This window comes from Schistocerca piceifrons, chromosome 2 (assembly GCF_021461385.2).
Source record: "Schistocerca piceifrons isolate TAMUIC-IGC-003096 chromosome 2, iqSchPice1.1, whole genome shotgun sequence".
NCBI classification, from domain to species: Eukaryota; Metazoa; Arthropoda; class Insecta; order Orthoptera; family Acrididae; genus Schistocerca; species Schistocerca piceifrons.
The window spans coordinates 695,037,797-695,109,885 of NC_060139.1; positions in this window are offsets into that span (position 1 = coordinate 695,037,797).

Below are 72,089 nucleotides of genomic sequence, written 5' to 3' on the forward strand. Positions count from 1 at the left end.
AGATTTTGCTGAAAACTAATTATTAAGAAAAAATGCGGAACGTTAGTCCGTTTCCAAGTTAATTAGCATATACGTTAGTAATTCAGGCCTATACACGCACAAATTCGAATGCTCGTCAGACGCAATTAGTGTCAGTTGTTCTCCTAACGTAGATGCTAGCGCACGAGACTACTAAGCCTTTGCCTGGAGTTCCATCCTTACTACCGCCTGATATCCAGTTTTTGTATCGATCTCCTGTGAGGCTTAAGGAATCAAATGAAGAACATGTTTGACGGCACCATCCCTGGTGCACCGCTTTAATTTGCAGAGGCAACGGTATGACTGGCTAACTTCAATGCTAATTAACTCGGGAACGGCGAAACACTCTTACAAGCTTTTCAGACTGTTTCTGACTACCCTGTATAATGCGGTGACGAACTGATGGTCTGACCAGTATTCGTGGAGATACGGAGTTCCGCATCATTCGACCCGGTTCTTTGACAACTCGAATTTTCGGGAACTAAGTCATTCCACAATTTCATTTACCTAGATTGGTAGCACTTCAGATTCTCTCCTTGTTACGGGTCACAATGATGTCATTACAGTTGGTAAATTAGATAATCTGCGCAGTGAGCAACGATTACCAGCTTTTATTGAACTCATATTGGATTGCTTGGTGTACTGCACACACGCCCGAAGCGGTGTTAGCCACATAATACAGTAGTAGACAGTAATAATGTTTGTTTTTCTCAATTCTGAGATATTTAAAAAAAATGGTTCAAATGGCTCTGAGCACTATGGGACTTAACTTCTGAGGTCATCAGTCCCGTAGAATTTAGAACTACTTAAACCTAACTAACCTAACGACATCACACACAACCATGCCCGAGGCAGGATTCGAACCTGCGACCGTAGCGGTCGCGCGGACCCAGACTGTAGCGTCTAGAAACGCTCGTCCACCCCGGCCGGCGAGATATTTCACATCGCACTCTTAAAATTACAATTATACCATATGAAGACATATATCCTCGAGTCAAGAGTGAATGTAAAACCTATCTTGCAATGATGTGCCATTCACTGTTGAATATAGCTCCTTTACAATCGTGTTCAGATGCAGGAATGCGGAATGAGGGAGAAGAATGTGGGAAATTTCACAACAGGAAGTTCTCTAGCAATACGGAGTGCAGAGAAGCTAAAGTGAAATGGCTACAGGAAAAAATGAAAAAATCAGGAAGGACATGGTCGTTCGAAGTACAAATTCAGCATACAGAGAAGTCAAACTAAATTTCGATGAAATGAAATAGAAAGGCCTCATTGTCATTAATCATGCACAAGGAATATCATTATTAAACTCAAAGAGTGTGCGGATGGTTGTAATGAGTACACTGAAAGCCCATACGAAACGGGAAGATTGTGTGATGACTCGATTTATGAGGAAGTGGGTGTCAGTTTGAAAGACATAGGTGAATAAAATTAGTTACATTTTGATAAAGCTTTGGAAGACCTCCAATCAAACATAGCAGAAGAGGAAGCGTAGATAATATTCTTCTGGTATGATTACAACAGTTCGTGGAAGTAGCAAGGAAACGATTATTCACTTAAGCATGTAGGATCTATGGTACTGGAATCATACCATCAGACTTTCTGTAGATCATCATCGACACGATGTTCAAGATAACAAAGGCAGATAAATACGAGAATTATCGCACAGTCAGCTTGTCAACTGATGCATTCAATTTACTGTCAATAACAAAAATTCTAAAGAGAGTAGAAGATCAGTTATAGGAGATTCAGTTTGAGTTCAAGAATGATGAATGCTAGTCCGATTAAAATTGCTGTATAGTTGACGTCTGTTACTTACCGGTATAGTGTTGCACATTGGCTGCCAGCTACCTGTTGAATGTATGAGCCACACAGACACGGTGGCACCACTTGCCAAATGCTGTTAATGTGTAAGGCGAAGCAATATTGGAAGCTCCGATTCGAGGTATGACAGAAATGCGAGATGGTCTGCCGACAGCTGATTTTAAGTGACAAAAATAAAATGCGAAATAAAAGAGCCAGACCCAGGATTCGGGATCCAAACACATTAAGAAAGAAAGGCAGACAATGAATTAGAAGTAAACTGACCAAGTGTTGTAGCAGTTTAGCAATACTGAACGGGTCAGGAGTGACGTTTGAGGTCTGTGGTCGGAGGAGACCATCTCCAATGCGTGATATGTCGACTATCAAGTAATTTTAATAGCACAACAGCCTTAGTTTTGCGGTCATGCCAATCGTATTTAAGAGTTTTGAACTTTCTGTCAATGTCATGTCAGTGTCATTATTTGGAAGTCAGTGTTCCCTTCATCTGGTGCACTTTGGTTTTTCTTCTTTTTTCTGTTAAATTCAGTATCTGTTCTGTTTTCAAATGATTTCTACAAGGTCTTATATTTTTGCCCATTTGATCCTCTGTTGCCATCAACATTTCACCCATCAAAGATACGCGTTCGTCTTCTATTGTCTTCTTTTTTATTGTTCCAGACAGTCGTTGCCTAATAATACTTTCGAAACTTCTTTTAATTTACCCATCCCCAATCTTCTTCATTTTTTACTTTTTTGCAATCTCTTCGATTTTAAGCAGCATTCCGAGGTAATATCGAATGGCTCAAAAATGGCTCTGAGCACTATGGGACTTACCTTCTGAGGTCATCAGTCCCCTAGAACTTAGAACTACTTAAACCTAACTAACCTAAGGACATGACACACATCCATGCCTGAGGCAGGATTCGAACCTGCCACCGTAGTGGTCATACGGTTCCAGACTGAAGCGCCTAGAACCACTCGGCCACTCAATATCGAATGGTATTCATCCAGTGTTGCACAGACGTCTCTAGTCAGTACTTAAGAGATACCTTTTAGTTGTAACTCACTGCTATCTGAAATTTAATTATAGTCTGCTGACCGGAATCACGCACGAGAGAAAATAAAGCGGTTGGGATTTTGTTTTTATAGATGAAGATCTGGAGTTCCACACCAGTCTGACGAAAGGATTTATCCGGTTGCTTATCGTGTCTCCCACATCTGGTAATGGTATTTTTTTTTATTGGGAACAGTGTTGAACTGCTCCATGGTTCTGAACGATGAGCGCGAAATCCGGGTTCGAGTGTTCGGGTTCGAGGCTCAGTGCGGCACAAAGTTTCATTGTCGTCATTCCATTCTACAGCTGATGGTTGTCCTCATTCACAACTGATATTTCATTTAATGTACTAAACTATAATTGCTTGATGAATCAGTTGAAAGGTCGGAAAAAGTGAAGGGCTTACGACCTCCAAAAAGGCTATGTCTAATAAACGATTGTGATCCTTTGAGTTGATGACTCATTTACTATTTTTATTTATTTTATGTTACAGCTGCCGGTGAGTAGTCGTCCACTGAAATATTCCAATGTCTTCATAATTATGACCAGCAAGTTTCGTATATTCCGCCGACGAAGGTTAGAAATTTCGAAACTATCGATAGCATTCGCGTTATACAGTTTTCATGCACATTCCCAAGCCCCGTTCTCTAACAAAACTTACTGAATATGCGTTACACTGGACTCTCATTCTGGAGGACGATAGTCTGCACCCGCACCCACCTATCTTTATTGAGTTTCCTATAATTTCCGTAAATCGCTCTAGGCAAATGCCGGGGTGGTTTCTTTGAAAGGGCACGTCCGATTTCCCCCACTCTTTTTAAAAAACGCCCCGGGCTTATGCTTCATATCTTTTTTTGTGGGTCGTTTAATGATATTCATCCTTTGAATTCCAGTTAGCACTGCTCAGTATGACCAATGACATTCAGCTGACAGATGAATTAATGCTGGTTACAGACCCTGGAGACCAAAATGTGCTGATCTTTTGCTTCAGTGAAAAGATCCAGGGTCACGATTATTCCCCACGTTGGCTGTGCGGCCGTGGACGTTTACATTCCCTGGGCTGAAGTCAGAAGCGTGAGGCAGCCCGTGACATCCCAGCGCCTTCGGACGCAATGCTCACCCAGAACGATTAGCGGAACAGCCCCCGTCCAAGCAAAGCTCGCTTCCCCAATTTACTCTAAAGATATGCTCAAACCGGAAGAGTGTCAGACGTATAATCTGATGACGCTTGAGAGATCAGGTTGCCCCCAAAACATAGATGTTTCCACATTTAGCCACGTGAAAGAGAAACCATCAACCGGAGATTTTTTTCCACTTCAGTCGTAAGCTTCCCATTTGTTCAAGGCAACAAACTGTCGAGTAGAGAGCGTTAGAGAGAGTCAGAGGGAGACGGAAAATAGTTGTAGTCGAGACGACTATTGGTGGGAAGGAAACTAAATGGTAGGGCTTGCAAAGAACCTCAACATTAGCTGGAGACGGAAAAACTAGGAGTCTACAGGACAAATCCGGCCAATGAAAAACTTGTGGTTAACTTCTGTAAAGAAGAAGTTTATAAAAGTTACAATTCTGATTCGCTAATTTTAGAGGTAGCTCGCCGCCATAAACTGAACGGAAAAGGTAAATACACTACTGGCCATTAAAATTGCTACACTAAGAAGAAATGCAAATGATAAACGGGTATTCATTGTACAAATATATTATACTAGAACTGACATGTGATTACATTTTCACGCAATTTGGGTGCATAGATCCTGACAAATCAGTACCCAGAACAACCACCTCTGGCCGTAATAACGGCCTTGATACGCCTGGGCATTGAGTCAAACAGAGCTTGGATGGCGTGTACAGGTACAGCTGCCCATGCAGCTTCAATACGATACCACAGTTCATCAGGAGTAGTGACTGGCGTATTGTGACGAGCCAGTTGCTCGACCACCATTGACCAGACGTTTTAAATTGGTGAGAGATCTGGAGAATGTGCTGACCAGGGCAGCAGTCGAACATTTTCTGTATCCAGAAAGGCCCGTACAGGACCTGCAACATGCGGTCGTGCATTATCCTGCTGAAATGTAGGGTTTCGCAGGGATCGAATGAAGGACAGAGCCACGGGTCGTAACACATCTGAAATGTAACGTCGACTGTTCAAAGTGCCGTCAATGCGAACAAGAGGTGACTGAGACTTGTAACCAATGGCACCCCACACCTTCACGCCGGGTGATACGCCAGTATGGAGATGACGAATACACGCTTCCAATGTGCGCGATGTCGCCAAACACGGATGCGACCATCATGCTGCTGTAAACAGAACCTGGATTCATCCGAAACAATGACGTTTTGCCATTCGTGCACCCAGGTTCGTCGTTGAGTACACCATCGCAGGCGCTCCTGTTTGTGATGCAGCGTCAAGGGTAACCGTAGCCATGGTCTCCGAGCTGATAGTCCATGCTACTGCAAACGTCGTCGAACTGTTCGTGCAGATGGTTGTTGTTGTGTCTAGTCAAGACAGCCTAGACACAATGAGAGGAAGCCGAAAGGCACGCGCTTAAACTCACGCAGGCTGGCGTGAGGTCTGAAACAGGATACGTAATGAATGCTATAAAGAAAAGTACGTAGCTTCTGGAATACTTAACTTTAATCCACATTTGTAGAACATCGCTCTTGATGATACATTAATAGAATCTGAATATAATTGAATACGGCGCCTTGCTAGGTCGCAGCAAATGTAGCTGAAGGCTATGCTAACCATCGTCTCGGCAAATGAGAGCGTAGTTGTCAGTGGACCGTTCCTTGCAAAGTCGGCTGTACAACTGGGGCGAGTGCTAGTACGTCTCTCTAGACCTGCCGTGTGGTGGCGCTCGGTCTGCAATTACTGACAGTGGCGACACGCGGGTCCGGCGTATACTAATGGACCGCGGCCGATTTAAAGGCTACCACCTAGCAAGTGTGGTGTCTGGCGGTGACACCACAGTTGTTGTCTTGCAAACGTTCCCATCTGTTGACTCAGGCGTCGAGACGTTTCTGCACGATCCGTTACAGCCATGCGGATAAGATGCCTGTCATCTCGACTGCTAGTGATACGAGGCCGTTGGGATCCAGCACGGCGTTCCATATTACACTCCTGAACCCACCAATTCCATATTCTGCTAACAATCATTGGATCTCGACCAACGCGAGCAACAATTTCGCGATACGATAAACCGCAATCGCGATAGGCTTCAATCCGACCTTTATCAAAGTCGGAAAAGTGATGGTACGCATTTCTCCTCCTTACACGAGACATCACAACAACGTTTCACCAGGCAACGCCGGTCAACTGCTGTTTGTGTATGAGAAATCGGTTGGAAACTTTCCTCATGTCAGCACGTTGTAGGTGTCGCCATCGGCTCCAACCTTGTTTGAATGCTCTGAAAAACTAATCATTTGCATATCACAGTATCTTCTTCCTGTCGGTTAAATTTCGTGTCTGTAGCACGTCATCTTCGTGGTGTAGCAATTTTAATAGCCAGTAGGGTATCATAACTTCGAAAAGGATACGTTTGTTACTGCCGTTGTTGTTAACCTCGTCCGAGAGGCGCCGCTCTGCGACATCTGCTACAGCTTACTACGGGGCCGAGCGGTTTTAGGCGTTGCAGTCTGGAACCGCGCGACCGATACGGTCGCAGGTTCGAATCCTGCCCTGGGCATTAATGTGTGTGATGTTCTTAGCTTAGTTAGGTTTAAGTAGTTCTAAGTTCTAGGGAGCTGATGACCTCAGAAGTTAAGTCCCATAGTGCTCAGAGCCATTTGAACCATTTGACTACCGCTGCGTTCCAGTTGAGCTCTCGCGAGATTGTAAGTTCGTAACAGGATGCGTAATATTTCACAGTTTGCAGCCATCTCATGCTCCACCATCTCAACAGATAACATTTTATTGGACGAGCAATCCTCAAATAAGCTTCACTTGTTCCACTTTAGAATCAAGACGTAGACTTGCATTTGCTAATGATCATTTCTTAGTGGCCCATTACATTCAAATACTTGCTTTCCATTGTTTTCACGGTAGTTACAGGTGCCCATTAAATATTACAGTCAGGTAGCAATTTTGAGTGTTTGATTCACTTTGAAGCCTGATTGCACTTCGAGAATCTTTAACCTTTTATTGTTAAATCAAACATCAAGAGCCATTAATTCTAATGTAGGTCAGATAGCGTTTTACGTGCTCCGATCCTTACTCCAAGCGCACTGAATACTTTGATATCAAAATTTTATGCAATTATGTTCTTAAATAAATTTAATAAATATGTAAGTTTGTTGTCAATTTAATAAAATTCTCCCCAACCATTTACCAAAAACCACTCGTACAGTGCTTATTATGAAAGGGCAGGGCCGATTTCGTCCCCTATCTTTAAAAAAATAATTCGTGTTTATGCTCCGTTTCTAATGTCCACGTTGTCGACGGGCCGTTGAATGATATTATTCCTGTTTTTCTTTGAATTCCCATTTTTATTGCTCCGTCTGACCAAATGACCGTGTGCTCACAGTCGAGTGATTGCTGTTTCCAGTCTCTGGACACCAAAATGTGCAGTACGTGTCTCATTCCGAGTCTGACCCTTTGGTTGAGGAAGAAATATATTCTTGTCGAAAGAAGTGCCGCGTATGCCTGTAGAAATCCTGCGAAACGTACATACATGTCCGTTAGGATACGTGTGACATGAAGTGTTCATCTCAGGTGTGAAGCTGCCGCATTTACAGGCTTATATAAATTTTGTAACAATCTTATTTCATTTGTGTGTCGTTTTAGAACTCAATTTATTATACTGATCCAAATTCTGTCATTAACTTCAAAAAATGGTTCGAATGGCTCTGAGCACTATGCGACTTAACTTCTGAGGTCATCAGTCGCCTAGAACTTAGAACCAATTAAACCTAACTAACCTAAGGACATCACACACATCCATGCCCGAGGCAGGGTTCGAACCTGCGACCGTCGCGGTCGCTCGGTTCCAGACTGTAGTGCCTAGAACCCCACGGCCACTCCGGCCGGCTGATTAACTTCGTTTCGGCTTTAGCAAGCATACATACCATATATCTATGCGCAGGTTCGACTGTTACTAACCGACGCTTAACATAAGACTAAATAACTCATTTTGTAATTCCAGAATACCTTTCAGAAGAAGCAAAACTAGCTTTCCGTTAGTGTTTTTGGAACGAACACTTGCAAATATTAGGAACATTTTCCAACCAACAGTCTTCATGGTATAAGCAACTTTATAAAAAGCGTTGTTATCGTACGTATTTTATGAATTTAAATACTAAAACTAAAAGCCTTGTACAACTTTACATTGCAATGTAACTAGCACGTAAATCTGTGTTGTCAACTTGTATACACCAGCAAGTTTCTGATTGTAATCCATGAATTTTGTCTCCAGTAATGGATGACGTAAGCTGTAATTGTTAAAGTAACATACAATGGCGAATCAGTAGGCGAGGTTACACTTTTGTAACCGAATTACTCAATAGACATCTGGATTTCTTGAAATTTATCTTGGCGGTACCAAATCGTCAGCTACATTGTCGAGAACGCAGCAAGTTACAGCAAATATTGGTGGAGCAGACGCTCACAAATTCCTTTAACAGCCACTGCAGCATCGGAGATCGCCGAAAACCCGAAGGTGAGTATTTGCTCTTAACTGTTACGTCCTGCAACATTTCGCATCGGGTGTATTCATATCTGAAACGATATTGTAATTGGCGCAAGATAAGTGTTTGATTGGGAGCAGATGAGGTATTTGAGAATATCAGGATTGGTGGTGCGACGGAAGCCTGGCTGTTCGCCAGCTACACAGACGCTCTCTCGCCGCGACGGGTCATTGGCCAGCTGTTGTACGCCGGCGAGGATGGGACAATAGCGGCCGATAAAAAACCGCGCGCCGGCGGGCACAGCCGGGATTAGCGGCGGAGCAATTTGTCAAAAAGCAAGCGAACGCCCGCTGTAAAGCCTGCCTCTCTTTGCTTCGGGCGAGATTGTTCTGCGACGATCGGATCGGAGTCGCAGAGCAAAGCGTACAGCGCAGCGGAGCGGAGCGCACGCAAATCGAAGAATGGTGCCAGTTCGGAGGGAGCGGTCGCAACGTTGCCAGGGGGGAGAGAGAGAGAGAGAGAGAGCGAGAGAGAGAGAGAGAGGCGCTCTAATACCGCTGTAAGCCAGCTTAGCGGCGACAGCAACACGCTACATAAATCACGGCGGCCGTAAATCGCGGAGCCGCCTCGCCGCCTCGCTCGCGGCCGCCACACCCGCAAGGCGGCTGACGCGGCGCGGCGCGGCGCGGCGCAGCGGCCAGACGCAGGCAGCAGGCAGCAGGCAGCAGGCGGTCCCCGGCGCCACTTTGCACCGGCGGGGATTCCCCGCTGCAAATCCCTCGCGGCCCGCCCGGCGCGCCCCTCCTTAAGAAACTTCAAGCGCCACTTCTTCCCCCTGCGCTAGGGTTCCGCGGTCCGCTGTGTCAAACTCACACGCCTTCTCGCTTCTTACAGCAGCTGCACAAAAATAGTTTCAAAAACTTGTTACACACATTTCATTGTACAACTCACATTCTGACGTCTTTAGCGTCACGGTTCTTATTTTCCACATACATGGTGACGTAAAGGACATATTTATCACGAAATAATTTTATTTATTCGTAATAGTTTAAAATTTATGGTTTTTTTGAAATGATGGTGAGTCGCGTAAGACGTAAGACCCCCTTTATTCTGGGGGCGATTGCACGTATCGGCATGCGGTTATCGGTGAATCATAGCGGACTATGGGGCACATACGTTGGTGAGGCAAGTACATGTTTTTTAAATGGTGGGACGCTGTAATTTTCTTACCATCATTCGAAAGCTCTGGAAAAGACGCGTACAGTGATGTAATGCATGTTGCTATTGTGATTCAAACTCTGCTTTAAAGAGGGCGGATGACGATTTACCTTCGTAGCGTAGGCCGTGCATGCTACATAGGGCACGGCCACTCGGCCTAGGCGTGTTTATAGTCTGCAGCCGCTTCCGACCCCCTCGACTTTTAATCGTACAATATTTCCAAGCGTCTTATAAGCGAAGTTTGAATCACAATAGCAACATGCGCTACATCACAATACGCGTCTTTTCCAGAGCGTTCGAATGATGGTAAAAAAAATATAGCGTCCCATTTAAAAAACATGTACTTGCCTCATTATCTCGGTCAATATAAACGTTGTGATTATTGTGCATGTACCAAAGTATGTACCCCATAGTCCGCTATGATTCGCCGAAAACCGCATGCCGATACGCGCAATCGCCCCCGGAATAATGGGGGTGTTACGTCTTACGCGACTCACCCTATATATATACGATTACTCCGCAATTCACATTTAAGTGCTTGGCAGAGGGTTCATTGAACCACAATCATACTATCTCTCTACCATTCCACTCCCGAACAACGCGCGGGAAAAACGAACACCTAAACCTTTCTGTTCGAGCTCTGATTTCTCTTGTTTTATTTTGATGATTATTCCTACCTATGTAGGTTGGGCTCAACAAAATATTTTCGCATTCGAAAGAGAAAGTTGGTGACTGAAATTTCGTAAATAGATCTCGCCGCGACGAAAAACGTCTTTGCTTTAATGTCTTCCATCCCAACTCGCGTATCATATCTGCCACACTCTCTCCCCTATTACGTGATAATACAAAACGAGCTGCCCTTTTTTGCACCCTTTCGATGTCCTCCGTCAATCCCACCTGGTAAGGATCCCACACCGCGCAGCAATATTCTAACAGAGGACGAACGAGTGTAGTGTAAGCTGTCTCTTTAGTGGACTTGTTGCATCTTCTAAGTGTCCTGCCAATGAAACGCAACCTTTGGCTCGCCTTCCCCACAAAATTATCTATGTGGTCTTTCCAACTGAAGTTGTTCGTAATTTTAACACCCAGGTACTTAGTTAAAGTGACAGCCTTAAGAACTGTACTATTTATCGAGTAATCGAATTCCAACAGATTTCTTTTGGAGCTCATGTGGATCACCTCACACTTTTCGTTATTTAGCGTCAGTTGCCACCTGCCACACCATACAGCAATCTTTTCTAAATCGCTTTGCAACTGATACTGGTCTTCGGATGACCTTAGTAGACGGTAAATTTCAGCATCATCTGCGAACAACCTAAGAGAACTGCTTAGATTGTCACCCACGTCATTTATATAGATCAGGAACAGCAGAGGTCCCAAGACGCTTCCCTGGGGAACACCTGATATCACTTCAATTTTACCCGATGATTTGCCGTCTATTACTACGAACTGCGACCTTCCTGACAGGAAATCACGAATCCAGTCGCACAACTGAGACGATACCCCATAGGCCCGCAGCTTGATTAGAAGTCGCTTGTGAGGAACGGTGTCAAAAGCTTTCCGGAAATCTAGAAATATGGAATCAACTTGAGATCCCCTGTCGATAGCGGCCATTACTTCGTGCGAATAAAGAGCTAGCTGCGTTGCACAAGAACAATGTTTTCTGAAACCATGCTGATTACGTATCAATAGATCGTTCCCTTCGAGGTGATTCATAATGTTTGATTACAATATATGCTCCACAACCGTACTGCAAACCGACGTCAATGATATAGGTCTGTAGTTCGTTGGATTACTCCTACTACCCTTCTTAAACACTGGTGCGACCTGCGCAATTTTCCAATCTGTAGGTACACATCTATCGGTGAGCGAGCGGTTGTATCTGATTGCTAAGTAGGGAGCTATTGTATTAGCGTAATCTGAAAGGAACCTAATCGGTATACAATCTGGACCTGAAGACTTGCCCGTATCAAGCGATTTGAGTTGCTTCGCAGCTCCTAAGGTATCTACTTCTAAGAAACTCATGCTAGCAGCTGTTCGTGTTTCAAATTATGGAATATTCCATTCGTCTTCCCTGGTGAAGGAATTTCGGAAAACTGCGTTCAATAACTCCGATTTAGAGGCACAGTCGTCGGTAACAGTACCATCGGCACTGCGCAGCGAAGGTATTGACTGCGTCTTGCCGCTTGTGTACTTTACATATGACCAGAATTTCTTCGGATTTTCTACCAAATTTCGAGACAATGTTTCGTTGTGGAACCTATTAAAGACATCTCGCATTGAAGTCAGTGTCAACTTTCGCGCGTCTGTAAATTTTTGCCAATCTTCGGGATTTCGCGTTCTTCTGAACTTCACATGCTTTTTCCGTTGCCTCTGCAACAGCTTTCGGACCTGTTTTGCGTACCATGTGGGATCAGTTCCATCTCATACCAATTTATGAGGTATGAATCTCTCTATTGCTGTTGCTACTATATCTTTGAGTTTGAGCCACATTTCGTCTACCTTTGCATAGTCAGTTCGGAAGGAATGGAGATTGTCTCTTAGGAAGGCTTCTAGTGACACTTTATCCGCTTTTTTAAATAAAATTATTTTGCGTTTGTTTCTGGTGGATTTGGAAGAAACGGTATTGAGCCTTGCTACAACGACCTTGTGATCACTAATCCCTGTATCAGTCATGATGCTCTCTATTAGCTCTGGATTGTTTGTGGCTAAGAGGTCAAGTGTGTTTTCGCAACCATTTACAATTCGCGTGGGTTCGTGGACTAACTGCTCGAAACCGGGTGGTTATGATTAACTTTCCCTTTTTTACAAGTTATAAAATCGAAACTAATTACTGTACCAGTACAAAACTGGGTTGCATTAATGTCAAGGACATGAGGAAGAGAAATAATGCAGAATCAATTTAATTGAAACACTTTTAATGTGCTGCTACGGTACATCATATCATTACTTACCAGTACCACTGCTGCTACAAAAGGAACGCAATATGGCGCCCATCAATGTCCAGAAGCGTCTGAAAGAGTAGGATTTTATTCTGCACGGAAGAACGAAGCATGCCCGTAGGTATGCTGACTACCTCTCTTGATACGCTGCGTTTCAGATTGGCACGTGTTTGGGTGTTCACCTGGTAAACACCGTCCTTCAGGTAGCCCCACAAATAGATCATGTGATCGTGCTGGCCATGCATTTGGAAACGATAGGCCGATAATTCGATCGTTTCCAAATGTGTTTCGGAGAAGGAGGTGAACTTTACGTGCGATGTGCGGTAGAGCACCATCTTGCATGAAACCTGTAGAGATAAATGCGTTTCTCCCCGGTGGGCAGGTATGACATGCTGGCGAAGCATATCGCAGTAACGCTGGCCAGTCACACTGCACGTCTTTGTCCTTGAGCGCCAACCTCTTCAAAAAAGAATGGGCTAATGATGAACATAGCCGTGAAGCCACACAATAATCCGACACGTTCACCATACAGAGGGACTTCACGCTCAGTGACTGGAGGTGAAGATCCCCACACTCGGCATTTCTTTGTTTTTACCTCACCCATCAGAGAAAAATGAGCTTCGTCTGTCCATAGGGTGGTCCAGGACCAGTCCTCGTCATCTTCAATCCTTGCGAGAAAGTGGAGAGCGAAGTCAACACGTTGTTGTGTGTCCTGTGGTGCAAGCTCCTGCACCTTACGGATCTTGCACGGATACCATTTGAGAATGGTTCGAAGAACCTTCTGTACAGTGGACCACGGGATGTTCAACTGTCGTGACACAGCACGCGCACTGCCTGACAATCGGGAATTCCGCGCAGCGTTGTCTGCCATACCAACAGCGATTTCATCAACCACCTGTGGTGCAACCGTTCGTCGGTCTTTTTCGGGAGCGGCGCCCAGTTCTCCAGTTGATTCGAACTTCATCGTCATGCTCCGCACAGCAGGTGGAGAAACAAGACCCTTCCGTAATCCTTTCAGCCGGCGATATTCTCGAAGTGCAGCTGCAGGAATAATATTGTTTTGGTAACAGAGCTTCACCTATAATGCCCTGCTCCTTTTGTCTAAGCTTATCTTGACACGTCAACAAGTGCACTGCGATCTGTCAGGTGTGTGAGACTATGAATCACGATGACTGATCACGGCATCTGGTGGCCATAGTTATACTTGAACGGTTGCGCTGTGACGCATGGAAATCATTCACCCCATACTCTGGACATTAATGCTGCTAAATTTAGTACTCGTACTGTAATTCGTTTCCGTGTTATAACATGTTAAATAGGGGAAGTTTAATTATAACCATCCGGTATATGCAGGGTGAGTCACTAACTATTGCCACCAAGAATAGCTCCAAAAGTATGATAGGAGCTGAAACTATTGAAGGACAAAAGTTGCACGGGACAACAGGCACCATAATATGACGTTGGTTTTTTGTTCCTAGGTGGAGTCGCGTCAGAGATATGAAGGTCACCTTTGTTTTTTAAAATGGGATGCTCTAGTTTGGTACTTATTTTCTGATAGAGGCTATCGAGACGAATCAAAAGATGTACAACAATAAGGTCTTTTCAGGTCAGCGAAGGTTACGAAGATGGCATGAACGTCCACTTACAGAAGGTGTTCGAAGTGGTGACCATTGGTATCAATGCAGTGCTGCAATCTTCTTATCATGGATTGACTGGTATTCCTTATCACATCGGCACTTATCCAAGCACATGCTCTGACAATTCTCTCTCGCATATCTTCAGGTGTAGTTGGAACGTCTTTATAAACAATGGCATTTACGAATCCCCACAAGAAAAATTCCAGAGGCGTCAAGACTGGAGAAAGAGCCGGCCACGACACATCTCCTCCGCATTCAATCCAACGATTTGGGAATTGTCTCTGCAGCTCATTTTTAGCCATAAGCGAAAAATGTGCCTGACACTCATCGTGTTGATACCACATTCTGGTTCAAATGGCTCTGAGCACTATGGGACTTAATTTCTGATGTCACCAGTCCCCTATAACTTAGAACTACTTAAACCTAACTAACCTAAGGACATCACACACATCCATGCCCGAGGCAGGATTCGAACCTGCGACCGTAGGGGTCGCGCGGTTCCAGACTGTAGCGCCTAGAACCGCTCGGCCACCCCGGCCGGCGATACCACATTCTGTTCCGTGTTCCTAAAGGTATTTCTTCCAATAATAGACCTAATGTTTCATGCAGGAATGAGATGTACTTTCTACCCTTAAGATTTCCTTCGATGAAATAGGGGCCTATAATTCTGTCCTCCGGAATCCCACACAATACCGAGCGAGGTGGCGCAGTGGTTAGCACACTGGACTCGCATTCGGGAGGACGACGGTTCAATCCCGTCTCCAGCCATCCTGATTTAGGTTTTCCGTGATTTCCCTAAGTCGTTTCAGGCAAATGCCGGGATGGTTCCTTTGAAAGGGCACGGCCGATTTCCTTCCCAATCCTTCCCTAACCCGAGCTTGCGCTCCGTCTCTAATGACCTGGTTGTCGACGGGACGTTAAACACTAACCACCACCACCAACACCACCCACACAATACATTCACCGACCACGGCTTTTGGTGTGCAACTTGCCGCAGCCAATATGGATTTTCAGTTGCCCAATAATGCATGTTATGCATGTTATAGGTTTGTGAGTGCAACCACGTCAGTAAACGAAATCAAATTAATAAATGTGTCATCCCTCTGAATCTGAAGTTGAGCCCATCAGCAAAATTCAGTGTGACGCATACAATCCGCACCAGTTAATTCTTGGTGGAGTCTGATATGGTAAGGATGTTATTTATGGCAATGCAGAACACACACAACACTACTCTGGCTTATGCCAGATTCCCTTGTGATTTGACGCGAACTGACACAAGGATCTCGAACCTCAGTGGCAAGAAAACCAATTTCCGTTTCTCGTTAGTAACTTTCCTTTGCCGGATATGTTTCCGATGCGTTAAAGATCCAGATGTTCTCAATTTATCATACACATATTTAAATGTGCGACGTGTACGGTGAGTACGTTGAGGATATCTTTCAGCGTATAAGTCTCTAGCTCTCACTGAATTTCGTACATTCTCCGTAAATGAGAAGCATATCGACTTGTTCTTCGAAGGAATACATCATTCACATTCGCTTGATTCGACGATTCTAGTCTTACCGTTCCTACTAGGTTGTATTGCGAATCCGTCGAATGGTGTTTACATGTCAATTCCACATTAGATGGATACTCTGTATTCGGTGATTATTTACTATTTGCACGATATACGAGAGAGAACTGTCAGAGCATGTGCTTCGATTAGTGCAGAAGTGTTAAGGAATACCATTCAATCAATGATGAGAAGATTGCAGCACTGCATTGATACCAATGGTCCTCACTTCGAACACCTTCTGTAAATGGACATGGATGCCACCTTTGTGACCTTCGTTGACCTTCAAATACCTTACTGTTACACATTATTGGATTCGTCTCGATAGCCGCTATCAGAAAATAAGTACCAAACTATACCATCCCATTTAAAAAAAAAAACAAAGTTGACCTCCATATCTCTGACGTGACACCACCTATCAACAAAAAACCAACGTTATATTATGGCCCCAGTTGTCCCACGCAACATTTGTTCGAAAATGGTTCAAATGGCTCTGAGCACTATGAGACTTAACATCTGAGGTCATCAGTCCCCTAGAACGTCAAACTACTGAAACCTTACTAACCTAAGGACATCACACACATCCACTACCGAGGCAGGATTCAAACCTGCGACCGTAGCGGTCGTGCAACATTTGTCCCACAAACTTTTCAGCTACTTTTGGAGTTAGTCTTGGTGGCTATAATTAGTGACTAGTTTATATATATATATATATATATATATATATATATATATATATAATGTTAGATATGCTATCTAAAGCGACATGTGAAAATTTGTGCCGGACTGGAACTCGAACCTGGGGTGTTCCCGCTTATCGCGAGCAGTCACCTTACCACTTAGGCAACCCAAACAGCCTTCCCCGACCGTCCCAAACTTCCATATGTCACACACCTATTTCTTCTAATAGATTCATTTACCCACACTAGCGTATCTCGTGATTAGCATCCACATTTTAGAATCAAGAAATAAATCAGTACGCAAAGAGAAGAAATAGACAGGTCTGTGATGTATGGAAATTTGGGTCGGTCCAGGGAGCATGCTCGAATAGCCAAGGTGGTAAGGCGACTACTAGCAGTAAGTAGGATGTACAGGTTCGAGTCCTGGTCGGGAACAAAGTTTCATATGTTGAAATACGTAGAACGTCTGCAATTATTACAGTTAATAATCTTTGTAAACATATTAGGAACAGCAGCGATCGCAATGAACTATTGATAAAACATTATATACTGCCTTGATCGCATAAAACCAAACTTTCATTCACAAGTGGTGACTGGTTTCGACATGATGAGGACCATTTTCGAACCATACTCTAGTGATGATGTGTGGAGACGATAGCACCGAGCAGTAACAGTGGATACACCCATCCACAGTCGACATCAGTGGGTGCTACTCACAGTTTCTCCTCAGTACCGTCGTCTCCACACGTCATCATTAGAGTATGGTCCGAGGATAGTCCACATCGTGCCGAAACTAGTCACCCCTTATGAATGAAAGTGTATTTTACGGCGTCAACAGTGTTCTATATATATTTGGGGTGAGTCATTAGAAACTGTTTGTCGAAACATTTGGCGAAATACACATCGGATTAAATAAAAGTGGTAATAAACATTGTTCACCTCGAAGAGGGACACCCATTAACTTAACGTTCGACACCCCTGCACCACTCCTGGGAGCCAGAGGGGGATGACTTTGAAATCTTAAACAGGAATCCCTATTTTTTATTACAGATCCGGATTCTCCGTGAAAAAATGTAACTTTTGAATGAAACATTTCTTTCGTTTCATTATAGATGGCGCTATAATAGGCAAACGTGGAAATAAGGTGACAGTTGTTGCAAAACGGTACTATCTCAAACAAATACCCATCCGATTAAGACAATCGAAGTACTTTCTTGATATTTTTGATATTGCTAGCATGTGACACCTCCCACAATCGAATCAAGCACAGGCCGTGATCATGCGTTCAGTCCACGGTCAGACTGCGCATGTTACTTAAATGATTCTGACTGTACACATGTCGCCGCAATTTTTCCACAACGTTAACGATTGCAGAGAGAATCGATATCATTGCTGCGTGCTTTGAGGCTCATAGAAATGTTGATAAATCTCGCCGAAGGCATGCTGCTCTGTTTCCCAATATGAATGTTCCATCTGCAACGACGTTTCGCAGTATTGTCCACCTGTTCACTGAAACGGGAAGTATCAAACCTACACATGGAGCCAGATCGCTGCGTGTGACAATCATCACATTAGTTTTTGGCAAAGGAATTTCGCAAAGAACTGTTCTACGCATACTTCATGTACACAAATGGCATCCATTTCATTTATCGCTGCATCAAGGACTACATGGTAACGATTTTCACAATCGCCTGAATTTCTGCGACTGGATACAGGAACAGCTGGCAGTCAATGATAATTTCATTTCACAAATACTTTTCTTCGATGAATCGAATTTTACGAATAGTGGTGAAGTGAATCGATATAATATGCATTATTAGTCAGTGGAAAATCCCCAATGAGTAAGGCAAGTTGAACATCAACGCCCATAGAGTATCAACGTTTAGTGCGGTATTTTGGGTACGCAAGTAATCGGTCCATACATCACAAAAGGTAATCTGACTGGTCAACTGTTCACTGACATTGTGGATAACGTTTTACCCATGCTAATGGACGATTTTCCACTTCATACGAGACTGAATATGTGGTTTCAACACTATGGACGCTCAGCGCATTACTCACGACTGGCTCGAGAAGTATTGAATCGAAACTATCCGGGTCGATGGATTGGACGAGGAGGTGCTCAAACGTGGCCAGCACGTTCACCCGATTTGATTTCTGCCGATTTTTTCCTGTGGGGATGGCTAAAAGAGAGAGTTTGCATGAATGTACCAACAACCCCCGAAGATATGCGGCAGCGAATTCGCAGTGAATGTGCAAACATTAGCGCAGAGACGGTAATACAAGCCGTATTATCATTCAGACACAGAGTTGCAATATGCATTAGAAACAACGGACAACATTTCAATCATTTGCTGCCCTGAAACACTTGTGAGAGGCAATGGGATTCACAGTAATCAAGCACCTAGCGACAGTGAGAGGCAAGGGGACTCACTGTAATAGCCGAGTAGTGAGAGGCAAAGGGATTCTCTCAACCAAGCTCTACGAAGGTAACACATCAGTACTCTGTCCACGTCGTTGTGCTTGGACAACGCCAAATATAGTCCAAGAAAGCATTGCGGGAGGTTAGACGGTGTCACATGGTAGCATTTTCCCAAATATCAGTTAATGTACTTTGATTTTCCTAATCGGATATATATTTTTGTGTGATATTGTCGTTTTGCAACAATTGTCACGCCATATCCATGTGTGCCGATTACAGCGCTGTCTATCATGAAACGAAAGAAATGTTTCACATAAAAGTTACATATTTTTTCCACGGAGAATCCAAACCGGCAATAAAAAATAGGGGTTCCTATTTAAGATTTCAAAGTCCCCCCCCCCCCCCCCCCCCCCCACTCCCGTCAACTCTTCGAGGTGAACAACGTCTATTACCACTTTTCTTAATCCGATGTGTATTTCCCCAAATATTCCGACAAACATTTCTAAATGCCTCATCCTGCATATATGATATTTTACTACTATCACATTTAAGTTGCATTTCAGGAAAAGGTTTGAATTTGAAACTGTAGTTCGTGATCAAATATAAAGATTACCCTTTGCGCTGCGATTTCAATGTCCGCCGTGCTCGTCCCTCGTTGAACATCAAGGCGATATTAGATTTCTCGTCACGTAAGGGTCAGCGGTGCAGCATCATTACTTCTGATTGCTTCATTGTTTCTTGCACGAAGGGTGCATTGTCATTGACTGGTGTTGTGTACACGTAAACCCACAAAAGGAATTAGGAATCGGGAAGAGAGGGGACGTCCACTTCGATAAAGATCTTTGACTTCCCTGTCTATTCAAAGTTTTTGAAACACCTCATTATGTTTGCTTTTGATAGTTCTGTCACACCACATTGATAACGATAGTTCCGCAGTGTAGTCATAGATTGGATTCTGCATACTAGGTAACATGGCCCCTTCTCCTGGTCTGTTATCATTTTGATGCTCTTTAGTCAAATCTACAACAAAGAGCAAAGAAAGAAAAACTTTGACTGCTGGCGAATTTTTTAGTTTTATAATATACCATGATTATCCATCTCTGACAGTTTCAAAGGTATGAATCATCTAAATGATGGCGGTACTTTATGACCACCCTGTACAATTACGCCAACGCTTTTCCCAATCCCCGGAACACTTACAGAACTCTGTCTTCAGCATACCTTCTAGCTTCCTCAGCGAAGCACTTTTAATCTCACACGTTCTTGTAAGTATCTGCTCGTGGGTACGTGATAGTCAGAAGGGCTAACTCAGCATACAGAAAGGTAAAAACAACCTTCGTTGAAATTAAAAGCAAGGACAGTAACATTAAAGAGTGCAACGAGAATTTCTGTGTTAAGTGCAGACCAGAGCATATTGGTGGAAAGAGCACACTGAAGGCCGCTGTGAAGAGTGGTCCGACGACATGATATAAAAAGAAACAGGAGTCGATATGGAAGAGATAGGGGATCCAGTATTAAAATCACGATTTAAAAGAGTTTTCGACTACTTAAAATTAAATAAGGGAGAAGAGATTGACAACATTTGATCAGAATTTCTAAAATCATTCATGAAAGTAGCAACAAAACGACTATTCACGTTGGAGTGTGTAGATCGTATGAGGCTGACGACATACTATTACACTCTACGAAAAACATCGTCTACATAATTTCGAAGATAATAAGAGCTAACAAGTGCGAGAATTACGGTACATTCAGTTTAACACTCAGGCATCCAAGTTACTGAGAAGAATAATACACACAAGAATGTAAAAGAAAGTTGGGGACCTGTTAGACGACGATCAGTTTGAGAAAAATAGTGGTAAACCTTAGAAAAAGACCAGTAATACACCATCTGTAAGACAACCAAGGTTGAACAATAAGAATGGAAGACCAAGAACGAAGCCCTCGGAATAAAAAGGATGTAAGAGAGGGATATAATCTTTCACCGCTGCTTTTCAGTCTATAACTCGAAGAGAAAATGACAGAATTAAAACAAAGGTTCAAGAGTGGGAGTGAAAGGATATCAGTGATAAGGTTCGCTGATGACACTCTTATCCTGAGTGAAGGTGCAGAAGGATTACGGGATCAATTAAATGCAACGAACAGTCAAATGAGTAAGAATATTATCGAATCGAAGACGCACGAAAGTAATGAGAAGCAGCAGAAATGAGAACAGCGAGAAACTTCTCACCAGAATCCGTGATCACGATGTAGAAGAAGTAATTCTGCTTTCCAGGCAACAAAATAATCCATGACGCACGAAGCAGAGAGGACATAAAAACTAGACTGGCACTAGCTAAAAGGGAGTTCCTGCCCAAGAAGTCTGCTGGTATCAAACATAGGATTCAATTTGGGGAAGAAATTTCTGAGAATATACACTTGGAGCGCAGCATTGTATGATAGTGAATTATGGACTGTGGGAGAACTGGAACAGAAGATAATCGAAGTATTTGAGATGTGGTGCTACAGAAGAATACTGAAAATTACGTGGAATGATAAGGTAAGCAATGAGGAGTTTATCTGCAGAATTGGCAAGAAGAGAAATATTTGGAAAACAATGAGGAATTTCTCTGCAGAACTGGAGAGGAAAAGAATGTATAGAGAACACTGACAAGAGGAAGGGACAGGATGATAGATCTGTTAAGACATCAGGGAACAACTTCCATCGTACTAGAGGGAGCTGTAGAGGGTAAAAGCTGTAGAGCAAGAAATAAGATTGGAATACACCCAACAAGTAAGTGCTACTCTGAGATGAACAGTTTGACAAAGGAAAGGAATTCTTGGCGCGTCGCGTCCAATCAGTCAGACTGGTGGGAAAGCATGAATGGAGAATGGTTTCTCTCAAAATATTCACGAACAAAAAACAAGGTGTGTTGAGGGGCAAAGGTCATGAATTGTTTGGCCACAAATCCTGCCGACCTTAATATAATTTTATTATTTTTTTCCGAAGGGCTTCACGGAATCTACGTTCAACTTTTAAATAGCACTCCTTATTAATAAAATCTGTGGCATTAACTCATTTTTACTCTCCCTTTAAATTCGAATCTGCACATTTGGACCCATTTGAGATTTTGTCCGTCTTGGCGATCCAGGATGATTTTACTGGGGCGATTGGCTATTAATTTCGACTTCGTATCAGTAACCACATGATTCACTACCTGCCGCGCCATCTTTCAGTAGTTCTGCATCGTTGTTGACTCTTGAGCAATTTGTGTCCACCGTTGTTTTTGTTCGAAATTCGACAGTTTTTGAACAAATGTCGTCTACACATGTTTCATAGCCAAACATCAGCAAAAAAATCATGATATGAGGCAACTAATATGCCAGTACCATCTGGAAACAGTATAGAAAGAGAACTGGAAGAAAACGATGTGGTGGATGCGATGCTGCGATAAGTATTTGACAGAACACTGCAAGATCGGATTTGAAATAACGCCCCTCGAGGACACCACATTTCCACAGAATTATTGAGATCCTCGGAAGAGATGGATATGACAAAACTACTCCATCTAATATGCAAGGTATATGAGGCAGGTGAAATAGCCGGCCGAAGTGATCGTGCGGTTATAGGCGCTGCAGTCTGGAACCGCGATACCGCTACGGTCGCAGGTTCGAATCCTGTCTCGGGTATGGATGTGTGTGATGTCCTTACGTTACTTAGGTTTAACTAGTTCTAAGTTCTAGGGGACTAATGACCTCAGAAGTTGAGTCCCACAGTGCTCAGAGCCATTTGAACAGGTGAAATAACCCCTGACTTTAAGAAGAAAGTCCTAAGTATCGTACCAAAAGACGCAGGTGCTGCTAGGTGCCAATATAACAAAACCGTCAGTTTAAAGAGTCATGGATGAAAAGTACTTAAATACTTACATGAATTACTTACAGAAGAATGGAAAAACTGGTATACTCCGAATTAGTGGAAGATCAGTTTGGGAAGTCTTAATAGACTCTAGAGGCAATATATATCTTACGGCTTATCTTTGGTTAAAGGAAGACCTTTTTTTTTGCATGTGTTGACACCTTGCTATTTCAAGAGTTGCCAAGCTGGGAGGTACCACTGCCGGGCGCCAAACTTTCGCGCAGTTACGGGGGAAGCTTGTTGACACATACACTCCTGGAAATGGAAAAAGGAACACATTAACACCGGTGTGTCAGACCCACCATACTTGCTCCGGACACTGCGAGAGGGCTGTACAAGCAATGATTACACGCACGGCACAGCGGACACACCAGGAACCGCGGTGTTGGCCGTCGAATGGCGCTAGCTGCGCAGCATTTGTGCACCGCCGCCGTCAGTGTCAGCCAGTTTGCCGTGGCATACGGAGCTCCATCGCAGTCTTTAACACTGGTAGCATGCCGCGACAGCGTGGACGTGAACCGTATGTGCAGTTGACGGACTTTGAACGAGGGCGTATAGTGGGCATGCGGGAGGCCGGGTGGACGTACCGCCGAATTGCTCAACACGTGGGGCGTGAGGTCTCCACAGTACATCGATGTTGTCGCCAGTGGTCGGCGGAAGGTGCACGTGCCCGTCGACCTGGGACCGTAGCGCAGCGACGCACGGATGCACGCCAAGACCATAGGATCCTATGCAGTGCCGTAGGGGACCGCACCGCCACTTCCCAGCAAATTAGGGACTCTGTTGCTCCTGGGGTATCGGCGAGGACCATTCGCAACCGTCTCCATGAAGCTGGGCTACGGTCCCGCACACCGTTAGGCCGTCTTCCGCTCACGCCCCAACATCGTGCAGCCCGCCTCCAGTGGTGTCGCGACAGGCGTGAATGGAGGGACGAATGGAGACGTGTCGTCTTCAGCGAGCGTGGGGAGCGATCTCCTACACTGGCCGTACACCACTGGTGATCGTCGAGGGGACACTGAATAGTGCACGGTACATCCAAACCGTCATCGAACCCATCGTTCTACCATTCCTAGACCGGCAAGGGAACTTGCTGTTCCAACAGGACAATGCACGTCCGCATGTATCCCGTGCCACCCAACGTGCTCTAGAAGGTATAAGTCAACTACCCTGGCCAGCAAGATCTCCGGATCTGTCCCCCATTGAGCATGTTTGGGACTGGATGAAGCGTCGTCTCACGCGGTCTGCACGTCCAGCACGAACGCTGGTCCAACTGAGGCGCCAGGTGGAAATGGCATGGCAAGCCGTTCCACAGGACTACATCCAGCATCTCTACGATCGTCTCCATGGGAGAATAGCAGCCTGCATTGCTGCGAAAGGTGGATATACACTGTACTAGTGCCGACATTGTGCATGCTCTGTTGCCTGTGTCTATGTGCCTGTGGTTCTGTCAGTGTGATCATGTGATGTATCTGACCCCAGGAATGTGTCAATAAAGTTTCCCCTTCCTGGGACAATGAATTCACGGTGTTCTTATTTCAATTTCCAGGAGTGTATGAGTCAAATTTCGAACTTTTGTGTCGTGGTGGGAGACAATTAAAGGGTTAAGAGAAAGTAACCCTTTAATTGTGTTACGGAGTGTGTTAACAAATCGATGACTCCTTTAAATCAAGGCACAAATTCGACCTATGCGCTGCGTTGATAATTTTTTGATAGCCATTTGCGCAAGCATCTTCTATATAGGACCAGTTTCTCTCAAAATTAACGTTTAAAATTAATTTTTCTCTTTCCTCTGTGGCAACATATTGAAAATGTATGTAGTTAATTTTTTTCATTCATTTTACCTGTCTGTCGTTTTACTGACACAATTTCTAACCACTGTCGCCTTCTAGCGTTGCTGCAACGGGAATTGTATGTAGTTGCTTTCGCAACATTTCCTATGAACAAAGAACTGTTGCTGGATGTCAATGCTATCAGTTCATATTTAAATTTTTAATGATATGATACCCACTAACCAGCTTTGTCAGCTAGTCAAAGATAGAATTTGGCTCTCAGTGGATGGTAGTATCAAATCCTAAAGCCATAGTTTTAAAGCCATAGTTTCAGCGGAATAACCTTGTTACTGGTTAGGAATACAAACTTCAGAGTGACACGTAACCTGTGATATTACTGTCCATTAAAGCTATTGTGCAACTACGTGTGCATTCCGTTACGAGCCTTGACTAGGATCCACGGTATACACTTCGGCTCCTGCAGTATCAGCTGAACGGAACTTACCTCCGCTGTACAACAGTAGCGGCCTCTGTGGAGAGTCTGAAACGAGAAAATTAGTTCAATTCAGAAAAGTTATGCGATAGTATTGAAGAAACTACAGAATACAAAGTTTCACAAATTATAAAAAAAAGATATTCTTCCTGAAAAAATTAGGAGACAGGTACAAATATCCAATGAGATGTATCACCATAAGGTGCAGAGCTAGAAAATTAGCAACAGACCTTGAAGCATATGCCACTTTAATGCATCAATAATTTTTTGTGTGAAAGATAATATATATATATATATATATATATATATATATATATATATACTCCTGGAAATTGAAATAAGAACACCGTGAATTCATTGTCCCAGGAAGGGGAAACTTTATTGACACATTCCTGGGGTCAGATACATCACATGATCACACTGACAGAACCACAGGCACATAGACACAGGCAACAGAGCATGCACAATGTCGGCACTAGTACAGTGTATATCCACCTTTCACAGCAATGCAGGCTGCTATTCTCCCATGGAGACGATCGTAGAGATGCTGGATGTAGTCCTGTGGAACGGCTTGCCATGCCATTTCCACCTGGCGCCTCAGTTGGACCAGCGTTCGTGCTGGACGTGCAGACCGCCTGAGACGACGCTTCATCCAGTCCCAAACATGCTCAATGGGGGACAGATCCGGAGATCTTGCTGGCCAGGGTAGTTGACTTACACCTTCTAGAGCACGTTGGGTGGCACGGGATACATGCGGACGTGCTTTGTCCTGTTGGAACAGCAAGTTCCCTTGCCGGTCTAGGAATGGTAGAACGATGGGTTCGATGACGGTTTGGATGTACCGTGCACTATTCAGTGTCCCCTCGACGATCACCAGTGGTGTACGGCCAGTGTAGGAGATCGCTCCCCACACCATGATGCCGGATGTTGGCCCTGTGTGCCTCGGTCGTATGCAGTCCTGATTGTGGCGCTCACCTGCACGGCGTCAAACACGCATACGACCATCATTGGCACCAAGGCAGAAGCGACTCTCATCGCTGAAGACGACACGTCTCCATTCGTCCCTCCATTCACGCCTGTCGCGACACCACTGGAGGCGGGCTGCACGATGTTGGGGCGTGAGCGGAAGACGGCCTAACGGTGTGCGGGACCGTAGCCCAGCTTCATGGAGACGGTTGCGAATGGTCCTCGCCGATACCCCAGGAGCAACAGTGTCCCTAATTTGCTGGGAAGTGGCGGTGCGGTCCCCTACGGCGCTGCATAGGATCCTACGGTCTTGGCGTGCATCCGTGCGTCGCTGCGGTCCGGTCCCAGGTCGACGGGCACGTGCACCTTTCGCCGACCACTGGCGACAACATCGATGTACTGTGGAGACCTCACGCCCCACGTGTTGAGCAATTCGGCGGTACGTCCACCCGGCCTCCCGCATGCCCACTATACGCCCTCGCTCAAAGTCCGTCAACTGCACATACGGTTCACGTCCACGCTGTCGCGGCATGCTACCAGTGTTAAGGACTGCGATGGAGCTCCGTATGCCACGGCAAACTGGCTGACACTGACGGCGGCGGTGCACAAATGCTGCGCAGCTAGCGCCATTCGACGGCCGACACCGCGGTTCCTGGTGTGTCCGCTGTGCCGTGCGTGTGATCATTGCTTGTACAGCCCTCTCGTAGTGTCAATGTGTTCTTTTTTCCATTTCTAGGAGTGTATATATATATATATATATATATATATATATATATATATATATATATATATATAATTACTTTGTGGAACTAGAGGATATCCATGGATATGTCTCAAACTGACTGAGTTTTGCATTATACAGATGAGGTCTGTTTTGTATTTGTTATACTTCAGAGTGAAGTTACAAATTAAATGATTTATCTGTCTAGTATGTTACACCAATTTATCCACAATTATGACTTATAACAAGTGATATAATTATGCATTTTATGTAATAATTGTTTTAAATAGAACTATGTTTAGCATGTCACTTATCTAATCCGAAATGAATTCCAGCTAAAACTTAGGTACGGCACGGGGAAATGTGTAAATTGTACCACCAGTCTCCTTCTAATGCAGCTAGAGAAATATTTAAATAGTTCATATTAATTTAGTAAGATGACTGTGATTTTGTTTTACTTATCTTGTAGCTTCGTTCAAATCGAAAATTAATGATATTTCCCAATTTTGACGTCCGTTGTTTGTAGTGCTAATATTACCCTATTTCCTTAGTATGAGTAATTTTCTATATTTTTGTGTAATGTGCCACACGCATGACGTTCCTCAGACAGCCATTGAACAAAACGTGTCAGCTGCAGCAAAGGCATGTAGGAAGATCAGCATTCCCTGCATCGACTCAAAGAAAAGAGTCTTTCTGAAATATGTCTCAAGTTCTACAACACAAAAATGAGAAAAAATATAAATTAAGAACAGAATTAGATGTGTACTGTGCCGTGACCTACTCTGGTGCTTTTGCTTTCGCGGAGTTTTCTCTGTCTAAACGATATGCCTTGCGGTGCGCTGATTGGCGAGCGCTCCCTTGATATGCGGGATCCGGCGCTGTGTAAGGGGAAGGGGTGTGGAGCGAGTCTGCACGGGGATCAGTTGACGCGTGGTGTGCTGCTGTGGCGCTCTGGTGTTGTCGTTGCCGTGTCTGTGGCTGCTGGCGAGAGGAACTGGAATGTGGCTGCAGTGACCAGTAAACATATAACGCTAATTTGATTCAGGCTGTCTTAATGGCAGAATTAACATCACCTACATCTGCGGTTAATTACGCAATACCGAATTGAAACTTTCAGCTGAATCTTATCTCCATTTGTTTTCTACTTTGATGGCCCCACATTTTGCGATTGTGATTTAAGTGAACTGTGTATTGATGTTGGTATTGTGTGTGTCATACAAGCTGTTGTCAGCGTACAGCCCATTCTGCTGGAAATTCTAACACATGGTCGATGTTGAACGTCAACCATTAATAGTGTGCTAATTTGTTTACTCATTTTAGCTGCTGCATTATGTAACGATCATCCGATATTTGTTGTTTCTGCTTTTCAATGTATGCTGCAGATTCTTTGGTTATTAATCGGGTCACTCATCTGTGATAGACTTTTGCTGTTAAGACAATTTACATATGAATAGTTTGAAACCTTCTACCTTGCTATCAACTGTGTTACCATATTCACCTTCGCAAGGAACTATTATTCTGCCTGGATCAAAATTCGTTCTTTCAACTCACATCAGTAGTTATACTTTTAATTAAAATTGTGATGTTAATTATATGTAGCAGTAGTATTTTTATTAAAACTTTGAGCTGTTTATCTTGCACACAGTCGAGGATTGTTTGCTCAAATAGATGGCAATTTTTTAAAATTTTCAGTTAAATCTGTAACCATGAGTATACCACCGGTTGCTTATAATAGTATTATTCTGTAACTGTGCCGTTGCCAGTATTTGCATCTTGGTTTTGTCAAATCTTTTCTTTTTCCTGTATCCTTATGCTGTAGCTCAACACTCCACTTCAGCAGCCTTGTGCCGTGCTCCCTACCTAATCACGTACATTGATAAATCAATAAACCAGGAGTAATTTGTACAGGAAATAAAAGTACAGTGAGAAGAATTGAAACAATGAGGTTAGTCAATGACATTGTTAATCTCTCAGAATTGCGTCCGCAGCTCGTGGTCTAGTGGCTAGTGTTGCTGCCTCTGGATCACGGGGTCCTGGGTTCGATTCCCGGCCGTGTTGGGGATTTTCTCTTCCCGGGGACTGGGTGTTCGTGTTGCCCTAATCATTTCATCATCATCATCAATCTTGACAGTGGCTAGATTGGACTGTTAAAAAAATTGGACTCTGTAAGAGTTGGGACTTTGTGCGGGTACTGATGACCGCCCACGTGAGCGCCCCATAAACCAATCATCATCATCTCAGAATTGCAAAATACCCTCAAGGGGATTCCAAATCTGGGAGTATTATAATTGTGGTTCCCCATCTCCAAGTGACTAAGTCCTTTCTGTTATTTGCGTTCGTAACTATGACAGATGTGCTCCGTGGAGCTGTGTGGCACTATCGCAGAAAATAGTTTCATTGTTTTCGCTGAGTCTACGGTTAGTGTGTGTACCGGTAGAGATCTGTGGTGTTGAGATACGATCTCCCGAAGAACTAATAAGCTCCACAGCGTGCATCCCGCGAAGTTAAAGCAACCTCCCTTCCATGAGCTGAAGCCAGCAACATAAGCAATTAATCTTTTGGCAGAAATTTTCGTGGGTTGGTATTTAGATACGACCTCGTGACCACCATAAAGTCCTGTTAGGAAGACCAGGAGAATTCTTTGTTTTCGTTTCAGGAAGACAGTGTGCGAACGTAATCTTCCTGCGGCTCTTGAGATGACCAGGCGTGAACGTTGGAGATGGTTGTTTGAGTACGTAACGTTACGATTATGCCATAGGTGGTAAATCATTGGAAGCGGTAACGACCGTAAAATACTTAGGAGTTACTATCCGGAGCGATCTGAAGTGGAATGATCACATAAAACAAATAGTGGGAAAAGCAGGCGCCAGGTTGAGATTCATAGGAAGAATTCTAAGAAAATGTGACTCATCGACGAAAGAAGTAGCTTACAAAACGCTTGTTCGTCCGATTCTTGAGTATTGCCCATCAGTATGGGACCCTTACCAGGTTGGATTAATAGAAGAGATAGACATGATCCAGCGAAAAGCAGCGCGATTCGTCATGGGGACATTTAGTCAGCGCGAGAGCGTTACGGAGATGCTGAACAAGCTCCAGTGGCGGACACTTCAAGAAAGGCGTTACGCAATACGGAGAGGTTTATTATCGAAATTACGAGAGAGCACATTCCGGGAAGAGATGGGCAACATATTACTACCGCCCACATATATCTCGCGTAATGATCACAACGAAAAGATCCGAGAAATTAGAGCAAATACGGAGACTTACAAGCAGTCGTTCTTCCCACGCACAATTCGTGAATGGAACAGGGAAGGGGGGATCAGATAGTGATACAATAAGTACCCTCTGCCGCACACCGTAAGGTGGCTCGCGGAGTATAGATGTAGATGTAGATGTACTGCATTCCTCCGCAAGCTGTTGGCTTCATTTGCACATACTTTGCACTTCAGTTGGTATAGTTGCGGTTACGAACGCTGTTTCATTAAATTCAGTTTGGCTTATATTCAGGGTTTGAAGATTTGAGATACAGCATGTCTCATGGACAAAGAGCGTCGTTTCTAACTGAAGTGAGCTAAGTCATTCACAGCTATGTCCCACTAACTTTGTTCAACATTAATTCTATGGTTTTTAATTGTTTTCGCAATTGATTCACTTTGTGATAGCTGGAATATGCCATTTGAGACCCATGTCATTATTTCGTTTGCTTCCAAGAGCATACGATAAATCGATTCCATAAACTTTAACCTACTGAAGTTGCATTGTGTGTTCCTCTTTATAGATATCGGAGTGACTGACTTTATTTTTAATGAAGTAAGAATGATGTTGTTAAGATGGTCAAGCAAATAAATGTATAAATTCAAAACTGTGGTTAGAACTTCTGCATTACCCATAAATATCATACGTTCTTCGTGAGGATGAGAACCCATTTCTGCCTATGACAGTTAAGAGGGTTCTGCTTGGATCTCGGAACAAGGGTCTGGTTAAATGTGTTACGGTATTAATAACATTGTTTCACGAGAAGATGACTGATTCGGTTTCATATTACGCAATAATCATTCAGTTTTTGAAGGACACTGGGTAAAATGAAATATGGGCACAGTCATGGAATTGGACAGGTCTTCCCATTATGCTAAACTTATTTTCGTTTGTTAGAGACGTTTTTATGGATTTCAGGGCCAACAGGCATGCAGTTGGTTTGGACATTGTGTGAGGCAGGCTGGATTACTGATGTCCTCAGCACTTGTATGTGATGGCAAGGACTGTGACAACCTTATCCTTGGTACAGTAGCCTCCCAGAGCACAGCTCGTTTGGTATGGCGAGAGAACTTCGTTACTGAAAACTCTTATTAACTGTTATATGTAGACATGGGAGTTGTAGGTGAGAGGAATATCACAGTTTATAAACAGTATCAAGACCAAGGACAATGTAATGCAAATCGTCAACAATGGTGTCGCAGAGTTAAAAATTTTACTTGACGCAACCAAAATTAGCAATAGGTGAGTACTGAATGAAGACATAGCTTATTAATCTAACAAGGTGACACCAAATGCCAATGTGACTGGCCAGGGACCCTGAGTGGATGAACCAGTTTTGACAAAGCACGTGATGGGCCCACGAGCCTGGTGGACTTTCCATCCAAGTATGAACCTCACGTCTGCTCCTGAGTGCTGCCAGACTGTCTCCATTTAACTACAAACATAGTTCACTATACATGATCATCCTACAGTGTATAATAAATGAGTCGTGATAAAAATAAGGAGCATATTTTAATTTACTTAGAAATTAATAATTTACCCAGAAAATAATTATCACAGCGGCAATCAAGGTACTCTTCGATGATAGGTTTTATGCAGGTGGTGTGACATATGAAAAGTTTGATAAATTTTAAAAATTCATTCATTTATGTGGCACAGTTACAATAATAGTAAATTAATTCATTTCAGAGTAAACTAACAATACAAGCACGTTGCCTTCTTTGTTTTATGACCGGCTGTAGTCCAGTCATCAAATCCAAAAGTTTCTCTAAATCTACAAATCCCACAGACGTAGGCTTACCTTTTTAATTTGTCATCTAAAATACTTCGTTATCTCAGTACGGCCTCGCCTGTTTTTACATTACTCCGGAACCGAAATTTATCTTCCACGAGGTCAGCTTCTACAAGTTTTTTCATTTTTCTGTAAATAATTCTGTCAGTAATTTGGAGCCATGACTTACTAATCTGACGGTTAAGTAACAATGACACCCGTCGTTACCTGCCTTCTTTGGAAATGAAATTATTGCACTCTTTTTTTTTTTTACCAGTCAGGGTGGTTTCGCCTGTCTAAGGTATCTTTCATACAAGGTACAGCAGTTTCATCAAGGCTATGACTTTCTCAGTATCTCAGTAATACAAAGGGAATGTCGTCTCCTCCACAGTCCTTGTTCCGGTGATAACTTTGAGTAATATTGGCAGTGCACAACAGTGTGCAGCCAGTTAACCTTGGAGGTCGTGTAACAGAATTTGAAGTTTCTGGAAACAAATACTAAATTCCATTATGAAGGACTTCTAACATCACCGATAACTGCCACGTATCTCTATGTAGTTCCACATGTGTTCTCCTTAAATAATCTTTATTTATTCGTCAACGTTAATGATGGCCCTTTCAAAGTAATCCACCTCAGACACAATACACTTGTCAGCGCTTTTTCCGCTCTGGGAAGCTCTTCTGGAACTCACTTTTCGTTATGGTATTCAGATCTTTCAGCCATTCTGTTTTTATCTCATCAATGGTGGCAAAACGACGTCCCTTCATGGTTCTCTTCAGCATCGGGGCCGGCTGGAGTGGCTGAGCGGTTCTAGGCGCTTCAGTCTGGAACCTTGCGACCGCGCGACCGCTAAGGTCGCAGGTTCGAATCCTGCCTCGGGCATGGATGTGTGTGATGTCCTTAGGTTAGTTAGGTTTAAGTATTTCTAAGTTCTAGGGGACTGATGTTAAGTCCCATAACGCTGAGAGCCATTTGAACCATTTTTCAGCATCGGGAACAGAACTCGGAGAGAGCCATTTCCGACGGATACGGTGCCTGAGCAACATAAAGGTTGGTTTTTTTACGGAGAAATCACGAATAAACATTGAGGTGTGAGCGGGAGCACTATCGCAATGCTGGTGGTTTTGCTACAGTTCTGGTCGTTTTCTTTGGATTTCTTCACACGAACGGCGCATAACTTCCAGGTAAGTATTCCTTATTGACCTTACGACCACACGACTGATGCTGCACTATCCCATTGTAATCGAAGAAAGCAGTGAGAAGAACCTTCACAAGTGATCGAACTAGTCGAATTTTTTTCGATCTTGGTTCTTCCCATTGGGACAACTGGGCCTTGGTTTCGACGTCATAGCACATTTTTCGTCCCCCTGTTTTAACCTTATTCAGAAGTTCTCGAGCGTTGTTGACTTCATTCAGCAATTCATGAGTAACGTCTACGTGACGTTTTTTAGGTTGAAATTCAACAATTTTGGAACAAAAATTTGCTGCTACACATTTCATGCCCAAGATACACATAAAAACTTCTTCGCATGAGCCATATAATATGACATCATTGACGGTGATTCCCTGATTTTTCCATAACTATTTTCTTCACTTCTTCCACATTGTCGTCAGTAACTGATGTGCTAGGGCCTCCAAGGTAGTGGTCGACCCTTTCACTGTCTTCTCGACCCTCTTTGAAACGTTCGTACCACTCGTCAACTCTCGTCTAACTCATAGATTTGTCAAAAGCCGCTGTCAACATTTCGAACGCGGTGTTGCACTTCGTTCCATTTTCATGCAAAATTCAATGCAAGTTCTTTCATCCAACTTCTTCGAAAGTAAAAATTCGCCGAGCACTCGAAAACACGTGAAACCTTTCCGACTGTCATCAGTAAAGAAAATAGTCGAAACAGCTAAAAATGCAAATATCCATCAAGAACATCTGTTACAACTGGATAAATTTTGAAAATCGGATGTATGAAGCCGGCGAAATAACAAAAACACCCGTTGGATTCTGATCGCTCCTCTTATGCCTAATGTGAGCTGAGGTAGCGGTCTCACTAGGGCGCAGACTACCCAGTGGCTGAGCTGGATGGGGTGAGGGGAGAAAGTAGTAATTACGGCCTTTTTGTTAGCGACTGGGCAGCCAGCGATAACAGTTCGCAGCCTGCCGCCACAGTCGGCTGCGGAGCGCACGGCCTCTGAAGCGGATCCAGCTAATGAAAGGCCAGGCCCTCGCCGGCGCTGGCTCCTGCCACTGCCACAATTGGTGACGCATTTCTCTGAGAGCTTTCTCGTGTCTCACCTCGCGTGAAAAATATCGCCTATTCGTTCACTCAGCTTTCAGCGAATAACCTTCGATCGCTCAAGTGAATTGGCTCAATGACACCAATCTTCACTTAAATTCTCGTGCGAGCAGGTCTTACCGAAAGCCACGTTTTGCAACTGCGCGTCACTGGAAGAATTAGGAAACGTGCTCTTGTTAAAAAAAAAGTGAGCTGTGAATGAGACTTATAATAAGATTATTAATTGTTCAATTTGCTGTATAACTAACAGCAGCCAGGTGATTCGATATGATGTGATTTAGGTGGAGAGGTTTAATGTAAAGCCTTTCCTTAGAGATGCTAGTTAACTGCGAAGTAGGGAACATATCGGCTTTAGTTGCAGTTTCTAACAGAGGTTCGCTGTGGGCGGTGGTTGTTATTGTGTGTACAGCTGACTGCGTTTGGCAAATTCATATTCAGAAATGCAGACAACGTGATATCGGCGGTCTCTTGAATTTCAAATAAAATGAATGGATGCACCAGCTACACTTCAACAGCAAAATATCAAGCTGATGCAGAGAAACTCACAACAGGCAAAACGCAGAACCTACACCGAGCGACCAAATTGCCATCTCACATACGGCTGCCACATGTTGCAGGACAGAGAATATTACGGCTGGCTCAGGAGACGCCGTTCGTGCCCGACAACAACGGTAAATTCTTTACTAATGGTAAAACTACTCAATAATAGTGGGTAGCCTTCGACCACTCTAATCGCACTCAACACAAAGCAACAATACATTTCGAGAGGCAAATCTGATTTTATCTATTATAAATGGCATGTGAAAGCCTGCGACTGTCAAAACGATGGGTTTGTAAGTAAGTAACTTCTCTGAAACCAGTCAAGATTTTTTATATATATTTTACACGACACGTTTTGGGGAAATGATTCTCATTTTCAAGCGTTTCTTCTGTGTATACTATACGATTTTTGTGTAGTGTTTTTGATATGTGGTTTAGATTTTTTCTGTTCACTTTACTGCAATACATAGGCCTAAAAACCACGCAATTTTAAGTTGGTTATCGATTTTTATACGTAACTGGTACGGAAATTTTGGAAGAATTTGTACTTACTTTCTTTATGGCCCATTTGTGTAAAGTCACACATGGTAAACATCACGCACAATTTCCTCTGCACAGCACACAGCGAGAATAATTCACATATAGAGACAATTGCAAAGATGTTTTTAGATGCAGTCGACTGATATAGTGTTATGTCTTCCACAAAGTATGGTATGGATTCGTATAGAGGATATTTTTTATCATAATTTTCTTATGTCTAATTTACAGATGCTAATTTTTGTCAGTTACTATTTTTACGTGTGCTGTCGAAGCATCTGAGGAAGTTTTTCATTTAATATTTTATCTTGCTTAGGCGATGGTCAACAGCATGTACAAATTTTTAAAAAAATGCATAACACAGTGCTGTCTGTAATGATGTCACTTTCTTTTGCTACCAGTTTCGGTTCTGAACAATCAACGACAGCTGTAAAATATAAAAAGTAGACAATATGACAAAGCTAAACGAAATAAGAAAAACAGGAAATGCAAAATCGATCAAAAACACCCACTAAGATTATCAGAGATTTATTCCATATCATACATTCTTTACAATTAAGTTAACAAAGAAAACCGTAATTATAAAGCCAATATAAAACAGAAAATTTGAGAGAGGACGTGTCACTCTCTGTATTCCCGATATTCAAGGGTACAGTTCAGTGTTGATCCTTCACCGAAGTCGACATGTTCGTGAGACGACACGAAATTACAGCATGAACAGGCACTGATGGAAGTACGTACATTGTTAAAGCATGTGGGGTCTTCATAGTTGCTCTCCTTCGAAAAGTACTTCTCTGGAATTGAGAACAAGCAGTGAGTTTGATCCGTTAACAGTAAATCCGGCGGTGGACGTTTAGGGCTCAAGAATTTATCCCATGGTGTGTGGACAATGCGGTCTGATGACGAGGCAAAAAAAAGATCTACCTGGACCTAACTGTTAGCCGCGCCTGCCACAGCAGTGGCAGGGGGCACGAGAGAAATCTAGGTCGCCCAGCAAACCTCTTTTGTGAACAGGGATAGCGGCTATAAAAATGCGCGATTTTCCATGTTCACTGTGGACAGGACACTATGAAGGGAGTCGTCAGGTGGTGCTGTACCTCGGCCTCAGACCTTCAAAACAATTTTAAAAGGAACACAACACTTATGGTGGCTCTGAAACGATCTGTGTTGGGACACAAAAGTAATTCTCTTGGTCTAGCCGGGCCCCTGGTCGGACACACCATAACGTTCAGGCCATTCAGATGATGATCTCCATGATAGATGTGTTGTTCACTTTACATCTTTACAGAAACTCAAAATAACATACCGCCTGAAGTGGCGGTGAGAAAAAACAAGTCGAGAGCACAACGTGTCCTCGTCCCTGTGTGGTAATTTGTGAGTCAGGAATTGGCTACTTCTCCTGAAAAGAGAAGAATATTGCAAACTTTGATTAAGATTTGCTGACGAGTAGAGCAGACGATTTAGAAGGGACACATGGAGCGCGTGGAGTCCTGCGATTGGCATGAAAACCTTGTAGGGTGTGTTGGGGGAGTGCTTTTGTGTTCATTGAGGTTTGATGGAAAGCAAGGAAAGGTTCAGACTCTGGTCTCCAGAGGACACTGGCTTTGACTTCTGTTATGAGTGGGTGCACTTCGGACAGTCCTGAGTGTGACTCCATAGGTGAGTCCAATTGGTTCATGGTATGACTGGTGAATGGAAGTGTCATAAGCTGGAATCTGTAGAGATCTCAGCCCGCCGGAGTGGCCGAGCGGTTCTAAGCGCTACAGTCTGGAACCGCGCGACCGCTACGGTCGCAGATTCGAATCCTGCCTCGGGCATGGATGTGTGTGATGTCCATAAGTTAGTTAGATGTAAGTAGTTCTAAGTTCTAGGGGACTGATGACCTTAGTAGTTCAAATCCCGTAGTGCTCAGAGCCATTTTTTTGTAGAGATCTCAGGGCTCCGTTAGAGTAATTGCGATCCGTCTAACAGATCGCTTGCCACGACTTTGCGTATTTCGTGCCCATGGTGGCACAGTGCTTCAACCACAACCGTCACCTAAGACGGCGCCGCACGTCGAGAAAGGGGTATTGTATTGCTGCTCCGGCTTCTTAAGGCAAACAAGATCATAATCTCTCCACTTGTTCTCAGCTGTATACACGCTGCTCCATGTATGCACATGTGTATAGCCACATTTTCCAGACTAGGAAAGGTGTAAAACTTTTGGATCACCATCTTGCGTCCACCGTGAACTCAAGAAACCTTGAGTAATCTTTTGCTCATCTTGCCTCTCTTTAGGAGAGGAAATGAATTACCAAACACAAAATACAGGGTGACATTTAAAAAAAGTCATACTGCTGTTCACAACTTTGTAAAAAACAAAGCTACAACAAAGGCAGTCATGCTAACTGATGTCCCCCTGACGGCTAAAGAACATTTGCTTGAAACATTTTGTAATTTTCATCTGGACAAACAGTTATTTAGGGTGGTCAAGATAAACTGGACACCCTGTATACTACCAATTCGAGAACAAAAGTAGTTTTGCCAGAATTTAAAACTTTTACTAGTTTTCTGATTAAATACAAGTATTTAAATAATATGAAGCCTTTTCTTTCCGTACCATTGTTGCCTACATTTTAAAATTTAAATTTAAACAAATTAGAGATTCTCTATAAATTTGTACCACCTGTAACTTTTAAAATTGAGACTGATCTTTTCTTGAGATCAAGACTTACGTTAAATGATGATGGAAATGTATTGAAGTTGAGGCAACCTTCATTTAAAATTATTCTCCACTTTTTCAATACTTATGTCTTATTCTCTACCTTAATTTCTGTCTGTTAGTTGCTTCTATGGCAATTATAATTGGAGAAAGTTTCATCTCTTACAATAATTTCTCAATTCATTTTACATTTAACAGCACCCTTCCCATAACTTTACAAGCGCAATCTCATTCAAAAACATACTTATATCCCCCCCCCCCCAAATCTCTAACTTATGCATTATAACTTTACAGAAGTATAAAATAATTTATTGACTTTTACAAGAATATTAAATTCCGAATCCTACTAATTACCTTGTGAATATTAAATCAGCATCATCAAATTGCAGAACACTTTTTTGTTCATAATGTATATACAAACAAACACAGTACATACTGGAATCTCATCCTCCAAAGAAAATGTCAGCATTTGGTTTTCTTGTCTTAGATGTGTTGTCAAAATATGAAATTTAAGAAAATATCATTTATCTGTCAAGATTAGAAACTCAAACGTATTGTTAACAAAAATCTGTATCTTGCACAAAACTCTTCAAAAATTAAATATTTTTAAATAATAACAAACTGTGTGCTCATAAAATTATTTTTTCAGTTTAATCTTATACCAGTCTGTCACATAGTCTTTCCTCATATATTTTTAATGTGGTTCATTAAAATCGTCATCCTCATCGTCATGCACCTCCATGTCTCTCCTCTGAGCATGGAATCATGGTTGGCAGAGAGAAAGATTGCAAAGGGTTTGAGTGTATTGTGAATGATTGGTTGCTTTCGTTCCATTCTGCATGTACCCATGGCGAAATTATGTTATAGATCTATTATTAGCAGCATAAAACTTACACTCTTTGTCAGTCCCAGAATCTTCATACCAATCCATTGTTCGTTAATTCGCCTCTTGTTTGCTGTTCAAATAGCCATCTCTCGTGTCTCAGTGTGAAATTTTAAAGTGTAGCATTTTGCCATAAGGAATATAGGACATTTGTTTTGCTAGAGCAGTTGAAATGGATTTTTTGTTGTTGGTAGGATGGTGCAATAATGGTCTTGTATAGGAAGGGATTTAGAAAGGTTTCTTGATTTCTTCTGGTCCAGATCTTCTTTCTTTCTAATCTTCTGTGTTGAATCTTCTTTTCTTATTGCATCTTGCTATCTTCTCAGCTGTGCCTTCGTTATTCTCTGGACTGGGAATTGTGATTTAAGACCTGCTTAAACTTGTTATTGTATAATCGATTCTTATATGGTGTTTGCTTTCGAATTGTTGAGTATCCTTTATTGTATCAAGTTGTTCATTAGGATAGATTGACTAGTCTGCCCTGGATGTATTGTTAACATGCTCATCACCCCCCACCCCCCAGGGATTATTGCAAACCACTGATTCACTAACCCTTTCCTCCCTCTGAAACATACTACTTTCTTGAGGAATCAATATCCCTCTTCATACCTCACCCCAAACTTCTATCATTAACCAAAGGACAAACTGAGTAAGTCTCAATAAAACATTTTATTTCATTAAATTTATGGAATAAATTTTAGTATCACAACTATTTGATACATAAAATACTAGGATATATGGATCCACACAGAGAATATACTAATACACACTTAAGCCATACCTTCACTTTGGACACATCATTCCCACACAATGCCACATTGCCCTAACATAGTTTTAACATTTAAAAGTGCCCATTTACAATAGGTGTACCTTAATTAAAAAAGAAAGTCATTCATTTCACATTTTTACTCTTATTCCTTTATTAGTTACCACCCTACTATAACAGCTTCTTCTTCATTTCATTAGTCATTTTATAAACCCCCCCCCCCATCCATCCCTCTACACACCCCTCCTTACACGTCCACTCCATTCACCACAGTGTTCACTGAATCATTCATAGTATTATTGTCCTTATGCTTCTTCTCACATTGTTTATTACCTCTCTAAGAAGTAACTATGATCAATAATGTTACATTTATCTTTGTTGTTAGTAAATAAGAATTAACCCACTTGGGGCTTTCATATGTGGTAGCTGATTAAGTTGTTAACGTTACTATATCATCTTTACAACATATAAATGTCACTGCTATAACATGTAAATAAGATTTATAGCACCAAGATTGCAACCCATATGTATCAATACTAGGGTGCACTCACATTTGTAATTGTACCGCATCAATCATTAAGAAATACTAGGATATCCCTACTCTTTATATTATGTTAAATTTAAATGTGGTGTTTAACATGAAATCTTTTGATTCTTTTATTTGCTTAAATGTTTTTATGTACAAGACATGTTTCAGACACCTGTGTTATTTGCACTTATTCCTAAATAATGTTACACCACATATAACAGGATTTACATGCCTGATGATACGTACACCATAAATATCGCTTCAAACCTCACTGGTCAATTAATGAGTGAGTAGAATAAGTAGTTGCACTGTATTGTATTAATTATGAACTGAGGTAAAATTACACAACTTAGAGTTGATCATGTGTTAATTTCACACACAGATCTGTATATTTACCTACAAAAACGTACTTTATACAACGTCAATAACTATCTGGACTGCTATATTTTTGGATGCAGCGAATATTATCGAGAGGTTTGTTACTGTTTATGTTTATGAGCAGGCAACTTCATTATATACTAAGATAAACAGGCACTGCAAAGATGTAACAACTACCAAAGAAAGTAAATTGCTCCTAACCTTACCTATCCTACCGGACACTGAGTCCAAAGACTAGAAAAAGGTCACCTGCTTGCAACAGGAATTTCTTTGACCAAGACAATTTGACACTTAGCCAACTGTCATTCAGTCAAAATGGTGTACTCAGTAATGAAACAAAACAGTAGGCTCCACCAGAAATATCGACTCTTAAACAATGTGTCTAACAGTGTATTTCAATATGACAGTATGCCATCTTAGGCAATTTATAACACACGTAAGTAAGCATTACAAATACAGATTCTCATACGGTTATATCACTTGTTATGTATTTCAATGTTATTGTCTAACCTGCTTCCAGAAAACACTTGATAATGGCACTTCGAAGCCGAAATCATGATTGTGTAAGTGTAAATGTAACACTGTAAGTAAACAACAATCTAATGGCGGTACTGACTTTAAAGAAATATATTATGTCTGTGGCCCTGCATTATGAAAAAAATATCTTCATTTAACATTATCTTTAGACAGAATTGACCACTCACTAAAACTGAACTTTTACGCTGACGTTTCCTGATAATTTTCAAATTGAAGAATTTTTGAACTGATAGTACTTCAGTGAACCGTAAGAACACTTTACTGCACTTTTGTTGAAACAAATTTACAAGGGTTGCCCAGAAAGCAATGCACCGCATTTTTTTTATCAGCTGAAAACGATGCTACAAATGCGAAACATTACGTATGTACTAGCTGAAGTCTCCCGAGTGTGCGCACCAAGTTTCCGTCACTTCTGAGAGATGGTGTAGCTGTAGGACAGTTTCAAAATGGCGTCTGTAGGTGATGTGTGTTACAAGCAACGTGACGTCATCGAATTTCTCACTGCAGAGCAACAAACTGTGAGGAATATTCACAAGTGCTTATAAGAAGTCTATGGAGCATCTGCTGTCGATAAAATACAGTTAGCCGCTGGGCACCGAGGGTGAGGTATCTGAAGTTGGTTCGTCGGAGCTCCGCGGCCGAGGAGACTATCCACGGCTGTCACACCTGACATATGGCACGGAGCTGATGTTGTCCTTCATTAAAGGATGTCATTCGTGAAAGACATTTTGAGGACGATGAGGAGGTGATTCACACAGTGAAGCACTGGCTCCGCCATCTGGACAAGGTTTGGTACCGACAGAGCATACACACCCTTGTTTCGCTCTGGAGGAAGGCCATATTACGGGATGGAGATCACGTGGAAAAACAGGGGTGTAGATAAAAAATATCTTTCTTTCCTGTGCGTAATTCTCATTATGTTCAGTACAGAATAATTTAATGAAAAATATTGCGGTGTATTAATTTCTGGGCAACTCTTGTAGGCCGGCCCTGGTGGCCGAGCGGTTCTAGGCGCTACGGTCTGGAACCGCGCGACCGCTACGGTCACAGGTTCGCATCCTGACTGGGCCTGGATGTGTGTGATGTCCTTAGGTTAATTAGGTTTAAGTAGTTCTAAGTTCTAGGGGACTGATGACCTCAGAAGTTAAGTCCCATAGTGCTCAGACCCATTTGAACCATTTTTGAACTCTTGTAGTTTGTCGCCTCCCATGAAGCAGTGAAATCGTATGTTCTGTTCTGAATACCATAGTAATGATCTTTTTAGTAGTAATGAAATGTGCACGATACCTTTTGTTATCTTCTTCTGCAATTGCTTTTATTATGCTTGTCAATGTAATAAAATAGCTGTTACTTTTTACACAGTCTGATGTTTTGATTAATATGGCATTAAAAATTTTAAGAACTTTGTACAGGCCTATGTGCATTCAGCTTACGATCTGAAAATGTTACTGATTAAATTTCGCAGTATGTAAAAAGGACACACTAAATATCTACTGAAATAACATCACTGTGATAAAGCTTGTTACTTTTAAAAACTTCAGTTGCATTAATCTGTACAAGAGGACAACGAATCATGATTTGTAGATCATGTCTGTAACCATAGAAATAAATACTTCAGTTCTTTTGTGGCGTTGAGCAGCGTATTACAGCTCCTGACGAGATTTTTCTACCGATGGATGGTTTAGCAGCTTTTACACAGTGGCTTACAAGTTTTAATTCCCATCGTAATATTTTGCCAGTATAGTGGGTAATGCTGCAACATAATATCTGCCTGCTTCACAGCAAACAACGATTTCTCAATGGCCCTAGTAATAACGTTGGCACTTCTGCTTGGTTGACAAATAGCTGCTTAATAATGTAGAATTACCTGCAGCAATAATTTCCTGTCAATTCAAGGCCGTTTAACAATGATTCAGCTCACTTTAACCACCACACAATGCAATACTGGGGCATCGCATCACACGCTACTTCACGACCCTTCTGAGTCACAAAGCAGACTGTTCTGTAACTTTTTGTCGCAATGTTTCTCCCGCCTTATCCTTTAGTGGGGAAGTCCCTTTACGTTTTAACTTAAGGCTTAAGCCATGAGTCGTTTAAGCTTTAAGTACAAAGGTTCATAATGTTTTTAAAAATAAGATATACTTAACAATATATAGAAATTAATACAAAATTTATTTATGGCTGTACATTTAAAACACAGTTACAGATAATTGGTTGCATAAGGTAGGACACGAGGTACTGGCAGAAGTGAAGCTGTGACGACGGGGCATGAGTCGTGCTTGGGTAGCTCAGATGGTAGAGCACTTGCCCGCGAAAGGCAAAGGTCCCGAGTTCGAGCCTCGGTCCAGCGCACAGTTTTAATCGGCCAGGAAGTTTCAATTGGTTGCATGCTTCGCAGGCTGGTGGCAGCACCTTAGTGGCTATCTACCATACTTCACCCTGCTGCCGTTAGATGGCGTACGTGCCCTCAATGCTGTATATCTCTCTGCTTGCTTCATAAGGTTTTTACAACTGCCCTGCCATTGATCGTATTTTTTAAGTTATGGTGGAAACGAAATAACCAATACGAAATATAGAACAATTCCTACACTGTGTGACGTATTTGTGTCGTCACAGACCACACCTCTACGCTGCGACACCAGTATTTCATAACTTCTAATTGGAAACCCCATTTGCAACGTTATATTCCTCAGACATATCGAACATGGGACTACTCAACGCGCCATGTGGCCACATAGCAGTATCACAACAGGCAGTACACTGTGAGGGGAGCTTACGTATCATGAAGACATAGAACAGATAGAGGTTCCAAACATTCAATATTTGCGCAGTCTTTACTGCCTGCACACCTACCTATCATTTGGAGAACACATGTGCAGTGGAAGTTGAATGCTACAACCACACAGAAATGATCCTGACTTATTGAGGATGTAGGATAAATGTTAAAGCTACTGTTGCCTTGTATGCCAAGTGTTTTCCAGGGAAAGCTCACTCTCATTCGTTCTTTTACAAGGTTGTGGACACCTTTCTCTGATGGCAGCGAACAGACTGGCAAAAGCAAACAAAACAAATGTATGACAGGAGAAGCTTATGAAACAGCTGTACTAACGGCAGTGCACCGCAACTCATGGCTAAGTGCCTGACAATTACACCGCATTCTAATATGTCCATAGGTTGTGTCTTCACAATACTACATCGTCATATGTATCATCTATACCACGTGTCACTGCATCAAGAAGTTCATGGCGCGAATTCCCGTAAGTGGGTAGTGTTTTGTGAATGAGCATGTCAACAAATGCAAACGACCCCCCACGTTCTTTGCCAGGGTACTATTTTACGATGTATCTATGTTCGCAAACTATGGTAGCGTTAACTGACATAACGTGCATTACTGGAGTGTAAATAATCCCACTGGTTAGGCAAGTTGACCATCGACATCCTTGTGGCATCATGGGAACAAACCAATTAATCGGTTTTGTTTCTAGTCGATAGAACATTGAATACAAGCAAATATTGAACATTTTGGAACAGGAACTGCCGATACTATGCAAGATATTGCCCTGGACGTTCGACAACGTATTTAGTTTCAGCATGACGGTTTTATAGTGCATTACGCAATTCAAGCAGGGAGATATTAGACTGTGTTTTGTTTACACTGGTCGGTGGATCGACATAGGTGGCCCTATTAATTGCCCACTAGATCGCCGAATTTGACATCACCGGATTTCTTTCTGTGGAGTTATTTAAAGATAAGGTGTACCAGCAAGTGCCAATAGGCCGTGAAGGCATGGCCCACCGCATCAGATACTGCTGTGCTAACTTTTCCACAGACGTACTTCTGCCGGCTGGAGTGAGATATTATCATCAGTATTTAGCTTCAGTTTGCAATAGATTCTTCCTTCACTAGAGTCTGTTTTACACTTTCCTCCAAGTAACCAGCGTTATTTTCCTTCGGTAAAGCCGTCCGCTGTGGCCGAGCGGCTCTAGGCGCTTCAGTCTGGAACCGCGCGACCATTACGGTCGCAGGTTCGAACCCTGCCTCGGGCATGGATGTGTGTGATGTTCTTAGGATAGTTAGGTTTAAGTAGTTTTAAGTTCTAGGGGACTGATGACCTCAGATGTTAAGTGCCATAGTGCTCAGAGACATTTGAACCATTTTTGACATACTTCTGTCCCACATATTGTCATTTGAAATGTAGGTCACTAAGAGCATTGAAGGTGGCGGTACTACGTTTAAACACATACGCTAATTGGACCAGCAGAGTAACATTCACCTCGAGCTACGGCCACAATGGCGCGTCAAGTAGCTCCCTGTTTGATGTTTGAAGAGTATAATGCTGTGAATGGCATTTTCGGTTTGAAGTTATGAAATATTCCAATTCGAAGTTCTGAAATACTGGCCTGTCCTAACCTCGCAGCATGGAGGTGGGACCGCATGTGTCATTCAAGGGCCATTGAGTAACGTACTCTACATCATTCCTCAGATTACAGCGCCACCTGTGGCGAAACGAAGAAAATGCTGCAGAATCGTGATATGCGTCTCCTCTGAATCTCCTCCCCTTTATACTCTGATCGCTCCCCGCCCCTTCCCCCGCGTAATCCCGCACGCGGCGCTGTGTGGAGGGCTGGTGGGGAGGGGCGGGCTGCTGGATGCGAACTGTGGACCGCCAGATGTCCTGTGGCCTTCGTCGGGTGCGGAAGTCGCTTTAGTCGGCGATGTGCTTTTATTTGGCTGAGTGCTGGGTCCCGGGCTTTGCTGAAGTTGAACCCGGCGTCTCTGTTGATCAGCCGATCAGCTACATGTATTTCAAGAAGAACGGATGTAACGAGAGTCAAATTCGACTTGCTTTCAGGCAGAATGCACAAGCTCAGCAGAGAGAGAACGAAGAGGACGAGAAGACAATGGCGTACCTGCCTTACGCCGGCAAATTATCCAACAAAATCGGCAGAATTCTGGCTCGGTGTAACATAAAATGTGTCTTCCGCCCACCTCCGAAAACGCGTGCCGTGCTACATACAGTGAAAGATGACCTGGGGCTCCGGAAACCGGGTGTTTACCGTATTCCGTGTAAATGCGGTAAGGCATACATCGGGCAAACTGTACGGACAATCGAAGAAAGATGCCAGGAACACAGAAGGCACACTGAGCTGAAGCAGCCTACAAAATCTGCGGTTGCGGAACATTACATGCATACTGGAGATACTATGGAGTACGCGAAAACGGAAGTTTTACCGCAGGCCTCGACTTTTTGGGACTGTGTGCTGAAGGAGGCGATTGAAATACGTGTAGCTGATGGGTTGATCAACAGAGACGCCGGGTTCAAGCTCAGCAAAGCCTGGGTCCCAGCACTCGGCCATCTAAATGCGCACCGCCGACCCAAAGCGACTTACGCGTCTGACGAAGGCCACAGGACATCTGACGGTCCACAGTTCGCATCCAGCAGCCCGCCCCTCCCCACCACCACCCCACGCAGCGCCGCGTGCGGTAGGACGCGGGGGAAGGGGCAGGATGCGATCAGAGTATAAAGGGGAGGAGATTCAGCGGAGACGCTCAGTTTTTCAACGAGATTCTCCGATCAGGTGACTACCCCTGTGCGTGGAAACACGCGGAGGTCGTGGCCATTCTGAAATCCAGCAAGGACCCACGCTAGGCATCGAGCTACCGACCCATCAGCCTACTCCCGTCCCTCTCGAAAGTTTTCGAGAGGCTGTACGCGAGAAGACTGATGCGACACGTCACCTAGGAGGGCACATCCCGGACGAGCAGTTCGGGTTCCGAGAAGAGCATGCCACATCCCACCAGCTTTTGCGGGTGGTAGAACCGGCGATGAGGGCACTGTAAACAAGGGAATTCTTTGGTGCAGTGTTCCTCGACGTCTCTCTAGCGTTTGCTCGGTGTGGCACGACGGTCTCGAGTTGAAACTTTTTGAACAAGGGATACAGACGTCCCACATGACGTTGCTGCGGTCGTACCTGTCCGAACGAACCTTCCACGTGAGGGCTGACGACGGTACGTCCACAGACCGCCAGATACATGCAGGGGTGCCGCAGGGGTCGGTCCTCGGCCCCTCGCTGTACCCCCTGTACACTGCCGACGCGCCGAAAGTGGCAGGAGTCGAACTGGCGCTGTACGCTGATGATACAACCCTTTTCACTCATAGCATGAACGTCCAAGTGCTGAGAAACCGCCTCCAACGCGGGTGCGACGCCTTGGGCTCATGGGCAACAAGGTGGCGGTTGATATTCAACGCCACAAAGAGCCAGGGAGTCGTCTTCACCCGAAGACTTCTGCCGCCAGGGCTTACGCCGGTCGAAATCCTGGGAGAACCTATCCCATGGAGTGAGACGGCGTAATACCTAGGGGTTATCCTAGACCGCAGGCTCACCTGGAAGCATCACATCCGTGATATGAAAGGGAGAGCAACAGGACGCCTCCGCGCCCTGTATCCGCTGCTAAGCCCGCAGTCGTCATTGCCACCGCAACACGGCATCACACTATACCTAACACTGGTTCGCCCACTGTTAGCGTATGCGGCCGTGGTCTGGGGCGGACTCTGCAGCGGATACAGAACCGCGTCCTGAAGACTGCTGTGCACCTCCCAAGGCGCTTCTCGACGCGCCAACTCCACGAGGACGCCGGGATCCTGCCTCTCCGAGACAGGTTCCGCGCCCTCGACAGGAAGTTCTACGAGAAGACGGGACGCTCCCGCAACCGACTCATCCGTGGACTGGGCCAACAACCCCATCACAGACCAACCACACGTTGGCCTGACCTGCTGAGGGATTAAGTTTTACTAATCCCTCAACAGAGTGTGTCTTTCTCTTTTTCAGGTTACACCAGACAGGACCAATCAAGAAGAGTGGTAATATATCTTTCTCTCTCTTACAGGAACCGCAGGAATGACAAATTTTTTGTCTAAACTGCATCCCGACGAGCCAAGAATAGGCTCGTCATTCCAGCGTCAGCGTCAGCGGAGACTCTCAGTCTGCAGGTATCATCTGAAGATGACGGCAAGGAACGCTGTCGAAATATCGTGGTTCGAAAACGACTGCACCCGGGTGGAGACCCGAGAACAGTACAAACAGTTAATTCGCCGGGAAAGCCTAAGATCACACAGGTAGATGTAGTGTTTCTTGATTTACGAATGCATTTGACGAAGTATTGCACCTACGCTTATTGTCGAAAGTACGATCATATGAGGTATCAAGAGAAATTTTTGACTCGATTGAGAACGTTTTGGGAGGGAGGACGCAGTGTGTTATCTTGGATGGAGAGTCATCGTCATATGTAGAAGTAAATTCCGGTGTGTCCCAGGGAAGTGTGTTAGGACCCGTGTGTTAATGTTGTATATTAATGACCTTCCAGACAATATTAATAAAAAAAACAAGATTTTTGCAGATTATGCCTTTATCTATAATCAAGTACTATCTGAGAGAAGCTGCGTAAATATTCAGTCAGATCTTGATAAGATTTCAACATGATGCAGAGGTTGGTAACTTGCTCTAAATGTTCAGAAAAGTAAAATTTTGCACGTCATAAAACGGAAAACGTAGTATCCTGTGACTATAATATCAACGAGTCACTGTTGGAATCGACCAACTCATGCAAATACCTGGGTGAAATGCTTTGAAGGGGATGAAATGGAATGATCACATATGCTCAGTAGCGGGGAAAGTAGGTGGTAGGCCGGCCGCGGTAGCCGGGCGGTTCTAGGCGCTTCAGCCCGAACCGTGCGACTGCTACGGTCGCAGGTTCGAATCCTGCCTCGGACATGGATATGTGTGATGTTCTTAGGTGTTAGGTTTAAGTAGTTCTAATTTCTACGGGACTGATGACCTCAGATGTTAAGTCCCGTAGTGCTCAGAGTCATTTGAACCATTTTAGTAGGTGGTAGACTTCGTTTAATTGGTAGAATACTGGGGAAGTGCAATCAGTCTACATAAGAGATTGCTTATAAATCACTCGCACTTACTACTTCGCATACCAGCCTTTACTCAACCACACCCGTGAAAAAAGCTGTAATAGTCAAAGGAGCCCTACGAAACGTAAGACTGCCTAGCAGAACGTCTACAGAGCAAATCAGAACCTCACACCGCAAAAAGATAACACAAAAATGTCATAGTACAGTACGAAAAATTCACTTGAAAATGGGAATAATTTCCCGAAAAGTGTCGTGTAAAACATAAATAAAAGAAAATCGTGACTGGTAGCAGGGAAGTTATTAAAAACAATCCTATCGAGAGATAAAGCCCTCATCATGCTGCCAACACTTATGGTTAAAGCATTAAAAACTCACCAACATATCTGTGGCGTTCATAAAATGATAAAACTGAATTACTGAGGACTACAGGTCCTTGTCTCACTTTGACATTGTCCATTTATGTCTTTCACTGACCAATTACTTCGCAACTGCGCACCAGGCCGTCTTCTCATCAGCTTTCTGCACCAAGAGTGAAATGCCCTTTGGTGAATAACATATCCCAGTGTAAAGCGATTACAATATTTTTCGGAGCATTTAAATTGACTACAATTAGTGTCCTTCCGGCAAAAGCAAACAAGACATATTATTTACAAAGAAAATAATTTAACGCTACATTAATGCTAAAGTGATAGAATTTCTCTCAAGACGACCTAGAAGGTAATATCGAAAGGTAATGGTTGAACATGGAATTTTCCCCACCCCTCGCCTTCGCCACCACCACGATATTACGATCAATTGTTGCCACAAGGAAGTTCTTCCACTGACAACTTCAATGTAAGAGAGCAATACGTCTCTGTACTGTTATCACTTACGCAATCTACTTACGTGACACAAATATGAATCCCATTTCCATAGCAATCTGCCTACTTAATCATTTATGCTGTCTGATCGTTTATACTATCTATATTACAGCAACGGATAACGCAATCCGGATCCAATGAAATGTTCTTCGAACCGAATCAGTGGGTATCTTACCAAGAAATATCTATTAATACTAAAACAGGTTTAACCAGTCCCTTGTTCCAAGATCCAAACTTAACCCTCTTCGTAACTTACATGGGCACAAAAAGGTTCTCATCCCCAAAAAGGGAAAGGATTACTGTTTATGGACTACACAGAAGTTGTAGTCACCTTTCCGAATTAATACACTGCTTTGCTCATTTATACATTCAATCATTTTAAGAACCTATTCACACTCTGATTATAAATAATCACACTTGTTGCTGTGTCTTCTCTATAAAGGAACTCAGCAAGATTGCTGAGGTGTGTAGTACGCCAGTTTGGATGCGCAGTCCTTACTTCTATGCTTAAGCGAACACAGGTAATCCCTGTTCATATGAATAAATCAGTTTATGTTAAAAATGAATACTAAAATGTTTCTTCTTCTGTTTGTTACATGTATTCGAGGAAGTTTCCACGAAGGTGTTCCAGCGGTGTTGCCCCTGAATGAGCGTCTGGTAGTGCACGGCACTTCATCGGACGGAGCCGACGGTTGTTATCGTCGAGAACATCGCTCCACCATTATTAAGTTTTATGAATTTATTGTTAAAGAATTGTATCACAAAAGTGTTGTAAAATATAGACACTTCTACTTGGACATCCGAAATGCTCACGTGTAAACTTTTATGAGTGTATGTTGTATTGTGAAAAATAAAACACTCAGTTCATGGTTAAAATTATGTCGTCGAAGTCTTTATGTGACTAAGGTAGTGAAGAATTATTTTTTGAACATTGACTTTGCTGAAGTGTCTGCAGTACCTTCAAGGCAATATTGAGATATATCGTGAAATAGAGTCCTACTGAAATTTCTCATAATTAAATTTTGCTTTTTGAAAAGTTTGTTGTCACGCAATTCACGAAGTTGATGCAGATTCAACATTTTTCAAGAATTTGATTCTGGGAAGTCATTTCATTACTTTCAGAAAGACACAAAGTGATTAGTAAGAATTTTTAAAGGTGCTCTGCGATATACAGGGTGAGCACAAAGTCTTGCCCTGATTATAACAATTTATTACAGAATAACCGTTTGACATAACAATTTACATTTGATTTCGTTACATAGGTTAGTTTCTTTAAATCCGCTTACGTTAGTAAACCTCCACGTGTGCTCCCTTGGTGGCTCGGAGAATGTCGAGGCGGTATTCCAGTTCCCGCTAGGTGTTTTGTAATATGTATTCTGTCACAGTACCCACAGCAGCTTGTATCCTGGCCTTCAGTTCGTCGACGTCAGCAATTGGTGTGACGAAGACTCTGTCCTTGATATAGCCCCAGAAAAAAGAAGTCAAGGGACGTAATGACTGGAGAGCGGGGTGGCTAAGGTGTTGGACTGTTGCTTCCAATCCACCGATCCGGAACTGTTTCATTCAGGAAATCACGCACTATCAAAGCCCAGTGGAGTGGTGCTCCATCGTGTTGGAAAATTATTCATGGTTGATATTCTTCTAATTGTGGGGCAATGAACTGTTGCAAAACGTCTAAGGACACACTGCGCTTTCTCCTGCTTCGACGCCATTTCGCCAGCGACTAACGTTACCTAACAGACCGCGTCGGTGTTATGGAGCACTAGCGCCATCTATTGGTCACAACAACTAGTGACACTAACCTATGTAACGGCATCAAATGTAACTTATGTCAAACGGTTATTCTGTTATAGATTTTTATCATCAGGGCAAGACTTTGTGCTCACCCTGTATAATTGTACAACTTAACTATCAAAAAGTGCTTGAGGTGAATTTTGACTTATGTAGAGACTAATTATCGATCTCTTATACGCTACATACAAGAACTTCATCGATCGTTTCACAGGATTTTAACTTTAGTAGCAAATCAGACGGGACTTTCATAACAAACTAAAGGCATAAACCGCTGTTCAATCACGCTGCACTGACTAAACATTTACAATAAACAATGTTTAAACATTAGGCGTAATAGTTCCGCTACAGTTGAAAAATATCACTTATAGCCAGAATTTTGCTAACTCGCCCCTGAGTTGTTACACGTATCATTATACAGCTAGAGACTTACGGCGACAGAATGTAAGTGAAAATTTAATATCTCCTTCTCTGTAGGTCAGAATAACGATTCTGCCAAGTTTAATCAACTGAGGTTGGAGTAGAATTACCAATTACATTTATCCTCAAACAAGGATAAGTGAGGCCTCGTCTCACTCCGATACACATGGTCGAGACTCTACACAGAGGAGTATGTTACGAAAGAAGACAGCTTCTTAACGTCGTAATCCAGCATTTAACGGGGTGGGGACTCAAGGGAAACAAACTGAATAATGACCATATTGAATCTCAAACAGTCGGCCGGAGTGACCGAGCGGTTCTAGGCGCTACAGTCCGGAACTGTGCGACCGCTACGGTCGCAGGTTCGAATCCTGCCTCGGGCACGGATGTGTGTGATGTCCTTAGGAACCAAGCCAATCTCAAGCAGCATATGTAAGCTAACACGACTTCAATCAGTTGGGGATAAAATTAGACAAAGCATACTATTAATGTAAAGCACAATAATTGGAACGTAGCTATAACTGACTTGGGTCACTTCTACGACAACTGATACTTTTGTCCATGGGACATGCTGTATCTCAACTCTTCAGACCCTCAGTAAAACTCCGAATTAAATTCAATAAATCAGCTCTCGTAGCTGCTACTATGGTATCTGAAGTATAAAATGTGTGCAAGTAAAGCAGTTTGTGGAACAACGCAGCAGTGTTCCCTGCTGAAGCAGCGATCTGCAATGTTCACATCTGATCATTTCGGCGGCCATAGGAAGTGTGTGTTCGCCCTGCTGAAGCAGCGATCTGCAATATTCACATCTGATCATTTCGGCGGCCATAGGAAGTGTGTGTTCGCACGCTATGTTCAGAAAAACAAATGGTTTTCCACCACTCTCTAACGGGACACTATGGCGGCCACGAGGGCGTATCAGTGAATACCAGCCCACGAAAATTTCTGCCAAAAGACTAACTTGTGGAGGAACTGGTTACATTGCAGGACCCAGCTCACATAAGGGGAGGCTGCTCTAACTTTGCGAAGTATTGCAAGCTGGAGTGAGTAACTGCAATAATGAACTGTCAGGAGAAATATATCTCAGACAATTTTGACTAAGCTTGATGAGACGTTCCCTTTAGACTTGTCTCACGCTTCGTTTCTTTTGAGCTGTTTCGGAAGATGGTATCTAAATACCACTGACATATACCGCTGCACACACTTTCCTTCCACTCCGCGAAAACAATGGAAATATACGCCGCACAAGTCGGAAGATTTACGTGAAAGAACTCTTAGTCGGCCGGGGAAGGGGAAACTAATACTAACAGATTCGGAATCCTCAGTAATACAAGTGAAGCACAATAGTTAACGTAAGGAAAGTAGTTTTGTCTTGGATTGTATTTTAAAACCGCAACAGGAACTTTCAAGTCACAGTTAAAGAAACATATTGCGGTGAGTGGTCACAGTGGCACAGGCCAACGCTACGAGAAAATCGACGCCTGCGCTCGGTTGACGGGAGATTTGTGAAGTACGGAAAACTCTTTCTGTGTCATCCGCGCGCCAGTTAAGTCAGTGAAATACCAAGATGCGTCATACGCAATAAAGGTAGATCTTATGCAGCGCTGGGTCCAATTTTCTAATACATTCATGGTATAAAAGTTATAACTGCATCGGAAAACTCCAGGTAATATTTTACTCACCTCAGAGTCGGTCGCGGGACATTATAGCAATACCTAAATTACTTCAGTATCCTCTTATCTCCTTGTTGCGATTGCGGCCAGAAGAAGATCTCAACAATTTTTTTTCTGTACCAGAACATGACAAAACTGTAAGGGATTAACACAAGTATTTATCATTGAGAAATAAAACACTACAGTAACGTTAAAACCCTATTAACGATAAGTAATATAATGGAGTTAGAATATTGTGGGTTGTTAGGATACGTCATATTTCATCTAAACGACTGAGGTTTCCATCCCTCTACTGGGATCTTCTTCAGGATCTTCTGGTGTCCACTGTAGGTTGTGCACTGTCAGGGACTAGCGTCGCGTTCTCTTTTAAAGTGGAGTTTTCCTGCGATTGTGCTGGAGAAGTGGGATTATTGGGTAAAAAAGTCACTTCTTCAGCACAAGCGTGGAAAAACTTCTCTTTATAAGAGCACGCGATACTGTTCTTTGACAGTGCTCGGCCTACAGTGAATACCACAAGATACTGTAGAAGAGACCACCAGAGGGGTTGAAACCTTGATCGTTTAGAAGAAATATGACGCCTCATAACAACCCAGAAGTTTTTTACTTCAGTAACAACGGCCACGAAAGCCTGCCATATAATGATATTTTGAGGTATGTAAAAATACCGCCTCAGATACTTTTTAACAAGAACTAAGCTGTATACATATATGCAGTAGTGGCAGACCGCCCTGAATTTCTGTCATGTGGCAATCCCTTCATCTCTTATGAATAGCACTTGCACCCCACATCTTGAATTATTTTTCGGATTATTTCAATCTCTGTCTCTCCCTGGAATTTTTACGCCTTACAGCTTCTTCTAATACAACGGATGGTATTCCCTAATACCTTAATCCGTGTCTTATCATCCAGTTCCTTCTTATTGACAGTGTTTTCCATTGATCCTTTTTCCACCGACTCTGTGGAGAACCTCAATGTTCTTTACATTTACATGTCTTAAAGTATTAACAGCTAGAGCAGCAAAATGGAGAATATTCACAAAAATATTCAGTATTATGATACAGAGAGACATATGCAACTTATTAGTAGTGTGTGAAATACCAGTAATCAAAATCCCTCCATTTAGCGGTACCTCAGCTCACCCAGCTGTGGCTTTCTTTTACATTATTATACGGAATTTTTAAATATGTATTATACAGATATTTCCCGAAAGAGCGGAATTTGGGGTAACATTTGCTTAAGAAGAAAATGGAAAGAAGGAATAATTAAATGGTAGAAAGTGGATGAAAAACTGGCTCTGATCATTATACAATTACCTCAAAAATTACTTTTCCAATTGAGACAAAGATAAAACCATAGGAGGAAGAGGAGGGTGTTGAAAGGACGATTATAGAAGATCCAAAATATACTATGCATGTAGTACAAGAAGAAAGTGTGAAATGTTTACATCAGAAGAGATTAAATCCTCCGGCCGCGGTGGTCTAGCGGTTCTAGGCGCGCAGTCCGGAACCGCGCGACTGCTACGGTCGCAGGTTCGAATCCTGCCTCGGGCATGGATGTGTGTAATGTCCTTCGGTTAGTTAGGTTTAAGTAGTTCTAAGTTCTAAGGGACTGATGACCACAGATGTTAAGTCCCATAGTGCTCAGAGCCATTTGAACCATTTGATTAAATCTGAAATTGGATACAACGGAGGAGGAACGGAGTGTCAATGAATTACACAGTTTCCTGGAACAGTTGATTAAGGAAGCAGTGGAGGAGGCTTCAGAGGGGAAAGGGATGGAAAGTGAGATCTGAATGAATGACCTCGGAGATGATGTAGGTGGCTGAGGGGAAAAAAGCAGTATGTGGTTATTTGGAGTGAAGGGGATTTGAATAAATACAAGATTTATATGGAAAGGGGGCCAATAAAAATCAATAACGAAGTGTAAGGAAGAGGCGTGGGAAAGAGTATGTAGGGAAAGAGAGCAGTAGCATGGATACAGAATGTCAGCGGAGGCATGGAGAGCGATAAGGAAGATAAAATGGCTCGCATTCCCACACCTATATGTGTTGGATAGAAGAAAACGCACTTTGAAGACGTTTTGGTAAAAAAAAAAATGTTGACGTTTCACATGTGGCTGAACACTTCCTGTTTCCTTAAATAACGTAACTATCCGGCGAACGGTCCGGACACTTGGATGATGTCGTCCAGGATACCGAGCAGCATACATAGCACACCGCCGTTGGGCCTTTTTATCACAATAGCGATACATCAACACGATATCGACCTTTCCCGCAATTGGTAAACGATCCATTTTAACACGGGTAATGTATCACAAAGCAAATACCGTCCGCACTGGCAGAATGTTACGTGATGCCACGTACTTATACGTTTGTGACTATTACAGCGCCATCTATCACAAAGCGAAAAAAACTGGTCCAACTAAAACATTCATATTTCTTTACGTATTAGACGAATATGTAATAAAAAATGGGGGTTCCTATTTTTTAAAAAAACGCAATTGATATCCGTTTGATCCATGGGAGCGCAATCTAGCGGGCCAACCATAGCGCCTTCTAGTTTCCCCCTTAAAGCTAGACAAGTTTCGTTTTTGTAGTTTCTTCGTTTAACGCTTTTTTCGTGAGATATTTCGCCCGGTCACGATCAATGGACCACCCTGTATATATGCAGTATGTACTGGACGGTGCAATCAATTGTAAAGAATTATGGGAATTCGTTTCCAGCATGCAACTGTGTACTCATTATTAGTTACCGATGATGAAGCATTGACAAAAAAGTAGGGAGGATGTCAAGCTTATGAGCAGCCGAGTAGAGAACAAGGAGCATGTCGAGAAAAGAGAGGAGAATGAACGACAAAATTAGGAAAATAATGGATATGGAACAACCAGTCGTGCAAAGGACTGAGAAAGGAGCTGTTCAGTGGTATGGCCATGTGCGGCGAATGGAGCAGGGACGATGACCAAAAGCAGTCCCGGAATGGTCGCCTCCGGGAAGGAGGAAGAAGCACGGACGGCTGAGAATAACTTGAAGAGCGGGAATAAATGGAATGGCGAGGAAGAGAGGTCTGAAAGAGGAAGAAAGCAATGATAGTGAATCTGGAAAATGGGAATACAGGGCAACTGCTAGAGGGTGGAGAAATCCTTAAACGTCAGATTTCCTCGGTGATAATATGTCTCGGTACCTTACACCTAACAAACTGCTTATCAAGTATAGTCGCTTCATAATCTCTATAAAGGTAAAAAACCTTCGGAATGCTCCAATAGTGGAAGCGAGTGTGTACTTTGGCTGGCGAGCCCTGTTGAGGTGAAAGGCAGACGTCGTGCTGCGAACAAGGCAGAGCAGAGGGGAGGCGTGCGCGTGTCTGTCGGCAGTTACCCGTGGCACAAAGGCCGCGCCAACAAAGGCAACAGGCCAGTCCGGGATAGGCCAATCTCGCGCTCGTAAACCGGCTTTTCCCGCGTTATCTCCACTCCTCCACACTTCGACCGTAAAATTTTGAAGGTAATGGCGTACGCTCCTGAGTACGGGTCTCCTTGCCGCCTCGTGTAACTACGCACCTTACAGTCATTAACTACTGCACCTTCCCGTCTAACCTCACATCTGCTGTGACATCGTTTCACATTGACCACTGTGTAGCTACTTCGCAGTGACCTGCTAGCAACGCCTTCACTGAAGCCGGCCAGGGTCGCCGAGCGGTTCTAGCCGCTACAGTCTGGAACCGCGAGACTGCCACGGTCGCAGGTTCGAATCCTGCCTCGGGCATGGATGTGTGTGAAGCCCTTATGTTAGTTAGGTTTAAGTAGTTCTAAGTTCTAGGGGACTGATGACCTCAGAAGTTAAGTCGCATAGTGCTCAGAGCCATTTGAACCATTTGAACTGATGACCTCAGAAGTTAAGTCCCATAGTTCTCAGAGCCATTTGAACCATTTTTGAACCTTCACTGAATGTATTCCCCTATTTATAGACTTTTCCGCACATTTTTCTAGAAAAAGAGGGTAATCTGCTGCATTTTAACTAATTTTGTTTCAGGGCTTATTCCTTTTGTCAGTTTTTGCCAGTCTCAATCGTCTGAACATCTTCTACACGAAGTGTACGCGGTGACGTTTGTTACACACTTATATCCTCCTCCTCCTCCTCCCCCCCCCCCATGCACATTTTTCCGCTTCCTTTCTCTCAATCTCAACGATAACTACTTTGGGGGGAAAAAGAGATCTGTGGCAGAATTTGACTAAAAGGAGGGATAGGTGGATAGGACACAGCCTCTAACATCAAGAAATCGCCAGTTTCATAATAGAGGAAAATGTGCAGGACAAAAATTGTACGGAGTGTCCAACGCTATTTTTACAACAAGTAGGCGCAAATGGATACAAGTTCCAGTGCTTACGCCGATGTGTCAGTCTTCAGACTGAAGAGCACCACCACCGGCGCCAAACCCAACAACAATCAGAATAACAACGATAGCACCAGCAACAACAACGACAATAGGTTATTTCGACTTATTCTATCCATTTTTGTGATCGGAATATTTAAAAACTTATTTCGCCACCTGTTTCCTTTTCCATTAAATATTTAACAAGAGAAAACAATAAGAATGGAAGATCAAACAAGAAAGCCTCAGATTAACAGGATGTAAGACAAGGAGACATTTTCTCTACTGATCAGTAGGAAATAAAAGAAAGGTTAAGGAATGATGTAAACATCTAGGGTGGAAAGATAGAATTAACAGGAGTGGCTACTGATATTGGTATCCAAAGTTAAAATGAGGAAGATTTAGAGGCTCTCTTGAGTGGAATGAACAGTTCCCGAGCACAGATTGTGAACTGAGTACATAAAAAAGACGCTAAAATAGAGAGGAGTGCCAGAAGTGAGATTAATCGTAATCTTAGTCCAGAATGGGTACCATGCTGTAGACGAATTCAAGAGCTTCCGAGTATCGGTCGTCGCATGGAGAACGAAATATAAAAATAAATGTAGCGGTCCAGACAGCAGCGAGCAACCGAGGAACATCAATGAGGCAAGAGCGGGTCGGGCGGTGTCTGTTTTGTTTAATTTTTCACGACGGTAGACTTGTTTTGTAGGTTGTGCAACGGTGCAAGACACTTTTGTATACAAAACATAGATGTGGGAAGACTAATAGAAGAAGCTCGACAGTTTCCTGTGCTCTACGACCAGCCAAACGAAAAATACTGGAATGTGGAGCACAAAGACAGAGGCTCGAAGAAGACTACAATAGATTTGAAGTCAAAGGTAAAGTAAGTATTAGACAAATTTTCACACCGGGAAGATATTTATTTACCTTGTATTTTGCAAACAAACACAAGGCTTTGATGTACACTCCTGGAAATGGAAAAAAGAACACATTGACACCGGTGTGTCAGACCCACCATACTTGCTCCGGACACTGCGAGAGGGCTGTACAAGCAATGATCACACGCACGGCACTGCGGACACACCAGGAACCGCGGTGTTGGCCGTCGAATGGCGCCAGCTGCGCAGCATTTGTGCACCGCCGCCGTCAGTGTCAGCCAGTTTGCCGTGGCATACGGAGCTCCATCGCAGTCTTTAACACTGGTAGCATGCCGCGACAGCGTGGACGTGAACCGTATGTGCAGTTGACGGACTTTGAGCGAGGGCGTATAGTGGGCATGCGGGAGGCCGGGTGGACGTACCGCCGAATTGCTCAACACGTGGGGCGTGAGGTCTCCACAGTACATCGATGTTGTCGCCAGTGGTCGGCGGAAGGTGCACGTGCCCGTCGACCTGGGAGCGGACCGCAGCGACGCACGGATGCACGCCAAGACCGTAGGATCCTACACAGTGCCGTAGGGGACCGCACCGCCACTTCCCAGCAAATTAGGGACACTGTTGCTCCTGGGGTATCGGCGAGGACCATTCGCAACCGTCTCCATGAAGCTGGGCTACGGTCCCGCACACCGTTAGGCCGTCTTCCGCTCACGCCCCAACATCGTGCAGCCCGCCTCCAGTGGTGTCGCGACAGGCGTGAATGGAGGGACGAATGGAGACGTGTCGTCTTCAGCGATGAGAGTCGCTTCTGCCTTGGTGCCAATGATGGTCGTATGCGTGTTTGGCACCGTGCAGGTGAGCGCCACAATCAGGACTGCATACGACCGAGGCACACAGGGCCAACACCCGGCATCATGATGTGGGGAGCGATCTCCTACACTGGCCGTACACCACTGGTGATCGTCGAGGGGACACTGAATAGTGCACGGTACATCCAAACCGTCATCGAACCCATCGTTCTACCATTCCTAGACCGGCAAGGGAACTTGCTGTTCCAACAGGACAATGCACGTCCGCATGTATCCCGTGCCACCCAACGTGCTCTAGAAGGTGTAAGTCAACTACCCTGGCCAGCAAGATCTCCGGATCTGTCCCCCATTGAGCATGTTTGGGACTGGATGAAGCGTCGTCTCTCGCGGTCTGCACGTCCAGCACGAACGCTGGTCCAACTGAGGCGTCAGGTGGAAATGGCATGGCAAGCCGTTCCACAGGACTACATCCAGCATCTCTACGATAGTCTCCATGGGAGAATAGCAGCCTGCATTGCTGCGAAAGGTGGATATACACTGTACTAGTGCCGACATGTTGCATGCTCTGTTGCCTGTGTCTATGTGCCTGTGGTTCTGTCAGTGTGATCATGTGATGTATCTGACCCCAGGAATGTGTCAATAAAGTTTCCCCTTCCTGGGACAATGAATTCAGGGTGTTCTTATTTCAATTTCCAGGAGTGTATGTCGTAGGTATATCGCTAAGGTGACATGTTCTTGCCACTCCACACTCCTTTGTGGAGGATTGTTCTCGTACAGCCAAAACATCACCTGCTGATCTCCCGCGAATTTGAGGTAGAGTTCGAAGATTTGATGATCTTGCGGATCCTTCAGCAGTTTGTTTTTGATCCACACACACACACACACACACACACACACACACACACAGGCATTACAATCATTACTGGAGGATTCTTCTTGTGCCGTTATCAATGTAACCCTCCGCGTCACCTTGCCGGTCGCGTCTGAACGAGGGTGTTTCAATGGCCAGAGGCAGAAGTATGCGGGAACAGGAAGAGGTCGCTTGGTCTTGAGGTTTGACCAGCGAGTGGAGACGATATATGCATCGGGGTACACAGCAGTGGTGCTGTAGCGGAATCTTCGCCGTGCTTTTGGTCAGTATTAGTGGCAAATTGGCCGGAGTAAAGGAAAGACTGTGTGTTGTTTTTTATTTGGGGGAGCGGACCAGACACCGAGGTCATCGAATTAGGGAAGAATGGCGGAGGAAGCTGGCCGTGCCGTTTCAAAGGAACCATCCCGGAATTTGCCTGAAACGATTTAGCCAAATCACGGAAATCCTAAATCAGGATGGCCGGACGGGGGTTTGAACTGCCGTCCTCCCCAGTAGGAGTCCAGTGTGCTAACCACTGCGCCACCTCACTCGGTGCTGTGTGTTGTAAGGGCGTGTGGAACAGGAATTAAGAAGTTTGTGAGTTTCTGCATTTCCACGTGTCATAGGAAACTGAATAAACGTAAAGCTAACTGTATTTGATGGATTGCTTATCTTGTGCGATTAAATTTCGGGGAAGGGGTCAGTGCGGGTGCATGGCAATTAAGGATGTTTACTTGTTGTCACTTTCTTATAACTGATTTAGTTTATTTAGAGGAGTTGTATTTATGTATGTTAAATTTTGAGCCAACAGAACGCTGAGTGTGAGCTAGGAAGTGTTTGCGATTCTGTCCTTGACACAATACGATAAATTCTTGACAAATATTCATTAGCAAGCTACCTGTTAAAAGTTGTGGACGGCTTATAGTCGATTAACAATTTTCCTGTCAGTCGGTATTTATCTCGTTATTTGTCCTTCGTTCATGGACGGTAGTCGATTGCTTTCTTGGCTATGCTCACCGCCATCTGAATTAGTCTGGTGTCATTAGTCTTGAATGTTACCTGTGTAGTGGCACCACAGTTTAAGATAAGGGAATTAGATTTGATGCAGTATTTCAGAGCGCACAAGTTACAGCCAGGTGCGGGCCGGATTGCAGTAAGTTACGCTGACCAGCGGTTGCGAAGTGGAATGGAGGCCACAGGGGCCATCGAACCGCTGAAAAGCGTAAACACAGCGGTTTGCATGTCGCAAGTTACAGGAAGAAGGGCCCCCTGACGCAACTGGGATCTAGGGCGTACGTGACTTGGAGCGATGCGTCAGTGAAACAGAGGCGTGCAGCCGAGTATAAATAGTTGCCGTTTTTTAACGAGATTCATTGAGGAGTGACAGCTCTCCTGGACGGCCACACGTGGCAACAGATGGGGCGACAGCGTCCCAGTCCACGGCGGGTCGTTGGTTCGACCCTCTGAGGCCGACGCGGGGTCCGCAGCCAGCCAGGGCGGGCCACTCTTCGGCTCGCCACCGCAGGCAGTCGTCTCGGCTCCCCACACACGCCGGAAACTTGCGTGGCGAGGGGCGCCGATTCGGAGGCCGGATCGCGGGCGGTCGTTGCTGCCGCGTTCCCAGCTGCGCCAAACGAGGAAGAAGCAGCAGCGGGTCCGGCCCGATGGCTCCCAGCAGAGCAGCGTGGAGTCAACGGGGACGGTGGCCACTGAGTCGGCTGTTGGCGCAGCCATCCTGATGTAATCGGAAATCTACCGGTGGCGAACAAGGCTGGCACGACACAGCGTTGCGTTGCGTTGCACAGGCCGCTGGGGCAGTGGCCTCAGCATTGCGGGGCTTGTGACGCAGACTGAGGTCAACGGAGCAATGTAGTGGACACAATAAATCATCTGGAAAGTTCTCGCCGAGTTTTAATAAGGCACCTCTGTCACTCACCCACAAAATATGGATCAGTCACTACATCTGAATTCTTATGACTTGTTGTCAGTAAGGGGAAGGAATAAATGTGTTTGTTGGATAACAAGGCCCAGACGTTGCTACTTTAACTAAATGTGAAAGAAATATTCTCCATGCTAAATGTTTCTGCTGTAGTGCCAATTATTTAAGTTTTTGGGGAATCTGAATTAAAGTTTCTGACAAATGTGTAACCAACGAAGTTTGATAGAGAAAGAGACAACCGTAGCAGATCGACTATTGGCGCTTTATGTATATTCCATTTGAGTAAATGTCTAGATAAGTGTAACAGGTTATATGCTAGTTGCTGAAACATGAATGAAGTGATGATCTTTTGTGTCTGGCTTGTTCCAGTGTTTTAATTGTACCAAAGAAGCTTGGTAATTTATGAATGAAAATTCACTCAGGGTAGCAAGTAAAGTGTTCAAAAGTTCTTGGAATGTGGTAATGGTCAGATTTTAATGAATATTTTTAGTGATGTCTAAATTTTGGTGTATTCCCTCTGAACCCAGCGCCACCCACACTTGGGATTGTGTCCTTGCTACCATTCTAAATATTCGAAGTTCCTGTTGCAAGATACCAGACGCGTTTTCCGATATCCTCCTTGCCCAACTCAAACGATAATTGAATAGCTCTATGCAATTGTTGTCATATTTTTAGAACCTCCATGAAGGATTCTTCTAAATATTCGAAATTTCTGTTGCCAGGTACTGAAAATGTTTCCGGTTATCTTTCTTGCCCAACTCGATAATTAATTATACTCTTGTCATTTGTTAAGTCGTTTCTAGAATATTGACTCAACAGGTTTTCTTTTGAGAACTAAAGGTTCATCGCCTACAATTACCACTGCAAGTTTAACATTGTTCTGTAATTTAAAGTAAGAACAACACGTTTATGAAACCCCAACCGAATACTTCATTGTGAAGTAATTCACAAAAATCTGCAACATGCCAGCTCGTGGCTTACATTTTGGTAGGAAAAGAAGCTGAGAAACAAGCCAAGAGACCGCTAATGGAGAGTAAAAAGTGTGAAATATGAAACACGACTGATGATGGTTTTTTGGCCGGTATAGCATCAGCCCTAAAATCGTTGCACCCATTACTTCTTCATCAAGCCAAAATTATGACTTTTTCAGTTGTACAATAGTTATCTTATAGAGCTATAAGTCAGCCACTAAACTGCGTGTAGTACGTGGGCGTACGGCACGCCGAAAGACGTGCGTTATTCCTTCTACCGCATTGAAAAAACCTCTCCATTTTTCAACTACATAAAGGAAAGTCATGTACGTTGGGAACAGGAACATTTATTGGAAACGAAAAAGATAAGTAAATTTGTCGCTATAACAGATAACAACGGAGAAATTGTTATATCCTAGCCAGTAATGCCAACCGAGCCCGCTGCCAAAAGGTTGGCAGCATCAAAGTTCGGACGCCGTCCGCCTAAGCAGCGCCAGCGAGACAGCAAATCGCCGCAAGTCTGCGCGCGCCACCGCTGGCTTCTGGCTTCTTAAGCGCTGGAGTCGCGAGCGCTAGGACAGTTCTGTATTCGCCGCTCAGTTGTATACTCGCCACCGAATTGTGTACTTGCTAGTCAGTTGTGTGTTCATCGCAGCAGAGTTGTTGTTTGTCGTCAGCCGACGCTGACCTAGCCGCTCCGACTCGAACTAGGCAGATCTCTGTAGACACGGAGTTCACTATTGTGTTTCTGTATCTTCGTCAATAAAGATAAGTACCGACTTTTATTTAATCAGAGTGTTTGGGTTTCATCTTTCTGTTCACTGTTCCAGCGGACCGGTCGGCCCGCTATTAAAAGTGTGGCGGTGACTTCGTAAGCCGTTTCTACAGCGGATTGTTTGTCGCTACGAACACCGCCACAAAAGAAATAATATTAAAAACCAAAACCACGGAGTTAAATAGTATATCTTCTTAGTCATGGAATAAGTCTGCACGTCAGCGCTCCACGCAGCGAGCGCGCGAACTTCATCGACTACCTTGGCGATCAGCTGATCGCCCTTCGGAACGCGCGATCTCCACCGTCGCCAGAAGTTCAGGAATAACGAGCCAATCTATCAACTACCTTCATCATTCTAGAATTTCTTACCAAGCTGTGTTTCAGCACCGTGCCCTTTACCTGTGGAAAACGAGTCATTAAACCCTACCCAGCAGCTTACGCATCAGCAAAGATATCCACACAATTCTGTTACAAATACTCAAAGCCATTATCCTCCGAGCTGCCCCTCAGCCTCGTCAGTATCGTTTATCGAGCATGTTCCGCTGACTAGTCCTGAACTGTTTTTCTTAGGATTGCAGAAATTTAATTATATTTTTGTTAAATTGTGTATTTATCTTTTATTTACTAAAAGAGTAAAAAGAAAACGTTAACCTTAAAATTTCTTGTATATCTTCTGCTTACTGTTTGTAGATCCTACCTTAAAAAGAAGCCATGCGTTCCTTGGGTGAAAATGATATTATGCAGAAGGTGTTTTTTCTCAAGTTTGATTGTAGTTTATTTTTAGAAGCTCACAGAAGATTTACTACGTCGTCTTACAACATTCATAAAACACTGTCACCCATGAAATCAGGAAATAAAGCCAGTGTGGCCGTGCGGTTCTAGGCGCTTCAGTCTGGAACCGCGTGACCGCTACGGTTGCAGGTTCGAGTCCTGCCTCAGGCGTGGATGTGTGTGATGTCCTTAGGTTAGTTAGGTTTAAGTAGTTCTAAGTTCTAGGTGACTGATGACCACAGATGTTAAGTCCCATAGTGCTCAGAGCCATTTGAACCATTTTTTTCTGCCTGTACTGGTCTTGTTTTCGAGGCACTGTAGATCCACACATGTCTTCTTTTTTGCCTGGATTTTGTTCTTCTTCCTCTAAAGTAAGTCCTTTAAGTCCCAATTCACTATTACTGTAAATAGCTCACCCTGTTAGCTGTGCGGTCTAACTCACAGCTTTCCGAGCGGGAGGGTGTGCCAGGCCCCCAGCACGATGCCGCCCGGCGGATTAGTGCCGAGATCCGGTGTGGACGGTTTTTAAGGCGGTTTTCCACCTGCGTCGGCGAATGCGGGCTGGTTCCCCTTATTCCGCCTCAGTTACACTTCTATCGCTTGCGCCTTGTCCTGCGGTTACGCAGGATCGGCCATGGTGAACCGGATTTGGCATGTTAATTGTAAGGGGTGGCTGGATACCCTTCCTGCCGTCACCCCGTACCCCCCAGGACGGAATTAGTGTACCCCAGCTGTCTGCGTCTAGTGTAAATCGTGAAATAGTGTGAATGTTCAAATGGTTCACATGTCTCTGAGCACTATGCGACTTAAATTCTGAGGTCATCAGCCGCCTAGAACTTAGAACTAATTAAACCTAAGTAACCTAAGGACATCACACACATCCATGCCCGAGGCAGGATTCGAACCTGCGACCGTAGCGGTCGCTCGGCTCCAGATTGTAGCGCCTAGAACCGCACGGCCACTCCGGCCGGCAGTGTGAATGTGTTTCAAATGTTTGCCAGTCGTCAAAGTGAGGCGGGACGTGGGGACCAGCCCGGTATTCACCTACTAGGATGCGGAAAACCGCCTAAAAACCACATCCAGGCTGGCCGGCACACCGGCCGTCGTCGTTAATCCGCCGGGCGGATTCGATCCGGGGCCGGCGGGCCTACCAGAGTCCAGGAAGCAGCGCGTTAGCGCTCTCGGCTATCCTTCCGCCTCAGATACACTGTGTCGGTGATTGCTGCACAAACACTGACGCCAAGTACGCATACACCATAATTACTCTACCACGCAAACATTTGGGGTTACACTCGTTTGGTGTGAGACGTTCCGCGGGTGGTCGATTGGGGGCCGAACCGCACAATAGCCCTGGATTCGGGTGGGTCGGCGGTGGGGTGAATGGACTGCTGTAGCCTGCTGTGGGGTTGTGTACCACTGAGGGCAACGGCGGGGACGAAGCCTCTCTGTCGTTTCTAGGTACCCAGTTCAATACAATACAGTACAATTAATATAATTAGCGAACATATTTACACAACAGGAACACAGACCGCCACTTCCCCATAGGGACCACGTGGAACAACAGAAACGCGGACAAGCTTCGGTGATGTGTGGTTCCTTTATTTTATGAACGTACCGAGCACGGGCGTCTCTCGTCCGACGCTTGGTCCCGACGCGCCTCGGACATGTGTCCAGGCCTCTATGGAGACACTAACTATGCAACAACATCTGATAAACATCCATCGATTCCGATTCACTGATCCTATCCACATTATGTAGTCGCTACAATACCAAACATGAAATAAATATTTGGTTTTTAGATATCAATTTTCTGACTGGTTTGATGCGACCAGCCACGACTTTCTCCTTTGTATCAACGTCTACGTCTTAGAATAGCACTTAGAAATAGTACATAGAGCAACGCGGTCAATTATTTATTGGAAACATCAATAATTTATTAGTTTTAGTGCGCTTTGCGGTAGTACTATGGAAGCTATTTCCTCACGTCCTAACACGTCCTCTTCTTTTTTTTCAGATCTTCGTTTTCTCTTATTAAAACGATGGGGCGGGCAAATATTGAGACGTAACTGCGGTTAATGAGTCTTCCTTGGACAAGATGGCAGAAGATTTATTTTTCAATAGAAGTATCTTGAAGTTATATGTCTTTTTAAAAAAGAGGTGCGGATCAAACAAAGAAATAAAGAATACATTAAATGCTTCTAATTCTTTCTGCAGAACATGCTGACAAGTATTCAGAGATAAAGTTCACAAAGAAAGCCTATGGTACTTTTTGGCCGTGCCTTCGTCCACGTACTCGTTTGTCACATGTATTTAATAGATATATACTAGGCTACTGTAAATGATTCATTCGTTTTCAGAGCTCTATATCTTTCAAAGTATTATATGTACAGTTACGACTGCTGCGTGAATACCACCGCAAACGCATAGACTTTGCATTGTACCCACCAGCTGGCGTTACGAGTGCAGTACCTTGTAAAAAAAAGGAGCCAAAACAAGAAAAGACTTTTTGCGTGTTGGAATTTGGGAGATGTTTACCTGTTACATCCGTGTAACGTGAATTCAGAAAGAATGACGGAAGAGAACAACCATGTTTAGGGACCAGGAGAGAGGGCGAGGGAAAGTTCTGTGGCAGTCCAAAAAAATCTACGGTCCGTGCAAGCCACGAACTTTAAATACCGCAGCAAACTGTGAGTAAAATTTTGCGGTAGCGGTTTCATTTCAAACCGCACCTCCTGTAGTTCGTGCAACAATTAAAACAGGAAGATTATGCTTGCGCCTTCAGCTTTGCACCACAATGCAGAAAGCACATCACGTTAAACATTCCACCTCCAAGCTGGTATTCAGCGACGAAGCAGCCTTCCATTTACCTCGAAAGGTAAATCGCAATAATTTTACAGTGTGGGCTCTGAAATCCTCATGAAAGTGTGGCGCATGTACGAGATTAGCTAAATGTTAGTATCTTTTGTGCAATGTCGAAGATGAAGCTGTATGTGTCGTTTTTCTTCTGTGTGAATAGAGATGGATACCTCTTACTTGATATATTGCAGTTGTTGTTGTATCGACAACTGACTTGCTGACATGATCCCGGGAATTTCATCTTCCAACAAGACGCAGCACCCTTCACCGGATAATCAAAGTTGGTTGCTAAATGAACGACGAGCTTTCGCATCACTAGATTGAGCTTAGTGGGGAAGATGGTATTGCTCTGTTCCCTTGCACCCCTCTCCCACCCTCCGTCTCCAGGTCACCTGGCCTAACACCTTGTGACTTTTTCCTTTGGGGGTACATAAGGACGGTGTTTACGTACCATCGCTGACAAGAACACTGAAAGAGCTCAGAGAATTCAGCAATGTCGCTTTGCTAAGCATTGACAGGATATTGCTACGTAAGGTATGGGACGAACTGGACAACTATGTCGACATGTGTCTTGTGGTTAGAGCGGCACCCGCAGAAAACCTGTAGACTGGAAAATGCAAATGGTGAGTTTGTGGCTTTATTCATTCATCAGTCGTATTCGGACGTGTAATACTATGGAAAATATAGAGCTTTGCGAACGAATGAATCATTTATAGTAGCCCTGTACATCTAACATATTTCAGACACATTCCTATTGATATTTTGTATGTGTCTCTGGTGAATATTTTATCCGTGTCTCTGCACATTCATCTGAATTCTGGGGAAACTTGTAATTATACCTGTAACTGACTATCGTTTCGACAAAAAGGAATGTCATTGGCAACTGTCTGATTCTCCGCTGTTTTACACCGTGCTTCTCTAGAGAGGACGTTAAATGTATGTGTTGCACTGAGACGTGTGGTATGTTGTTTGGGCCATAAACACGATTATTGACTTGCTGCAGTCCTCATTCTCACGATGTGGTTGACGTATCGAACAATGCAAATAAAGGACAAGTCAATTTCTAACAGTAAAGCAATAACTAAAGGTCAATTTTGAACGATTCCATGCGACACCCCTACTCATCGCCACCTCCCCCTCCCCATCTCCAACCCACTAGCCATAGTAGGGGTACCTTACTCCCACAGTATTTCTGTATAACACACATACATCAAAAGAAGTTTCGAGAGTTCCGGAACCTGCACAGAAAATTAGAACAGAGATCAACATAAACATCACATTCACCCTTTTTAATGCTCATGAAAACCACACATTGTATGTTTTACCACCATACAGCTAGACCTTAAGAGGTGGTGGTCCAGATTGCTGTACACACCGGTACCTCTAGTACCCAGTATCACGTCCTCTTGCACTGATGCATGTCTGTATTCGTCGTGGCATACTATCCACAAGTTCATCAAGGCACTGTTGGTCCACATTGTCCCGCTTCTCAACGGCGATTCGGCGTAGATCCCTCAGAGTGGTTGGTGAGTCACGTCGTTCATAAACTGCCCTTTTCAATCTGTCCCAGGCATGTTAGATAGGGCTCACGTCGGAGAACATGCTGGCCACTGTAGTCGAGCGATGTCGTTATCCTCAATGAAGTCATTCACAAGATGTGCACGGTGGGGGAGAAAATTGTCATCCATGTAGACGAATACCTAGCCCATAACCTGCCGATATGGTTGCACTATCGGTCGGAGAATGGCATTCACGTATCGTACAGCCGTTACGGCGCCTTCCATGACCACGAGCGGCGTACGTCGGCCCCACATAATGGCACCCCAAAACAGCAGGGAACCTCCACCTTGACCTCCACCTTGATGCACTCACTGGACAATGTGTCTAAGGCGTTCAGCCTGATCGGGTTGCCTCCAAACATGTCTCCGACAATTGTCTGTCTGAAGGCATATGCGACATTCATCGGTGAAAAGAACGTAATGCCGATCCCGAGCGGTAGATTCGGCATGTTGTTGGGCCTATCTGTACCACACTGCATGGTGTCGTGGTTGCAAAGATGGACTTCGCCATGGACGTCGGGAGTGAAGTTGCGCATCATGCAGCCTATTGCGCACAGTTTGAGTCGTAACACGACGTGCTGCAGCTGCACGAAAAGCGTTATTGAACAAGGTGGCGTTGCTGTCAGGGTTTTTCCGATCCATAATCCAAAGGTAGCGGTCATCCACTCCAGTAGTAACCCTTGGACGGGCTGAGTGAGGCATGTCATCGACTGTTCCTGTCTCTCTGTATCTTCGAACAATACTGCTTTGGTTCACTCCATGACGCCTGGACACTTCCCTTGTTGAGAACCATTCCTAGCACAAAGTAACAAAGCGGATGCGATCGAACTGCGGTACTGACCGTATAGGCATGGTTGAACAACAAACAACACGAGCCGTGTACCTCCTTCTTGGTGGAATAACTGGAACTGATCGGTTGTCGGACCCTATCCGTCAAATAGGCGCTGCTCTTGCATGGTTGTACATCTTTGGGCGGGTGACATCTCTGAACAGTCAAAGGGACTGTGCCTGGGATACAATATCCATAGTCAACGTCTATCTTCAGGAGTTCTGTGAACCGGGGTGATGCAAAACTTTTTTTTATATGTGTATATACCGGGTGATCAAAAAGTCAGTATAAATTTGAAAACTTAATAAAGCACGTAATAATGTAGATAGAGAGGTAAAAATTGACACACATGCTTGGAATGACATGGGGTTTTATTAGAACCAAAAAAAACAAAGTTCACAAAATGTCCGACAGATGGTGGTGGACAGCAAAACGTCAGTGACTGCACATGACAATCGTGTATAAAAGGAACTGTAATGGGAGAGAGAATCAGATGCGCCAGCAGTCGCAGCATGTTGACGTTACCTGAAAAGGCGCTTTTAGTGAAGCTGTATTATCAGATTGGGGAATGCGCTAGTTCAGCGTTCCTATCGCCATAGGAAGGGGATTCGAACCGGTAAAGGTCCGTTGACAAATGTAGCTGTGGTGAGAATGATTTCGAAGTTCGAAGCCACGTGTTGTTTAGACGATAGACCCCGTAGTGGTCGACCGAGCACAAGGCGTAATTGTGCTGAGACAGTTCAGGAAGAAATGGAGACTGTAGCGGATTCGTCTATGCACGGGGAAGTCAGCGCTCGTGCAGTCGAACGTCGCGCCGGCATTCCATACATTACTGTTTGGTTGGCACTGAGGCGTACCCTGCGATGCTATCCGTACAAAATCCATCGGCATCATGAACTGCTACCTGGCGATTTAGTGAAGCGGAGGGCATTTGCGGTGCGGGCGTTACAAAATATGGCGGAAGATGACGATTGGTTGTGTAACGTGTTGTGGACCGACGAAGCTCATTTCACGCTCCGAGGGTATGTCAACGCCCACAAATGCAGAATTTGGGCTACCGAAAATCCTAGAACTGTCGTGGAGACTCCATTGCACTACGAGAAAGTCACGGTATGGGTTGGATTTACCACATCTACTGTTATCGGGCCTTTTTTCTTGTAGGAAATGCGTGATTCTGGTTTTGTAACTGCTACCGTGACAGGTGAGAGGTACGCCGATATGTTACAGAATCGTATCATCCCCAGCCTGGCTGATAAACACCTGCTGGAACGAACGATGTTTATGCAGGATGGCGCTCCATCCCATATTGCTAGACGCGTGAAAGATCTCTTGCGCGCGTCGTTTGGTGATGATCGTGTGCTCAGCCGCTACTTTCGGCATGCTTGCCCTGCCAGGTCCCCAGACCTCAGTCCGTGCGATTATTGGCTTTGGGGTTATCTGAAGTTGCAAGTGTATCGTGATCGACCGACATCTCTAGAGATGTTGAAAAAAAACATCCGACGTCAATGCTTCACCATAACTCCGGACATGCTTTACAGTGCTGCTCACAACATTATTCCTCGACTACAGCTATTGTTGAGGAATGATGGTGGACATACTGAGCATTTCCTGTAAAGAATATCATCTTTGCTTTGTCTTACTTTGTTATGCTAATTATTGCTATTCTGATGAAGTGAAGTGCCATCTGTCGGACATTTTTTGAACTTTTGTAGTTTTTTGGTTGTAATACCCCATGTCATTCCAAGCATGTGTGTCAATTTGTACCTCTCTATCTACATTATTCTGTGATTTATTCAGTTTTCAAATTTATACGGACTTTTTGATCACCTGGTATATCGTATAT